Below are 64,995 nucleotides of genomic sequence, written 5' to 3'. Positions count from 1 at the left end.
CAAAAAATGAAAACATTAATTTCAGGCTGATGCGAACCAAATCAGGAAGCATGTGAGGTGTCAATTGAAAAATCAGAAACTGGCCACCGCATGTGGTCGTTACTCTATTTTGTTTACAAATTTGGGAAAGTTAATAATTGAAGGATTTTTGGTACACTCCTATTTGAAAATTTGCTACGTGCTTAAGAATTAAAGATATACCTAATTATAATTATTATTTTTCTTAACTTATAAAAACACTCTTTTTAAATAAGATGCACTTTAAATAAAATAAAAAATATCCTAACACTGTTATCTGATTTATGCTAATTTATTTACATTTATTGTTGTTTAAGGGTGAAATGTTATTCGTCCCACAATCTTTTACTCCTTTTCATCTTTAAGTAATACAATAATACTATATGTATAAAAATGTTACGGTTTTTAAACAATTACAAATTGTAAAATAATCAAACAAAATCTGACTAAATTACACTTTTTCACATATAATAAATGGAGAATGTGTGTATTTTTTTCTTAATTAGAAATCACCCTTAGGTGTTCTAGATATTCAATGAGATAGATATCTAGATATTTTTTCCTTTGTCAGAGATTTTTTTTCCTGCTGTATCCAATTAAAGCGAATGATGATATAAAATTTTATTTCTTTTAATTCATATTCTACAATCTCTTATACTTGATGGATCTAGGATAAAGAAATATACGTACTTTTCAAGGAGTGGATCTTGTTTCTGTCTTGTTGGTTTATAAACTTATTACTTTGCTAACTCCATCAAATAGTAGTGAGATTACTTATTAATTAATTAATTTATTGATTTCTTAACTCAATTATTATTTTATCCATCATTATTAACAAATCACATAGACATAAAACCTTAGAATCCAAACCAATACTTTCCTTAAACATTCATTCCATCACTCATGTGACACTAGTAAATGAATAGAAACGATTAATATGCTGGTTAAAATCTTATGTCTATTTTTTTATTAAAGAAAATGAAGTGAAATTTGAAAAAAAAACCTCGAAGATAGCAAAATTACATGCAACAGTCTCCTTGGAATAGGGTACATAAGCTACTTTTGGCAACATTACACTTTGTTGATGGCTTGATGATGTTGTCAATTTTGTCCTCCACGATAAGGTTAGCTTGTTTTCTTAATTCACATGCCACAAATATGTTTATGCAACGAACTTAGACCAATAATTCAAGAGAACAGTGTAAAGTGCTCTGCTTCAACCATTTCGCAGTTGCCAAAATCATTTTCTACTATTCAACACTTCATTTCTATTCAAAGTATTACTTTCTTCATCCAACATAGTACTGGTTTTTTATCTTCCTAGACCATCCAAGGGACACCAAAAGTTGAACTAGGGAACATTTCTCATATTAACACTGTGCTTTCTGCAAAATTTATATACACACTTTGAACATCAACTTCAAAAACAAAAACCATTTTCGTTGGTTTTAAATTTGCCTCCTTTGTGCATTGAAGCGTTGAAGAGTCATTAGGGTCTCCGTATTATTCTACCATCATGCTTGACCAATGAAATTCATTCGTCTTACAAATTCACAATGAATGCAGCAGTAGCAACACAAATGAAAAAAACCTAAGACCTTAATTTAAATTATGTGGTCTTGCATTCTTAAAACTCTCCTTCCTACTACAAAACACGTGTAAAAAATGGTTCGAAACTCCAATATTTTCACTGCTATCTAGAAAATTGTAGGCTAAAACATTTGATGCCAACCATTTAAAAACATTGACTTTTTTTATCATTTAATTACACAAGGTTTCTTTCCCACATTAAATAGCAGTGAATTCATTAACTCATTACATTTAAAAGTAAGGTTTTCCCTTTTATTAATGCTCTGACCCTCAGTTCCTCCTTAAAAGGCAAAATGCTTAAGTTGAGAAAATGTGTTAATTTAATCTTCAATATCCCACTAGAAAAAAATTAAATTCAAACACTTATTTGGAATAAAAATACTTCCCATGACCAATTCAAATTTAAAAGGTAAATATTGTTTTTATCTTTTCACATTCAACCTTCTTTTCTGCAATACAAATTTTCCGTGACGCTACCAAACACATCTTTTGCTATCTAGGAAACCTGCATGTGATTATGAATTAAGGATGAGAGTTACATAACATGTAAAAACATTGTTTGTGAAATGGGGAACAGTGACTATTTCACTAAATTTTATGGGGTTTGTTTTTCCATTAAGTGTGTGACCAGTCAAACATAAACAAATGCACGCAATTGTGCTACTCCATCATCAAAATGTTACATATTAGGTACATGAATCCACATGAAAAACTGAAACTGGAATTAGAAACTTGAATATTCAACAGGCATCTCAAATCATGTGGTGGGTATTTGTTTTTGTCTTGTACTGCATAGGTTCGTAATCCATAATTTGTCCTATTGTTTTATTGAACGTGAACAAATACTGCATACCCTTTTGATACATCCTTCTATAACCACTTTGATATGCTCTTTTATATATTTCATTATGAACAAAATCTGACTAGATAGATAGCAATCAGAAAAGCAGTGGTTGGGGACGCAGATGTCTCTGAAAAAATGTTAATAAAATGTGCCCTTTAATGTGAATTGAAAAGGGATAAAAGGACAATCAGAGTAAAACAAATTTTGAGTATGTGATCCTTGATTTTGGTCTATGTTAACGTTGTGATGATGATTAGATGTTGTAAGGTTGATCAGACAAATTTTTTTAATATATATCTCAAGTTAATATTCAAGGGAAAAGTGATAAGTATGCTATATATCTTGTTTTTGGGTCAAAGTAACCTAGTTTGTTGTCTCAAGAACATGTTAAATTCTGTATTGTCCATTGATAATAACAAACCTTCAATTCAGTGAATTTAGAGAAATACTCATAAATTTTATGTCTGGTTGTCTACATTGAGGAAGCCATTTTCACTAGTTCCAATATGCTAACATGTTCGGATACTTTCATTCCCAAACTGTTGATGAATGTAACAACATATGATTATTGAGAAAGTAAACCAAAAGCTCAATGTTAAGAATAACTGAAGCATTTTCTTTGTTGATGTTTTCTTCCTGTTCGTAAACAGATTTCAGGGAAACCCCATTTGAAAGAATATTAGGTTGTCTTTTTTTTCTTTTTTCTTTATTTTTTTATTTCAAACTCTTCACCTTTGTTTTGCTTCATTGTTCAAAATTGTGCAGAAGCAGATTATTTTAGAATTCTATTCTCATTAATTTTACATGTCAGTCAGTCAAATATCACATGCCTCCATGAAAATAGCAGAACATAATTATCGAAATTGCAGCATTGACTGATCAACCTGATCTAATGTGAAAATTGAAAATTTCAGATGTTGTTTTTGGGTATATAGACCATATGGATTTGAATTATTTGAGTCTTGAAATTAACACCTTTTACTTGTTCACATTGCATATATGTTTTTCTCACATTTTCTTTTGTTCAATAATCAGCAAGTAATAACCTTCCAAAATATTAGCGAAGATGGGTCTAAATGAACCCAAACAAAGCTAAGCCCAAACAAAGATCAGCCCAATATACTTTTAATACTATTAGCGAAGTATAAAGAAAGATGTTAGAAAATTTGACTCTGAAAATATATTAAAAGACTGTTTTATCCTTCTATTGAAGACTAAAATTATGAGTTAAAAAGAGAAAATAATACAGTAAAAGAGATATTTAAATTAATAAAACAACTAAGTAAATATGTTTACATGAAATAATGGTGAAAATGGATTTTAGGTTTTCTTTTTGTCAAAGTCTAAATTATCTTTGTGCACTTTTTTTATAAATTAAACATGCTATGCAAAAAAATGGTAAAACTCGGTATGCTTTATTATTAAATATGGTTTTATAGGCTTTTGTTCCAATAATTTTATTTCCCGAACGAACTAATCTATTGATTGTAAAATATAATAAATTAATCCTTCTTTATAATTTGTACCCATTTTTTTTTCTAGATGACGAGTATATGATATGGTAGACAAACATTTTATTAAATTTAGAGGACCTTAACCAAATAATCTTCACACTGAAGACTGAAATCTAATGACCTAAGAAGATATAGTTAATTACAATGTGAGTGACGAAATTAATTATGTTGTTTTTATCACTGGAAACTTTAGATTTTGTTCCCATTATCACTCTATCTATGATGATTAAAGATTTCACACACATGTGACAGAATTATCTTTGATCTCTATGTTCTTTTCCATTATCTGTTCCCTTTTCCCATTTTTATGTGTGGTAATTGTTTATTGTGATAGATTATATGTGTAATTAATAATTTTTTAGTAATTCATTTTCATAAATGATTTTAAAAGTTTCATATACATATAACATAAACACACATTTATTATTTATTATTATTATTATGTTTTATATATTTTATAAATAAAATATATGTACTATTATAAGTTTTCTTCTGCTTTCTTATTATACTTTAATGTGTTTTATTCTCTTTTCTCAGCTTGATATTTTTCATTATGTATTCTGGATGGGGAAATCTGTTATATATATATTGTTGTAAATTATAATTCATTTTCGTAAAAAAATCAATTTTTTCATCAGGTTTCAAATATCAAATACCTCAATTGAATTTTGTGGGTACTAAACCAATTCCGAATTGAATTGTATGTGAGCTTGTTGAAGTGATTTAGTTTTATTACTTATAACTTTATTTGGTTATAAACTAATCAAGTTGAAAAAAAAATTCTAATGATTTTCTTGTTAAATTGCATTCTCTTGTTCTAAATGAAATAACATATTCTACATTTTTTTTTCTTTCCTATTTTCGACTACGATTAATTTTAATTATGTCTGTTGCGCCAATGAGGACATTTAAGAACAGAATTATTGTAATAACCTTAATTCTCTTAAAGCTATTTTTTTATGCGCAACTGCAAACATAAAATATGTTTTCGGAAAAAATTAAACCAACACAACTTAAATCAATTACTCATTAACTATTAGTAGCATAACATATAAGTGAGTTCAGGTTCACACAGTGTATTTGAGATGTAAGAATATTTTCAAATAATATAAGTGAACAATTTAGCAAAAAATTGATAAAAGTGTTGCATTGAGAATTTACCTTTTATTTTAAAAGTTATAATTGATAGTATAGGTATGAGTATGAATTTTTATTTATTTAAGAATATATTAATTTTAACTTCATAATTTGATCATAATTTAATTCATGGATTAGGCTACTAGCAATTAACTTACTTATAACAACTTTTCTAATGAAAACAATTAATGTTACTTTTAATTTATTTAATAATTGTTTTACTAACTATTAATTAAATAAATGTTATGAGAGTATGTCTCATTTTGGTCAACTCAATTGTAGTTAAAGTCATCACTAAGTCACCTGCAGGTAAAACATGTTGGTGTTTGAGAAAAGTGCACCAACATAAAATGAGAAAATATCTTATTAAATAAAAATAAGAAAAATAAATATAAAAAATTCAGATCAATTTATATTTAAATTAAAATGTTTTAGAATAAAGAATAGAAGTTGGTTTTAAGTGACATTTTAAAAGCAGAAATTTGTTTATAAATGTTTTCTGTCATAAGAAGAGTTTAACCATTAGCATGAGATAAAGTTCTTTTAAACTATTATAGAATTACAAACCTCCATTTGCATTACTATCAAAGTAAAGATACCAAAAGTTACTTACATAATATTTTGTTTTAATTATTTAACTTTTAAAAGTAACTATTAAACTTTCCCGCTGCATTTTACAAATAAATTAGTAAGCTGTTTTCTATTACTTTTATCTGACACTTTTTCTTCCTTTAAGAACCTTTTGTGAATATGGTACATGCTTCTTTTTTTCCTTTCTTAAAATCTTTCCTTTGATTATCCGTAGTGAAATTAAATTATCCTCGTTGCTCCAAACAACCTTTTACTGGCCTGTCATGTCATGGAACTTTTTTGCTTTAGAAAATTATTGCTGTGAGAAAGAAAGAAAAAAAGCACCCTCTGATGGTCCTCTTCTCTATCATCATCACATGCATGCCACAACTCAAAGTGACACTGTAAATAACCCAAGTGCTCTTCCAGAATGTTCATCTTTGAGTCTCCAATTTCAGACTAGTCACATTCCACCCTTCATCACTCTTTATTTCTTACAGAACATTTTTTCAGCTTCCAGCTTGAGCTTCTTGTTCTCCTTACATCTAACAGCTACATTCACCTTTTAATTTCCAATCTCTATATATATTTTGGTTCTGTGTTCATATTTATTTGTTAAGTCATCAATCACTTTTACAAGTGAGTCAATGATTCATTTAACTCTACTCAGTGGGTTCCATTGATGTGTAAATGTCAAATTCACTTTTAGACACATTTACGGTTATAAAGATACACAATTTGTTTTGAATCACCTCACACCACCTTTCATGACTAAAACTCATCAGGCTCCACCAAATTACATATTTAAACATAAAAGAAAAAGAAAATAACACACACAAAAAAGCTATGTTTAAAGTCCCCCAAATAAAACTTGTACATTTTAAACACAGAACTGATGAATATGGTACTTAACTGTGTAATTCAATTGCTGTGAAAAAAGAAGAAGAAAAATTGTTTGGAATAGAAAGATACTTACAACATTAGTTAGTATACATGATTTGAATTTGAGATACATATCCATGTCACCATGTAGAGAGAGCAAACCATATATTCAGTAGTACAAGGTGACTACTATGAGAAATATATATGAATCTGTGTAGGGAAAAAGAAAAGTGTCATATGATTGGACTATAAGTAAAGACTTTACCTTATGATGTATAAGATTACCATGACATCTCAGAATAGAAATAAGCTGTGAGAAATCCCCAGTCCACTTCATTGGGCGTGACACTTATTCCAGAGAATTATATATGTGAAAAGACACATCGAACATAACCCAGAAATTTCGCTGAGCAAAACAACCTACTATACATAGATATGTCTGCATTAATTATGCACACAATACATCATGTCCTAATTTGCATTGCATCTTAGCTTACTCCATCTGGAAAACTCCAATGTCCGGCCCCTACTCATCATATTCCCTTATTTTAGCTACATTTACTTGTATATGTGTACATGTACACGCCATCTCTAACTTCATTTAAGAAATGTGCATGTGTGAGTAGAAAATGGGGTTCAAAATATATAAAAAATAATAATTCTTCATGTTGCTCTTGCATATATGAATCATGAAACTAGTTGGTAAGCACTGCTTAATCATATCTGTGAACAAGTTTCCTGCTAAGAGAATGTAGCGAGTAAACAAATGCAGACAGCAAAAAATGCTATGTAAATTAAGAGATTTAATGTCTTTTATGAAATTTATATAATTGGCAAGGTTAGTAATAGTAATAACTCGGTGGCTTGAATTTCATTATATTTTGACTTATAGTGCTGCAACTTTGCTAACATGGTTTTTACTTTTAATCATGATACAACAAAATGTCTATTACTTGATCTCTTTGATACATAATTTTCATCGAATAACTTTCTAAGCAAGTCCTTTTTCTTTATTATTTCCAAATTTGAATCCAAAACCATATTTAAAAGGATTGAAATAATACAGGATTACCCAAACACAAGTTGTAACAAAATCTATATATAATGGGTGTAAAGTTGGCAAGTGTAGTTGTACGGTATGACTTAGCTGGCTAGCCATAAGAAAACAAAGTTCCAAAATAATAGAGTAGAGTAACATTTTGTGGTTGGAAATAGTATCTTGAATGTGTTTGTTGGTGATATAGGGTCGAAGGAAGGGTGAAGCACCCGTTTATCCACATGTAAGTTTGTGGCTATGGGAAGTGATTTTGGTGTTTGTAAGATTGAGCCATTGTATAGAAGCAGGGTAGTCTGTTTGAGTCAGCTCAGTGTGAATTTAGTGAAGAATTTATAGGTTGTCGTGTTCATGCCAAAAGAAATCAAATCGATCCCATCAGAAGGAGGGTGAAAGGTTGGATTTTAATAAACTTTTGGGAATCTGAGTAATGTGGTACTACTAGTGTTGAGTTACATAATAGACACTAACTCTGCGTCCTCCTAGTGTGGGGCGTTTGTCCTTGAGGTAAAGGACCCTCCACCTCATACATGCAAAAAAATATTACGTAATACATAAAGAAGTATAGTACACATGTTAGAAAATATGGTTTTTACCCTGTGACATTACAAGGATAATATATAACATTGAAAATCTTGCGTAAGACATAAAAATTGATCAAAGTTTTTATCAGGATGATATGAGACTATATAATATATATTGTCCACAAGTCCTGGGAGTAATTAATGGAGTGGAAAGGAAATCTCTGATAAAGGTTGGAATTTATGAGTGTGAACCAGAAAAACCGAGGGAGGGTGTGAAAGTGAGTGGATATTTATGGTTTGAAAGTGACTGCGGATGATCACATGCATGAAGTGCATATATATCAGATGATGGTGATGATGATGATGACATGCAAAAGAATGCAACGCGATATATTTGTTTAGATTCATAATTTAAGTGGTGACCAAATGGGAGAGTGGTGATGGGTGATGGATGATGATGAGAGTTGATTTGACCATTTCCCAGTGGCAGTGAAATTGCACTGCGATTTGAATCTAAGAAAATGTCTTATTATTTTGTCTGCTGCGGTTCCCTAGTGTTCTATTCTGATAGAGTATGAGTGTATGCATATATATATGCATATGATCTTGAGCGTAAAGTCACAAGTGGGACCAGGTTAAGGAGGGAACAATCAACAACGTAAGAAAAATGTAGCAGGAAAAGTGAATTGGCCAAAAAACTAAGACGTTTCCTCTGCCTTTCACAAGTTTTTTTTACAGCAAAAGAACACGGAATGAAAGACTAGCATTCCTCTTTCATCTCTCGGAGGTGGCAAAAATATAAGCCATTGTACCAAAAGAATAATTTACATTTTTTAAGAACACGATCCCACCACAGAGGTTGTAACTTTTCACTACTAACGTAGCCTCTGGTCCCAGGAATCTTCTCAACACACTCCAATTACAACAAACAACCATTAATAACTTACCTAATATCAACGTGTTGACTCAACCATGGAGGCAGACATCTTAATGAAATAGTGCACAGTTACATGGATGCAAAATGTTATTAGCAACCTAACCTAATACACAAAGCATCATATTACCACACTTGTTCCCGGATGTCAGAGAGTCTTATATTCTTTAAGAATTTAAATTAAAGACAGTTTATAACTCCTTTTTCTCCAATCTATTTTTAAAATATTATTATAAAAAGTCATTAAATATAGAAATAAACATAACTTCAAACACATTAATAGACCTGTCAAGTTAAAGATTCTTTCACTTCACAACTCCTTATATAATTTTGATTTCAACCCATTTTTTTCTGCCCAGTTGACAACAAGAATAAGATTTCAGCCAGATTATGATCACTTGAGGGACGAGGTTGGATGAAAAATTGAAAAATAAGTATACTATTCAACAAAAAAATAATTAGAGAGGAGGGCCAGTTGAGGTTTCTTTAACTGTTGAAGAAGACCAAAGAACAGCCTGTGTGAGAGAAGTCAAGAAAAAAAAAATGAAGAATACAATGTACTAATAATTCCATTGTAGGCACTTATCATAAAATGATATCTCACTAACATTCCTTTTGAAAAATATAACAATTTTACTTTTCCATGTGCATAGGATTCCGGTTTTCAAAATAATTAAAATTTAAGAAGATTATCAAATTTTATGGAAATCAAAAATTACTTTTAATTGTTTATTATAAAATTAGGTGTTTCCTTTCTTTTCTTTTTCTAAAACTGATTTTTACGCGATATATATATATATATATATATATATATATATATATATATATATATATATATATATATATATATATATATATATATATATATATATATATATATATATATATATATATATATGAGTTGCCTATTTGTCAGTTGGTACATTTTAGCAATGTGTACCGGATTTTAGTAAACAAAAATACCCTTATACCATGGATTCTAAGTTTTAAGATTAAGGGTATTTTAATAATTTTCATTCTCAAAACTAAAAAAAAAATCTTGAACCCTTACTCACCTCTCCGATTCCTCTCAACCCTTTCTCTTTCATCTCTCTCACTCCAACCTTTTCTTTGTCATCCTACTGTAGCCCCAACTGAAAAAATCAGAAACAAACAATTTGTCTTTGTAAAGAGTTGAGTCATTAACATATTCACCTTCAAGCAAAGGTTCATTCAAGATCTCTTCAATTTCACCATCTTCACTAACTTCTCTAATTTCATCATCTTCATAGGTTGAATCATCATCTCTAAAAAAACTTTCTAGGCCAATTACCAATTCCTTCCGATGTCATTATGCTTGTGAAAATTAGATAAAATTATATACGACAAAAATTATAAAATGAAAACTCATTATAAAATCATTTTTTGTAAGAAATTGTTTAACAACGAGTGTTTTCTGATTTTTTTCCAGGCCAATTACCAATTTCTTTGATGTTATTATGCTTGTGAAAATTAGATAAAATTAGATAAGACAAAAATTATAAAATGAAAACTCATTATAAAATCACTTTTTGTAAAAAATTGTTTAACTGCGAGTATTTCTGATTTTTTCGAGGTCAATTACCAATTCCTTTATGCTTGCAAAAATTGGATAAAATTAGATAAGACAAAAATTATAAAATGAAAACTCATTATAAAATTATTTTTTGTAAGATTGTTTAAGGGCAAGTGTTTCTGATTTTTTCAATTGGGGCTACAGTAGAGGTGAGTAAGGGTTTTTAGTTTTGAAAATGAAAATTATTAAAATACCCTTAACCTTAAAACTTAGAATCCATGATATATAAATATATTTTTGTCTACTAAAACTCGGTACACATTGCTAAAATGTACCAACTGAAAAACAGGCGTACGCACGTTAGCAAACCCATATATATATATATATATATATATATATATATATATATATATATATATATATATATATATATATATATATAATGTAAAACTATTTTTACAATGTTATTTGATCATAAAATATCATAAAAGTAAGTTTGTTGATTTTGTAATTATTTCAAATTGTGTATCATTAATTAAAATTCTCATACTAACAATATGATTCAAAATTAATTTGTTGGCAACTATTATATCAATACAATTTAAATTGATTTAACATGATATTTGCATATTTTTATATTTGATTTGAATAATAAAATGTCTCTTTAATACTGTGTAACAGGCCAAAAAACATGTTAAAAAACTGGGGAAGAGATTGCAACCTACTCACGCACCTTGTCACAAAAATTGGCAACAATAAAGGATCCATTTGTCACTGAGTATATTTCCTTAATTATAGTTAATCAGTCTATAATTGTCCTTTGTCTTGGTGATTAGTGCATTGCCACTGGTATATTCTTTCAAGATATGCCTTTCACATAACTATTATTATCTCTAAGATGTTCCTAATCATTATTCATTTGCCTGGTGTTAAACCTACAATTAAAACCTATACAAAATTCCTCGTCTTGTTTACCTCACTAACTAAGCCAACTTAATTAATCATGACTCCTAACTAAATTAATGGCTTCTTTATGGAATATATCTCTTCCTATTCTTATAGGTTACCTAAATATTTAGTGGTGTTGTCAAAATGGGTTGTAATCCGTGAGTCAACCCGACCCACCACGGGTTTTAGTCGGGTTGAGTTTGAAAAAAATGTAATTTTTTTTATGCGGATTAGTTTTCAATCCGCTCACTTAGAACCCGACTCACCCGAGTTGAAGAGCTGAGTTGACTTACCAACCTACTAAATTTAATTTAATTATTTATTATTTTGTATTTCAATATTATTAGTTAGCATTTTTTTATTATATTGTACATGAGGATAAAAAAAATGATGTTTTAAGAGAAAAAAATATTATAGATTTATTTATTCAAGACTCTAATATTATAAATGGACAAGTGATACAAAAATTATCAATATTAAAAACTTATTTGTTCGCCTTTTATGTTTGTCTTTGGATTACACTTTGATTGTATGATATTTTATTTATTTTGAGTTGTCTTTGGAGCCAAATTGATATCGAAATTTACCATGATCGACGTCAATACATTAATAGACATCCATCCTAGTTTGTTTTAAGAAAAAATCAATCATTTTCACAATTTTGACTTGGTATGATCATTATTAGTTGTCAATGAGCACTATCATGAATCACAAATAATGTGTTTAAGTAAACCTTCATAAAATTTTGCAATCAATAACACATACCCATCAATGTATGTACATCTCCCTTTTAGACTTAGTCATCCAAGTTTACAAATATGATTGATTGAATTCAACTATGTTTCCATAATGTTGAATAGTATGAGGTTCAAAAAAATTCATACATATGTCCATGTACCTATAACAATAAATTTAAGTGTATATATTAAAAAATAGCAATTTGAATATTTAAATAGGAAAGACAATGAAAAATCTTACATGCACTATAATTGTAGGATTGAAATATTTAACATCCTTTTTCCGCCAATAACATCTAGTGCATCAATTAGCAGGTGGACCATCATTGTCCTCATCACCATTATTTCCATCATTTTTTTCTTAAACTGTGATAAATAACATGTTGGACACACCTTCAATGAAGTATACTCATCTCTATACAATATATAATCGTTATAGCATGCATGTATCTTTTGGTACTCCAAATTCATTAGACATGGAATTTTCTTCACCACGTAATTATAGATAGGTAACGTGTTATTTTTTGGAAGCATCTCCTTTAACAATATCGACAATTCTTTGAAACTTTTAGCGATTCATCCATTCCTTACTTTTAAACAATTTCAAAGTTGTCGACAGACATGTAAAGTTGGAGCATACTAGATACTCTTCCTTTAAATCGTTATTAAGATAATCATATAAATGAGTTCTTCCAAAGTTTTCTTTGCCAACATCACGTACCATGTCCTCTAAATGATCATTCATCCATTCATTCACATGATTTGTTACTTTTAATGTTGTAGGTTTGCATAGTACTTCTTCATGCCAAGTCCAAACCGTATAACTCCTCATTATATTATAGATGAATAGATGATCACGCATGTTACCCAAGTCTTGACATATTTGATTACGACAATGAACACAAGGACAAAAATATGTCTCGTTCACAAAGGTTGCGTGTTCTTGAACATATTGTAAGAACTCAAAAACTCCCTTTTCATACTATTCACTTATATGATATTCATTCATCCAACTTCGATCCATACTATTTTCAAAAAATGAATGAAAAATATATTACCAAAAATCACATTAAAAAAATTTATCTAACTTATAATAAACATAAAAAATCAATGACACATACAAGAAACAAGACACAAAGTACAATAAAGAAAACTAAACATCACGTATCAAATAATCAATAAATACAATGCAATGTATATCATATTAACTCAACCCTACAAGACTGGCTTGTAAGGTGAGGTTTGCACCTCACTAATATATTATAATTTGGCATTATCTATAGTCGATGTGAGACTTCCAGCACACCCCCTTCACGTCGAGGTATAAACATCTCGTGCGTGAGAGTAGAATTAATGGGTGGTCCGATAGTGGCCCGACAACGGGTGGAATAGAATGCCCACATAGATCTCGCTAGGATAGGCTCTAACCATGGCTCTGATACCATATTAAGAAGGGATTTTAAGCCTAACTCAACCCTAGAAAACCAAGAAACTAACATTGATATAGGGGAGTCGTTACCAACAATGGAGAGTGGAGAACTTGTCAATGCTATTATTCGAAGTGGTGAAGCTTCAATGGTGCATGAAAACATGGAATGAATCCATCAACACAAACAAAATCGCAACCAAAGTCGTAGAAACACATACATTTAAGGTAAATGACCCAAAATTGACATTTGTTCTTCCTTGCACTTGTGAACGAAGCAATTAGTTCATTTGGAAGTGATGAACTTTGAAATCGTGTTCAGGATATCAATAATAAAAAAAAAACAATATTAATCGATCAAAACTAAAGAAATGTTCCAACCAAGGCAATACAAACATTTTCGCTAGAAGTAATAAGTTATACAAAATAAACTTTTATTCTTCCTTGCACTCGTCAACGAAGTTGCGAAGTGCAAAGAAATAGTATGGGTGGCGCTGCTTTTGGAAAATATTTACAGGCCATATGATGTCGAAAAACGTAGAATCCAGTGTCTTGTAGCATTTTTATGTTTGAATCTAGATTATCTGACGTCTTACATGGCTAAATTTTCACCTCCATGCCAAATGTTTTAATGAACTCACCATCGTTCTATTAAATTTTGCAAGCCATATGATGTTGGAAATTTGTGTCACCAACGTCTAATTTGTAATCGTGATCTCAGTGCAGCTTGAAACGTAATTTTAGTTTAACTTGAAATGAATGCATGCATCTGTATGATATTGAAAAAAGAAAATTGAGATATTCAACGTCTTGATTGAACATTTATTTCTAAAAAGTGTTTGGGTTTTGTTTTTTCTTTCAAGAATTAGTTTATATGTTTTTGTTGTAAACAAACTATCTCTTTAATATTTAAAAACAATATGACATAAATATAAGAAAATATATATATAAAAATAGAAATTAAGATAATACATAAAGAGTAGGATATGTGAAATTTAATCTCAACATTAGTAAATTTAATATTTTCCTAAATATATACTTGGTTTTAATAGTTAAAACCCAATCATTAAATTATACATATTTGTACATTTCATTTTGATGCAAACCGGCGATTCGAAAGCGTGGCAGGGCATTTCTCCTATACCCCTAATATTATGTTAATGTCATTTGTCCTTCTTCAATTAAAAAACTTCTTAAAGGCCTCAATTAAATTGATATAATAATTAAAAAAAAGTGACAAATAAGCAATGAGGTCACTGGGAAGAACGAAAAGGTTATTCGAAGTTGAAAGTCAAAGAAATTGGTGTGACCCTCAAGGAATTGGAATAGTTTAATTTAGCAGCTAGCCTAGAGCAGAACATTACATAGGATTTGCTGAAGAATTAAAATGTTTATTAAGATTTGTGAGAAGTTAAGGTAGGTCCGAGGAAGATGATTGTGTGTGGGAGAATGGGATCCATCCACTTCCCCGTGTTCAACGCTTGTCTATGGATTTCATTTAGCTCTCTTTCGTTTCCGTACAAATTTTGTCACATCAAAGTCACATCCTCGGATGAAATCGGTGGGGGTTGCTTTACTGTTGCAGATTGTCATTGCCTCACGAAAAATAAAAAATAAAATAAAATACTCACTACCTCAAACAAATTCAAACTATTGCACAATGTGTTTGCTCAGTATATAGTTTTTGTTTATAGTTCAGACACCGTAATATGGGTAAAATTTGCCGATTCATGCACTTTTCAAGAGAAGGAAGATTTTACTGCAGAGGTTAAGATTGAAATTTGGAAAAAGCAAAAGAAAAATCTTGACACTCACATGAAAAAAGTGGAGACTTTTTGGAAAAGCAGAAAGCAGGGCTCACAATCACTTATTTAGTTGAGCATATCATTCCCTAACGGGCAAAAAAATATTCATGTGATGAAATTTTGCGATGCTCTGTTTGAGTAAGAAATTGCAATTAGTGATAAATCATAGATAGACACACTGCTTTGACCAGTGATGTGAATAAGGACAAGCAGCGAATCCTTCAATCCTACACCATCTGGCTCCTCACTTTTACTAGTAGCTTTTCAGCCAAATTAAAGTCATTTCAAGCTCAAATTCCTCGTTATATGATGTAGAAATGTTTTATAATAATGTTATAAAAGGAATCTCTTTTTAAATGATGCCAAGTAGGAATAAAATCTCAGACATCAGAATGGCGTCATATAATCTACAAATGTTTGATGTTTGGATTAATTGAAAATCCGACTGACATACATTGTGGAAGAGATGGATCTGTTATAGGTACGATGAAATGATAAAGGTTTTGAGGGTTGTGGAAGGCAGATGAGTTAAAAATGCATTATTAGTCCTGAAGAGTGCTTTGGGTGGGGTATGTTTTCTTTCTTCATAAGAATGAGTAAACATATAACCAAAAGGACTTTTTCCTAACTCAACACACCCACAACTACTGTTAATTAAAACCAACATGTACTAATTAATCCCCAATTATCTTTTCTTTTCAAAACAGGATTAATTGACCTTTCAAATAATCATAAAATTCATCTGTAGAATTTTTATTTTTTATTATTATACATACAAATCTTAAATCATATTATTTTTGAAAAATAAATTTTAAATATTTAAATATAAAATTAAATAAATTTAAAGCGATCATAAAAAATATTTTAATTTATTAAAGGATTAAATTAAAATATTAAAGTTTAAAAAAAAATAGTTAACAGCTATACATAATGGATCATAATCTCTCAGTGTAACCATTTACATTATTCTTGTTTCTTTTTTTTCTCATCAGAAAAAAAAAACAATTAATTTATGTTGTTTCCAATTATTAATCCAAATACGTTTTGGTTCATTGCTCTAAAGAAAATTGAAAATTGCTCATCAATTATACATTTGTTGTTTCTTATTTTTCATAATTTAAGAAAGTTGTATCTAAAAGAAAGGATTTAGTCCACAAAAAATTTGCAAAATGAAATTTTTAAATAACGTTTAGAGCATGTTTATCTTTAAAAAAGAAAATATCTGTAAGAAAATAAACATGTTTTTTTTTTTTTTTTTACAAAAGCTACCACTTTAACTAACAGTGTGAAAAGAAGTGGAAAACGTCCCCAACTTCCGAATCTTATGCTAAATCGCCATAAAATAGCTTTTATAAATAAAATACGTGTTGAAGAATGAGTCGACGAAACAGATAAATCTAAAAGGAAACACACAATCGGAATCTTAACTAGCTAGTGTCACGTTTGGTTGCGCATTAAAGTACCTGCGATATTTATTCAACATCCTTCTCCATTATAAACTCCATATCATAATATCTAATATGTTCTAGAACTATCTAGCATTTTTCTTATGATTCATCCATCAACTTCTTTTTTACTTATAAGAAGAAGGTTAAAGGTCTTATATTCCTCATGATTTGCGACTTTTGTAGGTCAACGAGTAGCATTTCAAGTTCTACGAGTCTATACTAATCTATATGTGGTTCTAATACTTACAACAAAAAGTTAGGTCTTTCACATCTACAATTCCACTAAATATAATTGACCTAACTTCTATTTCTTTTTTCACCTATACTCGATTTCTATTTTATATTTAAGTATGTCGGGTTTGGCTTTCAATTATGTTATAAATCGTAAAATTATATTTATAAAATTTGATAATATGATTATAATCTCAATAAATTTTATTATATCGATACCAAGTGAATTCATATTTAACTTACCTTTATAAAATTATATTTATAAGATAATTTTATTATATTATAATTTTACAAATCTTTTAACCAATAGAAGATTTTTAAATGTCCTCCTCATCTTACACCAACTTGATAAAGTTTCTCATCATCTCATTCTTAATTTTTTTTATCAATAAGAGAATGTTATAAAACTATAAAGAGATAATTTAGGTACTCCAACCCATTTATGCTTTTAATATATATATATATATATATATATATATATATATATATATATATATATATATATAAAGTGTTTTTAAAACACATAATATTGTCTATCTAGCAAAAAATATAAAATAATCCCAACAACATAAACCAAAATATAAAAGAATCTCATTTGGATAGTTGTCCATAGGACGGCAACTAAATATCATGAATTTATATGTAAGACTCCTTACACTTAAAGAAGCAATATTGTGTATTTTCTTTCTTCACATTACACCTCTCACACAATATTTCCTTTAGTATATTATTTTCTACTTAAATTAATATGATTTTTTTTTATAAAAAATAGTTTTGGAGGAAACTCCTTTTACCCGTATCTCTATTAGGAGAGCACTTTCCTTTGATGTTCCTTCTTAACCCTAACAACTAGATAAATTCGTATTTTAAACTTATTGATCAAGAAGTTTTAAATAGATTTTATTAAATATTTTTATCGATCTATAAATTTCAAATATTTTTAATGTTTTTTTATAATAGTAGATAGCATTAATTTAGGAATATTTTTTATTTTAATTATGAATATTTATGGTGTGATTATATTAGAAGTGTTCTCTTTTTCAGCTAGATAGTTATCTCATATATATGATTGTTTAATAAATGAAAGCAATATTTTTTTATATTTTTATGAATAATTCTAATTTTTTATTTTCTTATTAAGTATTTATGTGAAAATAATTTAAGTTGATAATGTATATAAATTAAAATTTTATGAGATGGAGGCTTAATATAAGATTTGCAGATAAATGCCATATAGGAAGATAACAAAAGAATGGGAGTGTTCTACATTGAAAATCCAACCAAAAAATATTCTAAAAACATTATTGAGTTGTGTTTGGATCTCTTCTTCAAACCCACGGTTGTGTTGAAGTTTAAAAGTTAAAAAGTGACTCACATCAAACCGAACCGTATGGTATATTATCTTTGTTGTCATATTTATTATTTATTTAGTTGTTTTATACTTACTAAAATGGACAAGGTTAGCAACTTTAACCCGTAGGTTTTTCTTTTCTTTTCTTTTATTTTCATGATCCACACTTGAATTATTAACTCTTTGATTTTCTAATCCTTTTAATGATAATGCAGTATTATTTGACTTTTTCAACTTAACTATTTTATTTTATCGTGAATTTGTCCGTAATAGTTTAAGATAATAATTAATATGTAATATTTACTTTAAATGCGTTTAATGCTGATGCTTTTAAATTTTGTGGTTGTTGAAAAAAAAATAAAGCATGGTAAAATTGTTTTAAAATATAACAACAAATTCTTTTATTTCATTTTACATAATTTCTTCTGAATTAAATCACATCCACGCCTTCTTTCTCATATTGGTTTGAGAGAGTTAAAATTGAAGAAAACTGCATCATGAAACCTTCTAAACAGGAGTCAATCAGTCACTATAATTTGTATTGGTTTCTCAAGCTTTTATCAAACCTTATTCCTTTTTTTTATGATAATTATTTTAAGGCTCAGATATGTTTGTAGTATTTAAACTTGGATATTAAATAATGTTTTTCAGTATTTTAAACTTTAATATATTTTAATCTTTAAAAATGAATAAAATATAGTATAGAATGTTTGATACTTAGATATCATACTTGAATGTTATAAATTGTACATATTTATTATAACATAACCGTTAATTGATTTATATAATTTTAATAGCATAGCTCTTTAAAATAATTATTACATTCTTTAAAAAGTAGAATCCTTAAAATTCTTTTAAAACCACAAATTTTACAATTTCGTATTATATAAATTATTTAAAACTTAAATCATAATATTACTTTAAATATTTAAAAAATAATAATTATTCTCAGAAAATTTTGTATCTAAATATGTCAAAAAGCATTATTCTTCGTATTTTGATTTCTTGGTTATTTTTATCACTCAGTTTTCAAATAATTTATGTTGACAATAGTTAAGACTGTGCGGGGTTTGTTTAATTTGTAAACATAAGTCCGGCGAACAGTATTGTATATGGCTGTTACCTTGACAAGGGATTCTGTAGTATTTTTTTGTCGCGGGAACATGGTCGGTGATCACTGACTATGACAGAATAAGACGTTATGCATATTCAATAATATTTCTTTTCACGATATATTTATTTAATTTTATTCTCTGTATAAACTATTATATGAAAACTTGTCCCAAAAACTATACCTATATATACTATGGGCACATATTATTATGAGACTCTAGTGTGTCTATCTCTTTTAAACGTGCCACCTGAAAACCAAAGGACAATTAACATTATTGTGAAAATGTGCAATTTAAGATCCCTTTCCTATGATTGGAAAGGCATAAACTAAAACAAAGTTTTGGCTCCTCTTCTTATCCAAGAGATAATAAGACTCATAGTTATATATTTATACACTGTAATTTTTTTCTTTTTTTTAAAGAAAAAAAAAACTTATTAGTAAGATTCAATTTAATCACTTTTAAGATTTTTTTGGATTTTCTTACAATTTAAAAAAAAAATCCAATCTTATAATTTGATTAGATTTTTTAAATCTCATGCCTGTGTTCAGCATACATATACACACAACATTTTGTTTTTATGCTTATGGTATCTTGAATGAGAGATTGATACTTCCAGACAAATATTTTCTGTACACATAGTCCTAAAGATTCAATCTCTAAACACGCGTATACCTATCACCTCAGTGTGTGTGTATATAAATATAAATATGAAAAAATGAGTTACTTTATTAAGTCGTAAGATATTTAAATTTAAAGAGTTGCCGTATTTTATATGTGTGCAAGTTTAACAGTTTTTAAGGAGTAATTTATATTGGAATATTTAAATGAAAATAAAGATTGATAAAAGATGAACCGATAGAATTAGGTTTGTTTTTATTATGAATTATTTTTGTTTAATATATAATGCATGGTAGTTTTTCCTTGTGGAAACGAAATAGATGTAGATCAGAGCAGAGTGGATATAAGTAAGGAAGAATGGATAAAAAAAAAGTGATGAAAGGGTGAAATAAATGATGTGAAAGAGATAGAGAGAAAAAAAAGAGAGAAGTGAAAATGAAAGTAGAGAATAGTGGAAAAGAAGGAAACCCTAGGGAAGGAGAAAAGGGAAGAGTTTGGGGCTGTCAATTCCGGCCCCCACTTTGAAAACGCTTGTAGAGGACGCAAACACTTGCTCCAATCCCAAACGCCACCTCCTTCCTCAACTGGTTATGTTTTCATTTTCCATATCTCACACTTCCCACCTATTATTCCGCTTCCATCTCTGCTCCATCGACTCCCTCAGACTCCTTTTAAGTTTTTGGTAAATTTGGTGCCTAAGATTACGATGTATAACTGTTGTACGTCTTACATCCTTTCTCTCTCCTTCTCTCTCTCTCTCTCTGACACATCTTAAACACCAACCAATCTCCTCCTCATTTATTACTTATTATCACACTCTCTCTATCTCTCTACCATCCCTACTTCACCACTCTCTCTATATATACACCACTAAACCCTTTCTTCCTTCTCAGTTTTCTTCTTTCTCTTCAACCCTGTTCTCATTTCAGTGTTTCTTCCTTCTCCTGTTCCTCTTGCTTCTTCTTCTTTTTTCTCTTTGCTTTCTTCTTAACTTTTCAACACTAATTCTATCCTTTTTACACGTTAGTCACTATAGATGGTAGGTACTTCGGTAACTTTTCTTTTCTATAGAGACTTATCGATGAATTATACTACTAAGTGGGTCTTGTGTTTGTTATGTTGGCCTACACATACACATGGGACTGAGGACCCTTTTCGGCCTTATATTACTTCTCCCTCTTTATCTTGCCTTTACTTTTCATATATTCAATTAGATTATATTTAGGGTTAGGGTTAGGGCAGTTCTATTCTCTCCTCCTTTTCTACTTCCTCGTATTCCTCATTTTCCGACTCTTTTTTTTCTTTTTTGTTTTTCAAGTTTTCTATTTCATTGCCTGCCGATCTTGATGTTGGTAGCAAGCACCGAGAGGGTTTAATTATGAAGTCCTGAATAAACAAAAGAAACCAGTCACTGTTTGCCGGTGGAGCATCATCAAGATTCACAAGCTTTTTAGGGCCATTAATTTGTTTGAGGTGGTCCCTTATTACTCCAAACCAATTAGGCCTTTGCTATGGGAATCTTGATGATGCTGCAGCAGCAATAAATGACTAATACCACCGGCTATTGTTTGAGGATCTCACCACTACGCAACTGTTCGACAATGCTCGGAGCAAAAGAGGTTATTAATTAACTCAACAGTTGTCATGCTAATTTGTTTTCTAATATTTGAGAAGTTAATTAGATCATCACCCAGTTACTTGCCACTTTTGGATTTACCTTTATTAACTGCAGTAGCTGTTAAGTCGTGTTCAACATGGATGGTAAAGTACTTGAGGTTTTTTGTGGAAATCTTGAATCAAGTGCAGTTCAGACCATTCGTTGATTGAGACAGCATAGATAATGATGCCATTGGCCTGCCTGGTAATGCACTCTGTAATCCTTTCTTGTGCCATTTTGAGGTTTAATATTCAGTAACCATGGAGATGAGTGCTCTTACTTACCTTTATGGAATTTGCAGTACTGCAAAACCCCTTAGCACCTGCAAAGCTCAGTAGGATGTCTGTACGTTGATGAAACATTGTGTACTACCATGGATCATTGAATGCTTTTACTTCATGGACATTTGGGGTAACACTATTTATCTTTTCTCTTCTTCACTTATATACACACCTGTATATATATAAATATATGTGTGTGTGTATGTATATACATCTCACATATGTGCATATACCTATATGCTTAATTTGAGATTGGGCATGGCCAGCATCTTTTTCTTTATACACGATGTGTTTGGAATATTAATATGTTAATGATATTAAACATATGTAGGTAGCACTTTCAGTGCTCTTGATATTGTTGCCGGAAAAAGCAGATTAAAATTAATTGTTTCTCGGAATGAACATAATTATCCTTTTAATTAACAGGATCTGTGGTGCAGTGTTTGCTTTCTTCATAAAGTAGCATCTAATCAGCTCGCTCTATTTGTGGTTCTTAATGTTGGTAAAACGCTTTTAGATTTCTTATTGTTTGAGAACAATATGCTATAGTAAAAAGCACAGCATTCGGCTTGAGCTCTGAGGTTTAGGTCATTAAATGATCTAAATCTTTTTCTGGAAACTAATCTTAAGACTTTAGATTAACAATACAAAAATTTATTTGTTCAGGCTGAGTTGGAAGGTTAATTTAAACTTTTATAAGTAACATATATATGTTTTTTCCCTATGTATATTATATTATGAAAGATTACAGCATTGAATAAAACTCCTTCTATTAAACAATGTATAAACAATGGTAAGATAACACATTACATTTAATTGTTTTTAAGATAGATAGTTGGCAATGTGTCATTACAAATGTACATTGCTTGGATCTAATCACATATCAACTGGAATGCTAGTTATCTTCTTGAATTTGTTTTGTACTTTTACATCTTCCACACCAGTATAATTAATTTCTTTATGTTTGTGCAGAACTAATAACTTAGAAGTTGTATTAACCCAGTATTTTGATACTGATATTTTTAACTGGTGACAACAGTCACCAGCAATAGTTCAACTGATGTTCTTGCATTAATTTAAAGTAAAAGGCATTGTAAATTAAACCTTTTGTACCTTTTTTCTGGTATTATGCACTTATATTTTTTCACTAAAGACGAGTGCACACTTCCATTATGCTGCGTACTGTCCCCTTAATCGAATCAATGATGTTGGAGTCGTACCATGCATATGATGCTAAAGGTATGTTTCATATTTATATTTTGCTCTTCACCCATTAATTTTTTAACACCATTCTGTACTTTTGTCCATTGGAACATTAAAATGTATTGAAAAACAATTATTAGCAACGTTGTTTCAAATTAAGTGGATTGCAAGAGTTTTGTACGTAGTTGTTCCCATTTGTGTCATCAATCATATCTAACATGGAACATATTCAAAACCGGATCCTATGTCAGTGGTAGAACATATTCGAAAAAAAAAATGGAACTTGAAAAACTGAAAAAAAAAAAAAAACAACAAACTTATGCAACATGTTCAAAAATGATGCTGTGAAGTTCTAGAGGATACGTTTTCAAAATATCTTACACATGATGACAGTGTCGAATCAACAAGCTATGCATCGTTACTTTCCTCTGAAGATAGATTTTTTTATTTTTTTGAAAATAAATAAAAACACCATTTTTTACATCAATCATTTTTGCTTTATACTTTAGCGTTGTAAATTTTGCAAATCTAAATACTTTATGGATGACAACAGAACTTCAAAGTTTGAAACGCAGAAAGATATTTAATCATGCAAAATAAATGAACAAAAATGTCATTATAGTACGATATGATTCGCATTATGCGTTCTTTGATAGTATTCGATTGACAATAAACTAATATCTTCTGAAAACTGTTGATTTCATTGATAAGCCAGTCATTTATCATTTAAAAAAATAGAATCTTTACTTTTATTTTGCTACAGCGATTTAGTTATTAATAACGTCAACTTAACTATTCTTTTTTAAATTTTTTATTCATATTTATACAAAGGCCAGTTTGTTTCAAAATTAGGTAAACTATTATTGTATTGTACACTGTAAAGGATAAATGTTCGTTTTTATAATTAAATTTTATTATAAAGATATATAATTTAAAGAATTGGGTATATTTAATATTTTAATTATAATAACTTAAGTTATGACATAAGGTTAGTTTATCTATTTTAAATTATGAAATTGAAAATAAAGAGTAATACATCAAAAGAGATAAATTTCTGAAGAGATCAAGTCATTTTATGATGACTGAGATAATTATCAATAAGTTATTACTCTAAATAATCCTGGATTCAGTTTCTTAGGTAGGACATTAGAATTGAATTTTGTGAATGAAAAATAAATATAGATGAAAGAAAGATCCCACTCATTGTATAGGGATAGTATCTAGAGTGAACTATTGAAAGAAGAAAAATAATATTAAAAATGTTTAATAGGAAAATTGAAAAAATTAAAATTATGATAAAAAGAGTGTGAGTTGAATTTGGTAGTGTTAAAAGAAACGAAAGGTGGTATGAATTATAGAGCAACAGATGAGAAGGTAGAATATTTGATGGATTCCATTAGTTTGTGTGACCCACACCAAAGCATGATGCGTCATATCCTACATTTATTTTTCACGTTACCAATTTCCATTATCATCTTCTCAAAACTGCAAATGCTAAAGACTGCAACTTTAGTTAGGTTTTAGATATTAAAAAACAAAATCTAGATTTTAGGTTTGAAAGTTTCTACAAAAATATGAGTAGTAAAATTTGAAATTAAGTATACTATTTAAGTGTATTTATTGATAATGTTGTTTGAATTGAAAGAATATATATATATGGCATTATTAGAAAGGTAGGAGGCAGTGTCCGCAGAGAAGGTGAGAGGAGAAGGGAAGAGGGAGCTCGTCTGGTACAATAATTCAACACCCCTTTCTGCTTTCTGTCCCCATTTCATTTTTTATTCACTAAAACAATCATTTTATTTACATACTCTCATTTTTAATTCAAATGTTTTAACTATTTCTTAAAATTCGTTATATCTAACTTTTTACTTATATTTTCAAAATATATTTTTCTAATAGTTTATTAACTGTATTATTTAAGTGTATATCTAAGAAATGACGTTCTTTTGGTGCCCCTTTTAAAGAGTAAAGATCAATTCTTGAATAGACCAAGGTATTTTATGATGATTGAGATAATTATTAATAAGTTATCACGGTTAGTTAATGTCATTAATAAAATTTTATAATTTACATGTGAATCAATCTAAATTAATTTTTAATATTAATTATCAAACTTTAGCTACGTGTCATTATTAGTTTTTGTTATTAATTTAGAAACTTAAAATGTAATAATACGTGTTATTATATTAGTCTTTATTATTAACTTAGAAACTTAAAATATAATAATAGTAAGTAGTTAAAAATTGGGTTAAATATGTTTTTAGTCCCCTATTGATCGTTTCTGGTTTTCGTCCTTCTTTCAAAGTAAGGTACAATTTGATCCTCATTCTTTTCGAAACGTTCGTTTTAGTCCTTGAAATTTTGGTTTTAGTCCTTATTTTGTTGCTAAATGAGAACTAAATTTTTAAACGGTGTTAATTTTCGAGGACTAAAACGAACATTTTCGAAAAGAATGAGGACCAAATTGTACCTTACTTTGAAAGAGGGACGAAAATCAGAAACAACGAATAGTTTAGGGACTAAAAACATATTTAACCCTTAAAAATTTGATAATTAATTAATGTTAAAGATTATTTTAAACTTTAATTCACAAATTAGTTATAAATTTGTATTAATAATAGAGACTATTTTAAATATTATTAATGTTTAACTTTATTGATATAATAACTAATTATTTTTATTTTTAAATTAGTTGTTATTTAATAATTTGATAATTAATGTTAAAGATTATTTTAAACTTTAATTCACAAATTAGTTATAAATTTGTATTTATAATAGAGACTATTTTAAATATTATTAATGTTTAACTTTATTGATATAATAACTAATTATTTTTATTTTTAAATTAGTTTTTATTTAATAATTTGATAATTAAAATTAAAGATTATTTTAAAATTTAATTCACAAATTAGTTATAAATTTTTATTAACAATAGAGACTGTTTTAAATATTATTAATGTTTAACTTTATTGATATAATAGCTAATTATTTTTATTTTTAAATTAGTTGTTATTTAATAAATTTTGTTAATAGTATGTCTACTATAGCTAGCAATTCATCTTCTTCAATATTAAAAAAAAAACTATGAGTTGATACTTACATAACACTTCAACAACTTAATATTACTTCCTCATGAACTACCAACTAATACTAATTAGTTCATCACTATAATACCAGCGTATGATTATTACTTATATTCATCACAACATATTTAATCTAAACACATCATTCATATAATAATGTTCTCTCCTTTGTTGAAATAGCTTAAGTTTGAGTGGTATTTCGATTGAGGAAAGAAAATTAAAAGAATATCTTCCTAAAAAGTAAGCATCAAATATTTCATTGGAAATAAAATCAATAGTAACTTTTGATGGTATTTCTATTTCCTAATCCTTATTTAACTCCCAATATAATTTGGAAAAAGAGCATAAATAACTTTAAAAATCGAAAAAAAGGACAAAGAGTTTATATTCTTAAAAATCGAAAAAAAAGGACAAATAACTAATTAGTGAAAACTCTAGTTTATATTCTTAAAATATATTAGAAATTTTATTTTTCCTTATCTTTTACATACAATTTCTTCTCAACCATGAAAAATTGTTCTTACCCGCATTTACAACAGTCGTGAATGAATCCATTTAATAAATGACACTGACAAAATACCATTATGAGTTGAATTTTCTGAAATCCAAGTATATCTAACAAGAACTTGGAATTTTCCTCGTATTTATTTAAAAATAAATAAAGTTGTTCTTCCAACATTTCATCCTTCAATTTAAAAAAAAAATTCTATGATGTTAGTTAATGTACCTTGTGGAGGTCACACAGACGCCTTAATACCAAGACGGTCCTAACGGCCTTAGGAGACAATGCATTAGAGCATTGAACGCAGCAAAATCAACAAGTAAGATTAGATGACCATAGACAGAACGTCTGATTCCAGTCATGAATCATGTTTCCATACAAAGATTAAGGTAATTAGTTATTAGAGATATTAGATTAAGATTAGACCGTGATTAAGATTTTACTAATCTCAAACTCATGCCGAAAATTATAAATACAGGTCAGAGGTAAGAGGTAGGTGTTCACATTTATTATCATCGCATTAAGTTATCATACGGACAATCTGCTTACTTTAACATTGGAGAACCTTTGACAGGTACACCTCTGAAGGATGGAGTAAAGACAAATACTTGAAACAACTACCAGATGACTTTAGAGGAGAAATTGTGCAAGTATTTGAAGTATCTCAACCTCATACCATAAAATAGTTAAAATTTGAAAAATTATAATTATATATTTGTGATAATTTTAGATAGTTTATACCATATATGGGATATAGTTTAAAAAATTAACGACATTCATAAATTTTTTTTATATTATATAAAATAATTTATATGTTCAAAATGTAGAATTATTATAAGAGATAAATTTTTGACACTTTTCAAAAAAATTACTCTCAATTTACAATCCTTTTTAATTATATAATAATATATTAGAATTTTAAAATTAAATATAATTGAAATATTATTATTTTGAATTGGGAAAAGGGTTGTTTTTTTATTTGTGAAAATATTGCCACTTTTACGCAAATTAATAAAACAGTAATAATCAAATTTATTTATGGAATTTATATCCTAAGCTTTATAACTTTTTTTCATGATATAAAAATGAATTTTTCTAGTAATAGAATACTTTTTAAGTGTGTAAGTGACAATTAAAACTTGTGAATGTCTGATTTTATGGCAACTCTGAAACTCATTTAATTAAAGCATGAACCCATAGACCTTTGAAGCAAAGAAAATTGTGTTAAATATACTTTCATGTCATGTTATACAATTTTAAGCTATTTGCGTATTCAAGTCTTCATAAAAAAAATTACAATTTGAAAAATATTCAAATACATTCAATTAGAATTTAAATTTGAAAGATATCATTTTAAATGTTTTATTTGAATTAAACAATTTAAATTTATTAATTCTTTTTTTTAAATAAAATATTTTCGTTACTACTAAATATAAAAAATATTTAAATACAAAATAATTATTAATAATTTAAAAGTATAAGTATTGATGGTATTTTTTAATCGTGATTAAAATGCATGTTTTTTATTAAAGTTCATCAAGACTGCATTTCAAACATTCCACTTTATTTATCAAGACTGCATTTTTTTTAATTGTCAAGATTCAAAAGTACATTATTATTTGTAAAGTTTAAAAAATTATGTTTTATTATAATTAGTTATAATTAAAAGGTAAATTATTTTATTCATATATTTTGAAAAGTAAGAAAAAAAAAACTATTATAACTAACCTCTTTAGATAAGTATTTAAAATTAAAAGAGAATAGTTGAAAATAACTTAAAATTTACACGATAAATCTCTTGCATGCAAATTGAACATAAGTTATGTTTGAAGAAAGTAACCGAAGAACAGGGCAAATGAAAAGGTTAAGTATCAATTAAAAATATTTTACTTAGCAAGTATTTTTTATTATCATATTTTCTGACATATATAATGTATTTTACTATTAATGTTATATTAAATTTTGCTATTAGACGTACTGTGTATGTAAAATAAGTAATCAATGAGTCGAGACAAGAATTTTAACCCTCACAAGTTAATCAATGACTTTAGTTTCTTACGCTCTGCTTATTTATTATAGACAAAAGTGAATTTCATGTTTCAATACTTGCACGAAGAAGTGTGATGTAAAGAAAGAAAGAGAAAAAGAATGGCTACACAAGAAATTGGTTTAGTCCTTTGGGCTTCAACTTTACATTGGAGGAGTACTCACTATTGCATTTGGGCCAGTTTCTTCCTATACCATCATATCTTTCTTCGTGCACCCTTAAAACTCCTTGAGAAAACTCTCATAAGCCCTTCTTGTGACTCAATCAAGATAATTATTTCTTGTGTTGAAAGTCCTACATCGATTAGAGATAAGACAAATTTATAATATATAAGTGAGATACAAACCTCATCTTACAAGTCGATTTTGTGGAATTGAGTTAGACTTTAAATTCACTTTCTAATATAGTATCAGATTTTGTTTTTAGAGTGACAACAACAATTAATAAAAAAAAAATGTTGGAAAGAATGACAAATATATGTTTCTCACTTGCAGTAAGAAGATGACACATTGGTCGGTTAGGATTAGGGTTTAGATCATTATGTAATGAAAGGTTAGAATTGAATGATAATGAAAGTTAGGTTTGATGGTTGAGGTTCAATGCCTGTGAAGTTCAAGGACAACTACCAAGTATAAGGCTTCACAATTAATTAAACAATGTCGTGGTTGCTTCAATGAGTGAAGGTTAAAGCCAATAAACAGCAAAGTTTGAGAATGATGGTCACTTTCTTTAGATAAAGGAAACAAAAACCACAAAACAATACTAACAGTAAGAAATTTGACTGTAGAATTAAGAGAAAAAAAATATTATCATCATACCATTTAAACTAGCATAATAAAAACAGTATCATATAAATCGTCTTAGTTTATATTTATATCAATATTTTGTTTTTATTTAATTATATTAGCCACTCAAATTTTCATTTAATTTTAAAGAAAAAAATTATTTAACAACAATAAATAATATTTAATTTAATTACTTTTAATATTAAATTAAATAAAATTATATTCACTAAAAATATTATATATATATATATATATATATATATGTATGTATGTATGTATGTATATATAATATATACATATATTATTTATGTTATGAATATTTTAAATGCATATATTTATAACAACATATACATTATGATTTAGTGAAGCATCAGTCACTAAATTTAGTCATTGTTCATAATATTTTTAGTAACGAATTATTTCATAAAAGTGGAATAATAAATTATGTAATTATATTGAATAGTAATTATTTATTTAAATTTCGGTTCAAATACGAACTCCATTAATAACTGATTGTGTATTAGATAAGTAAATTTTATACTAACTTTTCATATTCAATGAGCAAGTTATCAATCATTAAAAATAGTCTATTCTATCAATCAAAAATTATTTTATATAAAATTTTCTTTTGATAATTTTAAAGTGAACAAGTTTTAATTATTTAATTTTTTTTAATTTTCAAGATTTCTTCAAGAATAGTAAAATAATTTTTCTTAAAAAATATTCAAAAAGGAGTTTTCACTTTAAGACAATTAGTGAAATGATTTCATATTCTTTTATTTTTATCCTTTTGAAATACAACTATTATTTATCATGATATCTTTATACTTTATGATCAGAATTTATTTTGCAATGGTTTTATCATCTTTTTATTGTTTATAAAAAGGTTTGTGTGATGAGTGATTGTATTATGCATGTAAAGTGTGCTTTTAATCACACTTTTAAGATGGTTTTTATTGAAGTCCATTGAAATAAAAAAGGGTTAAATATTTTTTTATCTCTTAACTTTTAGTGAAAATTGTAATTAGTTCCTCTTCAAAACTTTCGACTAATTTAGTCCCAAACTTTATAAATGTGTGAATTTAATTCTTTTAACCAAATTTTATTAACTTTATTTGATATTTCAAACGCATTTCTCAGTTAACATTAAAGCAAAAATGTGTCAAACGGTATAAACAACTTAAATGTCATTATGAAACGCACTTGAAACATCAAATAAACCTAACAAAATTTAGTTAAAATGACTAAATTCACATAGTTCTAAAGTTTGGGGAAATAAGGCCAAAGTTTTGAAGAGGAACTAATTCCAATTTTCACTAAAAATTAAGGGAGCAAAAACATATTTAACCCAATAAAAGATGAACATAGTTTCTTTTATTTGTTTTTTCTTCTTTATTCTTTCTAGTTTTACATTTTTTTTTCTGATTGTTTTTATATTTTAAACTCCTTAATCAATTGTTAGAAAACAAATTTTCTGAAAATTTATTCATGATTTATTTTTTTTAAATACCAGTTCACCTCCTTAACAACATACATCTAGTTTTATTTACAAATAATTAACAGAACACAGACTAAAGAACCATACTATATAGATTTTATCAAAAGTTATGTTGGATGTATGCAATAAAATAATGAAGTTGGATATAATAGGCTTTCATGAAAAAAAAATCCTTTTGATTCTTTGAAGGGTACTTTTAGGATGTTAACATTATTTTAGTAAATATACATTTTTTCTAAAATAAAGTCAATGTGTTCACATTAGTGTCTAATAATTTTTGTACTGATAACTTCATTATTTTAAGAAAAAATGTATCACATTAAAGGATAAACAGTAATATAATTTGATTATGAAATTTATTTTCATGGTTGACTTGAAATGGAGTTAATGCAGAGGAGAATACCTTTTGAAGGATAGATGTTAAAATTCCAAACACATGAAACCATGTGAATCCAATTAAGAACATTAGAAATGAAATGAAAAAGAATAGTATATAGTATAAAGTTATATGAAATGAAATGAAAAAGATTAGTATATAGTATAAAGTTATATGAAATGAAATGAAAAGGATAGTACATAGTATATTGTGATTGAAAATTGAATTGACGGTATTCAATTCCATTTAGCTTACTATCACGATCATGGTTCAACTAATTTTTCATTTAATAGTTACTACCATATTCTAGATAAATGTCACGTTTTTCAATAATTTTGTTACTATTCAACACCTGCCACCATTTCAACTATATTAAATTGCTATTTTCTTCAATTATATTATTTTTATTAAGTCAATAACATTTTCGTAAATCACTTTGAATATTTCCAAATGTCAATCGTTTGAATGTCAGTCCACTAGGGATCAATGCTTTTAGGAAACGGTTATATGTATCAATTGAAGAGGGTGGGAAATGGTCAATTATTTGTATCTTTATTGTATTGTTATCTGTTTATTATATGAAAATGATAAAAAATATATTTCCAACTTAAAATATAGAAAAATTAAGTATGTTTGTTCAATTATAATTAATTGTGTTACTATTCTTTTTTACTGTAATATTTTTTTGTATTAAATATTTATTTTCTTTGACGAAATTCAAGTAGAAAGTATTATTTTACAAAACATGTGTAAAATAATAACGCTACGTTAAAATAACTCTGATACATATTTATGACTTTAACGAACTTCAATAAGAGACTATTAATCTACAAAAAATGTGCGAAATTGTTTAGTGTGCTATTTAACAAGTTTGAAACATCTTAACCCATTTATTATAAAGTACGTAATAATATAATTTAGGATGTTAAATGTAAAATAAAATACAGTGTAAAAGACTTAGTTTTATCTTGAAATTGATGTGAACTTCCAATAAATATCACATTTATATTAAAATGACAATATTATTGAAGAGGTTTTTGGCTCAAGTGACTAACAAATTATGCATTGAAGTTTGAACCTGAGAATTTGTAAATAAGTTATCTGGCAGATATGATTGACATTGTGATCTCATTATTGGAGTAATATGTATGTTGCTCTGTCTCCTTTAGACTTTTGATGGTATAAAGTGGTGGTTGTATAGGTGAAGGTAATTCACAATTTTCATTTGAAATAAAAGAAATGACCTCAAGCATAGTGGGTCTATCCTTTGCTCTGTCTTGAGTGCACAACAAACCTATATGAATGCATCGCATAACTTGTATGTGGTGGCACGAACCATTCACCATTCTGTCAATCAGCTTTAGAGCTTCCCCTTCGTTCCATAATTGCCATGCCTGAAACAAATTATTACCCTCTTAAAATTTTAACTGCATCGATTCAACTTTATTTTATTTTTACATTTAGGTAAACTTACGTATCCTATCAGATTCAGTGAAAAATCGTCACTGATGTTTTTCTTTCCAGTCACAATCTCTAAGAGTAATACGCCAAAACTGTATACGTCGGTCTTGGTTGAGATAACTCCACTCAGAGCATATTCTGGAGGCATATAACCACTATAAAAATGTTAAAAACTTACAGAATATGTAAAAAGAAATTTTAATCACATAAATACTCACTATGTTCCAACAACTCTATTTGTTTTTTCTTCTAGTATTGTCCATTTAAGTATCCGAGCCATTCCAAAATCAGATATTTTTGGATTTAACTCATTGTCCAACAAAATATTACTAGCCTTCAAATCTCTGTGTATCACTTTTAATCTTGAATATTGATGTAAATACACAAGTCCTTGAGCAATTCCTTCAATAATTTTGTACCTTATCTTCCAATCTAACGCAGTTCTTTTGTTGGCCTCTGTTTAGAAGAAAACCACAATGAACAATTAATAAAAAATATCAAAGTGTTGAATGTTATTGAACAAAATGACCAAGCATATTAGATGAGAATATTTTTCATACCGAAAAGGTATAAATTCAAACTTTTGTTGGCCATGTATTCATAGACTAATATCCTTTCTTCTCTGTCAATGCAAAATCCTAAAAGCCTCACTAGGTTAGTGTGCTGCAGTTTCACAATCAGCATAGCTTCGTTTCTGAACTCTACCAATCCTTGTCCCGAGCTTTTTGAAAGTCTCTTTATAGCTATTTCTTGACCATTTGCCAATTTCCCCTACGAAAATACAAATTTCCTTATTTATGTGTATATAAAATATTTAAGAAATATGTGTAAAATAGTTTTGGGCAGTGATACTTACAGATAATAATATTTTGATTATAATATATTATTTTTTAATTTAAAATCATAATATATATATTATTATATTATTAAAAGAATTGATTACCTTGTAAACAGGTCCAAAACCACCCTCTCCAATCTTATTCGCTAAAGAGAAATTGTCCGTTGCCTGAAGAATGGTTATAAAGTCGAATTTATGTGTATCACTGCCTGTCCTTTTCTCATTCCATTCTTCTCTTCCTTCATCGCATGCATCAGAAATTTCAGTATTTTCTCCAATGTCAGAGAATACATTTGTTCGCTTCTTACGATTTTCAACTGTATATATTTGATCATACATAAAAAAAAAATAATAAGAACTTCAAAGATATATATATATATATATATATATATATATATATATATATATATATAACATAATAACTCCATTTTGAATTCTCATGTATACTATCTTATTTATTATTATTACTAATTAGTCAAAGTAATGTCTTGAAATAATTATGATTCAGAATATCCAAACGATGAAGATTAACCTCTTTGTTTTTGTTTTCTCCCCAACATGATAAAGGATGCAATGAATGAGAGTATGAGGAGAAGAACTCCAACCGCAGCACTAGCAATCCATATTCTCCTCTTCTTGCCTTCTGCATCAGAAGAAGAGTGTTAATTCTACATATATATGTGATATGTAATAAACAACTACTGCTACTCTATATTCATACACACGTACTATAACAATCCTTAACATCCATGCAAGAATGTTACCTACACATATTTCATGTTCTGGTGTGTGTATGAACTTACTGGCTTTGGTTTCGCTGAGAAAGAAGAAAATTGGACGGCCAACACCGGAATTACCCTCAACAAAGTGTGATGTGTATCTGCTCCATATTTCACAGCCAGTTGCATCCTTGAATGCATAAGTGTAAGCCTCACAGGAGCAATTTTTCAAACACCTCATCCAGCAATCAGAAATGGTCATGTTCTCTCTTTCATCAAATATGTATCCCTTTCTTGACATTGCTCCAAAACTATTCCAACTTGGCAAGTACAAATCACCATTTTCCCTACATTTGGGAGGCTGTGGCATTGTACAACCAGGCACAATCTCAGTGCCAACACAGGAGTAAGAGACACCGGTAGCATTGATTATACCCAATGGTCCCATGATGAGATAACCAGAATCTGGAGAATATTCAAAGTAGGTCAAACTTTCGTTTGAAAAGAAAGTGAAGTTGAAGTTCTCTCTGTCAAGTGATGAGGATTTCAGGTTGCTAAAACTTCCATTTCTCCACTCTCCACTGGCCCAAATAATGTCCCCTCTCCATCTGGAAATCAATTGGTTAATTTTGGGGTCAAGGCTGAGAGAGAAAGACCCTGACCAAAGAGTTTTGTAACTTCTCCTTGCTGTTAGAGACCACTTGTGGCCAGTGTGCTTGTCATAGCCAAGCTTCATCCCTGGTAAAATAGTGTCTGTGGGGTAATCAAAGCTTTGCCATAACACCCTTTTCACAGATCCATCTAAGTTCAATTCATGAAGCACAAAGTTTCCTGTGTCAAGCAAAGAGGCTCTAACACTTTTGTTACTTTCTGCTTCGACTGAATATAGCATCACAGTGGTAGTACTTGACACAATTTTGAGGTTGCCATATTCATCAATGGTGAGAACTCCGGGGTCATCGTGGATTGGATTGTCCCTGTTGGCAAGCCAAACATAGTAATAGTACTTATTGGCTGATATGCCAAGGTAGAATTTGGTGCTAGCTTCAGACCCATCATCAAGCTGAAAGAAACGCAGTGTGTATAAAGAAGAAGGCGAAATCAAACGGTCGGTTGCTGCAAGGGGATGGCCTTGGAGCAACGTGTCTTCCCTCAAGTTTGAAGGCTTTGCAAGTTTCAAGAAACAGGTAAAAGTGATGATGATGATGAAGCATAGCACTCTTTTGCTCAAAGTGAAAACCATTTTTCCTTGCACTCAGCACAATCTGAAGTTAGCACATATATATAGATAGACGGAGTCAAAAATCTACAAAGCATATAAACATTTTCTTTTTATATTTCTTTTAGAAAAATATTTATGAGAGAGGTTGGTTGAATCATAGTCCTTGTTTACTTAGACATATGTAGACATAATTTTTATCTAATGCTTATCTCTTTTTTCTTTCTTTCTTTCTTTATCTGACCAACGTTTCTTAAATTATAACTGATTGTTGTCGGTTGTTGGTATATCTACCAAGAATTTTATCAAGGAAAAGCCACAAGACACAATGAAGACGAGGTCAATGAGATTTAGAATCATAAATAAACCTAAAAATTAAATAAAAATAGTAATGCTTTAAAAGGGCGCATGTGAAGGCAGGTACAATAAATGCTAAAAGTTATTCATTATTGTTATTTTTCATACATAAATCATTACTTTTTTTAAAATTAAAATCATAAAATACATTTAAAAATATTTTAAGTGTAATCCGAACGTAGAATAGAGACGCTGCTATTTAGAGTAGGAGTGCAAACAAATCATTGTAAATTTATAAATTCGATTTATCCAAATATATTTTAGCATGTCAAATTGGATGATCCATTCATCTCACTGTCCATTAACTTTAGAGCTTCATCTTCATTCCATAGCTTCCATGCCTAAACACGCTTTGTTAAATGTCAAACCAATGCCATGCAATTTTATCATTCATAGATTCCAGCCTTTCACAACACTTACATTAATAACAAGATTAAATGGATAATCACTACTATAAACGTCTGTTTTTGTTGGAGAGGTACTCATAAACTAATATCCTTTCTTCTCTGTCAATACAAAAACCAATTAGTCTCACTAAGTTGGTGTGTTGGAGTTTCATAATTAGAATCGCTTCATTTTTAAACTCTATCAAACCTTGGAAAGTCTCTTAATGGCTACCTCTTCTTCACTTGGCAACTTTCCCTTTTAGAAAACATTAAAACTTCATAATAATAATAAATTTCAATTTTTCTATTAGCTAAAGAAATCACCATTAACACGAGTATAAAAATTACCTTGTAGACAGCTCCAAAACCACCCTCTCCTATCTTATTGGTGGAAGAAAAATTAGCAGAAGAATAGTTTGAAAATCGAAAATATACATATCACCACTGGTCTTTCCATCTTTCTTCCATTCTTTTATTTCATTGTAGGCAATGGAAATTGCAGTATTTCCTCCTATTTCAGACAATAATTTCGTTCACTTCTTGCTATCTTCTGCATATTTCAATATCATGCATGAGGGCAGTGATCTATTTTATAGTTTTAGCAGTATAAAGTCACCATCTAAAGATATTAAACCATATGGTTTATATTTATTTAAGACTATTTTAGGATCAAACAAATAAGTGGCCAACCCTGATGTTGTTAATATTGACCTTCTAGTTTTAGTTTTTTACGCAACTTATTGCATGTGAAGCACGAGATGATTAGTATGACAGTTCCAACTATTGTGCTTATGAATTATTAAATATTGCCTGCATTGAAATTGGAACCGTCAGTATGAACCCGTTAACGTTGGAGTTTCTGTGAGATAAAATCTAATGATACTAAATTGCAACACTAAAACTTTACTGCTTTACCAATTCTTTTTTATTTATATGATGGCTATTATATCAGATACGAGGTTTCACATATTCACAATATTGAATTCCAACATTGTTAAATACGTACCGATGGTGTCAAACGAAGTATTATTACTCTTTCAACAATGATTTGAAACTTTAATCTCTTATATGTGATAATCTTATACACTTTTCACAAACATATACATTTGTAGGACAATAGTAATCATAGAAGTAGGAGAGTATTATATGCACTCACCATTTTTTCTGGCAACAAGAAAGTATATCTGACGCAGCCCAGGTGTCAAATTATAGCAGTGACCACAAATTTTGCTGAGTCTCTGCTCATATCTCACAGCCACTTTCATCATGTTAGCATAAGAGTAAGCCTCACAACTGCAATTATTCAAACACTTCATCCAGCAATCAAAATTTGTGAGGTTCTCACTTTCATCAAATTTGAAACCCTTCCCTGAAATTACTCCGTAGCTATTCCAGCTATCCCTGTACAAACTATCGATCATAATCTCTACATTTGGGAACACTTGTCATTGAACAACCAGATAATGTAAACACTCACGCATGAAAAAGAAGAACCAAAAAGCCGCCCTATATTGAACCTGAAGGTTCTATGTAGATATAACTTGCAAGATATGACACATAGGTTTCATTTTCGTCTGAATAGTAATCAAATTCTAAGTCCTTCTGGTAAGCTGGGGACTTTAGATTGGCAAAGTTTTCATTGCTCCATTGCCCACTACTTCAAAAAATGTTCCCTCTCTACCATATCACCAATTGCTTCTTTGTGGGCTCAAGCGCAAGGGTGAAAGACCCTGACAAATAATAGTCTCTTCACTTCTCCCTGATGTTATATACCGTTATATACCAATTTTGACCAGTTTTTCTGTCAAGCCCTAGTTTCATTCTCATCATAAACGTGTGAGAGGTGATCAAAATTTTGCCATAATATCCTCTTCAAAGATCCATTTTGGTTCACTTCACCAAGCATAAGGTTCCCAGTATCTTGCAATATGGCGTTGAAGGTAGTAGTAGTATTGTTGTTATTGTTAACTTGTCTTCCAGCATCATCAGAAGAATAGAGCATGATAGTGGAATTTCTTTCCGGGTTGGAAATAATTTTCAAGTTACCAAATTAATCAATTGTGAGAAATGGTGCAGGGTGTGGATTGGCGTGGCGTGTCTCTATTGGCTATCCAGAAATTCTGATTAGTTGAATTTTCAGCTGATTTTCCAATTGCAAGGTAGAAATCTCCAGAGCCTTTGTGTTGAAAGAAACTCATTGTATACCAACCTGTGGGTGAAATAAAACAGTCACTTGTTGAGAACTCATGACCCTGTAGTAATGTATCTGTGTTCAAGTTTGAAGGTTTCCTTATGTGTCTCAAACAAGTGAAAGTGATGAAACATTATATTGATTTGACACATATTAAAAAATAAAATAATTATAAAATATATTGTTTTAATTTTAAGAAAAACAATTATTACACTACCAGCGGTAGGTGGAAGCGGACTCTTATTCTAGTTCTACTAGTGCATTTATAATATTTCTACTCTGGTATTTTTCATTTATATACTTTTAAATTAACTGATAAGTATTTTTATGTTTGGTATTCTCTTCCAATAACATTCATTATAAATTTGTATATTTTCTTACCAATAATAATTAGGATAACATTATTATTATATATAGGTGATTGTTCTACCACTTCATCATATCAAGTTGTTTTTATATATCCTTTATGCATGATTAAAAAAAATCCAAAAGTACTTTATTAAAATAAAATTTATTTTTCAGCAACTACTATAATATGCAAAAGTTTCATTCCACATACAAAATATCAAAATTTTTATAGTGTATAAATAACGAAAAATTGGTTAAGTCTTGGAAATTTTAAAAGTAATAAAATGTTAATTAATTATTTTAGTTTTAATCTCATTTAAGTTGTTATTACTTTAATAACCTTTTAATAAAATCGTTGATAGTAATTAAACGTATTTATTGTGAAGTAATAAGAACAAAAGTCCACTAAAAAAATTATAGAATTGATATTAGACAACAGCTTAATATTTATCTACATCTCTGTGTTTGTTTATCTTACAACAAACTATTATTAGGTTCATACTTCATTATAATATCCTTAAGTAATTAATATCTCATTAATTTAGATCGTAACTTTTATACTAAATACAGGTAAGCAAGTGGCCATTACATGTTATGTTTTACATGTCATGTCTTCTTGGTTAATTATTTTAAAGGTGTTGGTTGCATAAGAAACTTAGTATATATGGCAGTTGTTTGTGTGTGTACAGGTAGTGTTATTTGACAATAACGTGCAACTTTATACATCATATTTTTTTAATAATAAAATCAAATATTTTCTGTTTCGGTATAATTGTTGGAACCGAGATCCGAACCTGATGAATGACGTCTTAACCTTTTCGCAATGCAGTTATCCTTATATCTTTCTCTTGCACAGGGCTCTTCGGGGAGAATGGAGTGGGTACCTGCGAAGACACTTTGACGCTCAAGTCAGAAAAAGGAATGACGGAACCTTTTTGGTTCAATAATAAAATCAATATTTTCTCTCTTCTTCCTGAATTATAAAAACCGTACATGTTTCTTTTCTGATTTTTCGTATTTAATGTAAAACTAAGATAAACCGTTTACCTAAAAATCCGGTTAGTTGGAAAACTCAACTGCTTGGTTATGTTTTTCATCTATGATATTGGGTTAGTTAATTCCCTGATTTGTGCTATCATGATCAGATATTTCTAACCACTTATTCCTTAGTTTATCCAGGTTAATTGATCCAGTCTGAATAAAGCTGACCGGACGTATGTTGACTCTTAGCTTGACTGGGTTGATTTGACCCATGCTGATTGTTTGGTTTAAGTAACGGACGATCGCTATTAAGACGATCGATGTTAGGGGCGACATTGACGAGCGTACGATATGACGATCGTCTCGCTAGCATTATCTTCTATGATATCGCGATTGTTCTGTCTAGGAGGTTGACGATCGTTCGGAAGTGATCGTTTGAGTACTCGTTAATATCTGGCCTGTTTACTATTGGTAGTCGTCCGGGTAAAAGCGATCGTTCAGTCGCTTGTTCGGTTTATTATTGACAACCGTTCGACTCAGATATTCTACCATTACTTTTTCTATCATCAACTTTATAATTACTAAAATGCAAACTAAACGCACATCTTGGAGAGTTTTATTTTAAAGTTTGGTTGTGTTTTTATATTTGATTAATCACATCTTGTTGTTCTTTTATTTTATTTTCTCATAAAATTTTGACCTTTTATTATTGTTTTTTTTATGAATTATGTTGTAAACAAAAGAGGGAAAACCTCATCTTTAACAAATTAGATTTTCTTCCTAGGATTATTAAAGTATTTATTATTTGCATTGCAATGTTTTATGTCAAATATTTAATTCAAACTATAATTTTGTGACTCTCTTTTTTCTAGTTTTTATTTTTTTTAAGCTAACTACCTTTCTACCTTTTGAGTTTTTCTTAATTTATTTTTTCTTACCCTATTTCCTCTCGTATATAAAAATAAATTATTATTATTATATTTTCTTATGTGCCAGTCTCGTATTTTCTTTTAGCTATATTCATGATATTAAGCCAGTTTTAATATTTAATATGCAACACTATTTACAAATTGAAAATATATATTTAATAATAAGAAAGTTATTATAGAGGATATTGTCCACGTTACAAGATTCAAAACTTATAATAAATATGGTTCTTCTTCCATTTCCGAATCGTGATCTTAGGTTTGTGTAAAAATATATTTTCCCTGTCATAAATAAAGATAATTTTTCTACCTTCTGATGGACTGATAAGGGTTTCTTTGAAAGTCTTTAGTGTGCATGATAATTTTAATATATCAGTACTTATATTAGGAGAAATATATTTTTGTTTATTAATTGAAGGAAGAACAAAATATTTTTATTTATTTTAATGTAATATTCTTATAAATTAAATTTCTAAACCAAAAAAATATTTTCTATAAAAAATTAATGATATACTTAGTAATAATAAGTATTGTCTTAAATTTTTTTTCGCTAACTGTTAATGTTAATTTTTTGTAACGTGTACATACTATTGAACAACCTTACACTTCAATTCTATATATTTTCCATCGATTTTATTCTTTTGCTTTATTTTATTATTTAAAAATGATTTTATTATTGCTTCAGTAAAATATAAATATTTTATTAAAAAATGTTTGAAACAAAAAATATTATTCATGAAACAAATTCCAAAAATATTATTGTTAAACTTTATTTAAACAATTTAATATTATTTCATTTATTATGAGTACTTTTTTTGCATTCATAACCATTAATTATAATAATAAATTATACATATTGGCATTGGCAAGATGGCTGCTAAAGGAAGACTGCGTTATTGCATGGCTTAACAAAAATAGAAGAAAAAGAACACTTTTTAAACTTCAATGGACCGTTTCTACTGAGCCCGACCCGTATTGTGGTTCGGGTTAGCCGGATCGGTCGGAGCTCACCATGTCTGTTACTTATGTTGTTCACCATTTGCAAAGTTTGTCAAGTTGCAGGAACACTCAGAATTAAGGTCACCTCTTCTTCTTCTATTCCACTTACACAATGCCATTCATCTCCAAAATTCAGCGCCAATCTGATTACACTCTCTTCAGCTCCGCCACTCCCATTGTCATCGACAATGGTGCCTCCTATTTCCGTATTGGGTATTTTCCTGAACCCTAATTTCGTCTAAAAATTGAAACTTTATTTTTGGGCTTACTTGTTTTTCGCATCAGCTCGTGCCGGGTTGTTGATTTTAACGTTAAAAGTTGGCTACTTTTGGTGAATTATCAGATGGGCTGGAGAGACTCAACCTCGTGTTGTTTTCCGCAGCATTGTCCAACGGCCACGCCACAAAGCCACTGGTATCATACTCTACGTTTTCACCATGTTTTCTTGTTCTTCTCCATCTTAGTTACTGTGTTGTGTATTTGTTTTTGTTGTTTGTGTTTGTCCATAATGTTGGTGAAACTGTGTAGGTAATGTTATTATAGTTGTTAACTTGTTACACCAATTTTTATTTTTGTCATGTGCATTTTTCGTCAGTTTATTTCATTTAGTAAAAAACATAAAATCGGACTGAGATATATTTATTTTTGCGAGTTCATGGTCTCTTATATTTAAGAGGAACCTTTCTTATGAGCTATTGGCAATGAACCAACAAAAGGCATTTTTTGGAATGTTGAATAATTATTTGGAACACTATTGTTACACAGGAGAAATTGTCACTATTGTTGGTGACCATGATCCAGCATTAATGAAATACTTTGACTGTAGTCGCTCTGGACCTCGCTCAGCATTTGACAGCAATGTAGTCTACCAATTTGAAATGATGGAATATGTAAGTTTTTCCTCATGACAATCCTGTGAGTATATAAAGGACTTGTTTTTTGGAGTCATTTCAATGTGAATTTCATTAAACGTTTAGAATTCAGTTTCGATGATCTTATTCTAGACTGTGATTTGTGTTGGTTCTTGCATGGGTGTTATATGCACGTGAAGTTGCATTTCTATTTCAGGAAATGATCTATTTGGGAAGCTGTATGTTAGAATCATAGGTTATACTTTTGTTATTGCTATATGAGAACTGATGAGATATCTTTATCTAGTTGTTGGTTTGTCCAAATTGGACACTAGAATAAGCAGTAACTCCTAAGGATTAGTGTATTCAAGCCTTGGGATACTCTATCCTAAAATGTTTAGTGAAAGTATCCAAATTCCAAAATATACTTTGTTTTCCTCTGCATGGATTCTAGGTTTTGAATTTTGATAATATTGCTAAAAGTATATATTGTTTGAACATGACCAAAATTCATTTTTTTGTTGCCTAAAATATGAACCTCAGCTTTTCAAGGTCTTCTTATAATTACGTATAGATAATAACCTGGAACAATCTCAAGCATAGTGGTGCCTTGCACTAGGCAATACCAAGGTTCCTTTTCCTAGTATATATTATATGCCGGAACTATTTTCCTTCTTTGAGACAATGGATAAATTGATGTGTTAACTAAAATTTTCTTTCATTTATAGATTTTGGACTTTGGATTTGACAGGTTGGGAGCAACAGGATCAGAGGTATGCCCATTACTGAAATAGCATTTTTCATTTTTCTTCCCTTATCATTTTGTTTGTTATTTCTTTTGTGATGACATTTTAAACTTCATAGACCACTACTACTACTTTTGGTATGTTAGTAAACTTATTGGTCTCTGTAGTTTACCTAGGAGTTACTTTATTTGATGAGTACAATTTTTTCTCTTTTCAAACTTTGACCTTTTAAATTATTTAACTCACTCTTTTCTATCTTTATGTTTAATGCCGGAGCAGATTGATCATCCTGTCCTGATCACTGAATGTGTATGCAACCCAATTCAGTCTCGTAGTAAAATGGCAGAACTTCTTTTTGAGACATATGGAGTTCCATCTATAGGTATCAATACTTTATTAATCCTAACAAAAAGAAAAAGAATAGTTTTTTTCAAGTAGCCTTTGTAGGAACTGGAATGTTGGCTTGCCTGTTGTCTAATGCCCAATCTTTCCCCAAGGCAAGTTTTCAGTGAAAAACGAATTTCGAATTATGTCGATTAAGACCGCGTTTGACATCTTGTCACATAGTTGTTACTAGTTTGGACCTAATCACGGACACATATTTTTTTCTATTCTATACTAGATATTTATGCTTCTCTGTTATGGCAGCCTTTGGTGTTGATGCGGCATTCAGCTACAAATATAATCAACAACATGGTGTTTGTGATAAAGATGGCCTTGCTTTGTGTCCTGGATTCAATACAACTCATGTGATTCCGGTATGCTTTATGTGATATTTATTGATATTTAGGTAAAGGAAATAACTTGTCATTCGTTGAAGTTGTAGATCACATTCATATCGTAATTCTTTAGTCTGATGGTTTACTTTTGAGCATTCGTTGACCCTCTATGTAGGAGGGGTGTATAAGATGAAAAAGTTATCGTTTTGGGAACATGAGTGCCTTTTGCCTAGTAAAAGTTACATTTTTTTAAATTGGTATACCTCACTTGCTGTGCTACTATCAGACATTCTGTTCTCTGTCGTTAATAATATTGTTGATCTGTATAAACTTTTTCAGGAAGATTTAGGAATCAGTAATCTCCTTCCATTCCACTTCTAAAATAATATTTAAAATTAGAAAGATGAATGGCTTAACACAATTTTTCATCTGTTTATAAAAGATGGTGTGAACAGTTTTTAAGCTAAAATATGTTCCCACCTTATTTTATGAAGGCTGTTTCCCTCTATGGGGAAAAAAATCATGTATAAGAATACCGTTGAATAAATTGGAAAAGTATTCATCAAAATATTTAAATAAATTCAATGACCATTCTGCTTTATTGCATAGTTGCTGATTTAGATAACCTTATCAGGTGTATGAAGTGTTATAACTCTTAATAATAATTTTCACATCTCTATTTCCAGTTTGTGGATGGGGAGCCTATATATAAAGGATGTTGCCGAACCAATGTTGGTGGGTTCCATGTCACTGATTATTTAAAGCAACTTCTTTCACTGAAATATCCTTATCATATGTGAGTATAAATCATCCTTCCTCTGTATCATATTAACCCTTCTGTTAAAAACGTACTATTTCTTAGTCTTTTAAAATTCTCAATGCAGGGCTAGATTTACATGGGAAAAGGTTGACGACCTGAAGATGGAACATTGTTATATTGCACCAGATTATGCTTCTGAAGCTCGACTGTTTCAGGTAAGGAAAGACTCTTCTTTTCAGTCTAAGTTTATATACTATTTATCCGTTTCTAAGATTTTACTTCATTAATGGTTTGACAGAAAAAATCTAAGGAGGCTAAAGAAAAAACCAGATGTTGGCAGCTCCCTTGGATTCCACCCCCTACGGAGGAGCCTCCTTCTGAAGAAGAGATTGCTAGAAAGGCAGCAATAAGAGAGAGACAGGGTCAAAGATTACGTGAAATGGCTGAGGCAAAGAGGTCCTCTAGAATAAACGAATTGGAAAATGAATTGCATGGTTTGGAATTTCTTCTAAAACAGCTTGAACAAGTTGAAGACAGTGATATTCCATCTTTCCTATCAGAGACTGGTTATGTCTCTAGGCAGGAGATAGAATCTGCCCGCATTAAAGTTACTCAATCTTTACGTAAAGCAAAAGGTGAACCAAAGAGTGAACAAGCTGAAACCGAAAAAGCTGACTCCGGCATTAATGAAAAGTATTCTCTTATAAACATCCCTGACGACATGCTCTCCCCTGAACAGGTCAGTTTTGTATCTATTAGCTTATCAAGTTGTTCTCTGTGCGATGTGATGTTGACCATGTACTTGTGGGTGTGCTTTGTTGATAGCTAGTTGAAAAAAAGAAACAGCTGTCACTCAAATCCATGTCAGATGGACGACAGAGAATGAAGCAGAAGCGTTATGAAGAGGAATTGGAGCGAGAAAGGAAACAACAGTTAGAGGAGGAAAAACGCCTGTATGTTTTATGCGAGTCAAAAAGCTTATCATCATCTCTACTTGGTAAAATGGAAAAAAAAAAAAAAAAACTTTCTTTACTTGGTATCTTATCAAGGGAGAGAAGGATTAGGCTATGGCTGTTGTACAAAACATGAATAAAATCTTTAGTCTTACCAAGGTTTAAGTGCTTACAAGTTGTTGTTCTCTGTTGTGCTTTTAAAACCTTTCTGATTGTTTTTTGGCTGGCTCTTCTTACTATAGAGAGAACCCAGAGCTTTACTTGGAACAATTGCGTGCCAAGTACAAAGACCTTTCAGAGAAAGTTGACCAGAGAAAACGGCTCAAGACAAACGGAGATCATTCCAATGGAAATAACTTGTCTGGTGGCATTGGTCGTGGTGAGAGACTCAGTGCTGCTCAGAGGGAGAGAATGCGGCTCTTAACAACTGCTGCCTTTGATCGCGGTAAGGGTGAAGATACATTCGGTGCCAAAGATGAAGATTGGCAACTTTACAAATTAATGAGTAAAGATAATGATGATGGTGACGAGGGACCAGATGAGGATGACACTGAGCTAGCTCGCATCTCTTCCAAGCTGCAGGTTAGCTATATTAACGTGTTGTGTGGATTCCGCAAAAGCTTATGATGACTCACAAAAATCTTGTTGAATTGTTGCATTGGTGTAGGACTTGGATCCAACATTCGTGCCCAAGCCAGAAATTGGTAGCTCTCAACCTGCTGAGGCGTCACGTGGTCGTTCTTTAACCAAAGAAGATTTTCAAATTGTTATCGGTGTGGAAAGGTTCCGATGCCCTGAAATTTTGTTCAATCCAAACTGGATGGCAGTTGATCAAGCAGGGCTAGATGAGATGGCTGGGGTGTCAATAAGAAGGTTATCGTGTAAGGATGAAGAGCTGGAAAAGAGACTGACAAACTCCATACTTGTGACTGGTGGAAGTTCTATTTTCCCCGGCATGATTGAACGGCTTGAAGCCGGAATTAGGATGATTCGACCATGTGGATCACCCATTAAGGTTGTCAGAGCATTGGATCCTATTATGGATGCATGGCGTGGTGCTGCTGCATATGCAACAATCCCACAATTCCATTCTCAAACCTTCAGTAGGATGGACTATTTTGAAAAGGGTGAAGACTGGCTCCGCAGTTATCAACTAAAATATTCATTGTAAATCATACCTCAATTTACAGAATATCGTCTTGTTGCATAAATTCATATAGCATTGATGTTACCTGTGCTTACTGAATTTGTTTTATTTGTCTTATAACGTGTTAAACATTTTTATTTTGTTGAAAGATTAATTTAAATCACATTACCACGTTTCATACCTGTGGCAAAGACAACAGTATACTGCATTCTAGACCTTCGTTAATCTATTTAATAGTTGTCGTTCTAATATTATCCACAACATATAATATTAATTTTTTTAATTATAGATATAATCATGCATTATAATGAAACTCATATTTAAACATAATTTTTGTACAATTCATAACATTCTGAAGCTGAGATTTGTCTATTAAACAAATAACCATATATAAATATGATATCAGTGCTAATAAAAAATTATGACTATCTAAATTATGTCAAATTTCATTTGCACTTGATTAGAAAGGCTTTTAAGAGACTTCCCTCTAACAAATTAGACCGTCATGTGTTAATTAAGATATCGAGTCTCGTTTGCATAAATAAAATATTTCTTCATTTCTAGCTAAAAAATCGTGTCATTACTATAAAAATTAAATTATTTGATTTATTGTATTGATTTTTTTATATTAGAAATGTGACCAAATAATAATGAAAAATATGAGATCTGTTGCAAATTCAAGCCTGACCTTATCGTATTTCAATAACATCATTAAAGCAAAACAGAAACATGTTACATTTAAACAAAAATAAAAATACTATATCAAGACTATCATGTTAATACTTAGATGGTGTTACAAATAATAAACTAAAATTAAGGATGAAACTAGTTTTCGTTATTATAAAGTATCTTTATTTAAATCATTAAAAATAACGAATGATTGGTGTTTAAAAAAAAATACATAGAACATACCGTTTAATATATTTAACTTATGATTTAGATTTAAAGGTGGTTCAGAAGAATAAATAATAATTTACTCTGAAGTAATCAAATTATTTACCTTCTTATAAAGTAATTTATTTCATAGGGTTTAACGAAATTCAAAATATCCAAAACTTCCTAAATGTGTCAGAAGTCCTTCAGGCCTCCAACTTCATGTGCTATTATACTAAATACAACCAAAAAAATCATACTAAGAATAGAACACGAATAAACTGACAAGAATAATATCAATTTCCCAAACAGTTATAATAAAAACACATTTCCAAATCCAATAAATTCGATCTAATCTTTCCTTTCAATACTTAGAATTAACATATGAATCCAAGTTTAAATGGAATACAAGATGGAAAAATAAAAAAATCAAACATCCACTACTATAATAAAAAAATTGATCATGAACTTGATATATTTTGAATTGATAAACTTATTCTTGAAAGATACGAGGAATGAGATAAAAGATTTCGAAAAAACAATAGGTTATTGGAACAAAACTTGTAAAAGAATGTAAGAAAGAAATAAAATGAAGAAAATCGTTTTACTTGTATATAGATGCATATGAAACATAAAATAATTGGGAAGGAACTAAAACATTGACTATATATATTAAATTTCAATGATGGTAAAATAGTTTAAAAAAAATCTATAATACAACTATCACATTTTAATTTTTATTTAAAATATATTTTTCTTGGTGATTGTATTATTTAAGTCAAATAAAAAGTTATTACATCCCAAAATAAAAAGTCTAATAAATGGAAAAGACACCAACTCATAATTATTGCAAGAAATCCTTCTAATCTTGTATTTCAAATCACTCCAACGTAATTTGATTATTGTTTTTCAAATATCTAAAATTTTGCAAACATAATCACTTGATATTTTTTTAAACATATTTTTTCAAACATGTCTATGATTTCTTAAACATTTACAAATTCATAATCAATAATTACCATGATTGTATGAGATCCTCCCAACAAATCTAGCACTTGAAAACTATTAAAAATCCCTAAAAATAATTATGAAAAAAAGGCAAAACACATTTGTGCTATAAACCGATACTTGAAAAAAAAAATCCTGAATTCCCACAATCTTATATTAAAGAAAATGACTGTAACCTCTTAAGTATGATTGACTCCCCTAAATAATTCAGTACATTTTACTGAAACTAAGGATTAATAATTTAAAAAAAATGATGAGGAGTATGTCGCATTTTGTTATAGTATAGTATGATGTTTAATTACAACCTATATAATTTCATTATTTATGTTTAAAATAATTTCATTATTTCAAAAACATTTTGAAAGAAAATATAACATTACATACACTAAATTAATAGTTGATTGAAAATAAAATAAACATCATAGAAAAAAAAAAAACTTCACCTATATGCAGTATAAGTAAATGAATAAATGACCGTTGGAAAATCTCTTATAAGGAAATAAATTTACGAGCACACCAAAAACCTAGCTGTTTTATCTTTTCCTTTTCTCTTCCCACGCTCCTCAGAAATTCGACCGTTGAACTTATAATAAGTCACTATTCTTCATTTCCATCATCACTAAAACCAAAACTCTGTCTCTCTCTCCCTCTCTGTTTTTTCTATCTTGATCTCTTGTTTTCTTTCACATAAACAGAGAGAAAGGGTTTTTTCTTCGTTCTCTAGCATTGTTTATCGTCTCTTACTTCTGTTCTTCATTCATCCAACAGTAGAAGCTGCTGAAAATGGAGTCTCCTCAAACCAAGAAATCGGGTCTGAACCTCCCAGCTGGGATGTCCGGAACCTCACTCCGCCTTGACACTTTTGCTTCATCGCCATCTTCTTCTCGTTCCATCGCCAGCCTCACTTCTCCTTCTTCTCTCCGTTCCATCTCTAACCTTACTTCACCTTCGAAATCAAGCACATGCAGCGACAGGTTCATCCCCTGCCGCTCCTCCTCACGCCTCCACACGTTCGGCCTCGTAGATAGGCCATCGCCGGTGAAGGAAGGGAGTAACGAGGCGTATTCCAGGTTGTTGAAACGCGAACTCTTTGGATCTGACTTTGCTTCTCCTTCTTCTCTTTCTTCTCCTTCTGCAGGTGCTCCTCCCTCGCCGATCAGCCCCAGCAAAAACATGCTCCGTTTCAAGACCGATCACTCCACTGCGCCTTCCTCCCCTTACTCTCCTTCCATCTTGGGGCAGCAGAGTACCTTCGGTTCTGATTCCTCTACTCCGCCCCCCAAACCACCCCGGAAAGTCCCCAAGACACCCCACAAGGCAAGCTCTTTTTTTCCCTTTTATTCATTTCAATGTATCTATTCTTCTTGGCATGCAAATTTGTGATTTTGAATAAAAACACTTTTGGTCTCTTTTTCTTCCTATTTTTGGGACAACTGTGGCAATGGGTGAGCTTGTTATGCATTGACTGTGAGTGTGGAAGATAACCTTTCTCTTGGGAAAGTCAATTCGTTGTAAGGGTTAAACCCTAGGGATCTCAGTGCTCTCGGATTAATATTTACTATTGATGGTAGAAATGGCGACAGAAATACATGGGTTTGCAAATAAAACTAGTACATTATATCTGTCATGAATGGAGTTGGCGGAATGCTTTGTGCATGCATGTATAATGGCGATCTCAGATAATACAATAATTTTCCCACTGCAAGTTTGTCAAATCATAACCATAGATCTTATTAATCTCCTGAATTTTATCCAATCCTTGTACAATGACAATTTTTGTAATATGGAGATTTGTTAGGACCGTACATGTGGTGATTTTGGACAATGTAAGAATTTCTTGTAGTGGAGGAAGATCTAGAAAAACTGTAGTGGAAACAATTAAAGAAGGATATTAGGGTAACACTATTGTTATTAGGACGTTGCCGTTAGCTCCATCCTCCCTAAGAGAGTATAGGGAGAGTATAGGATGTCCCGTTTGTTACATGTGTACCACTCTCTACCATTATGTTACATACAAAGTTGATCATGAGCCTTTAACAAACAATTCAAGCTTTGGGCTTCTTCAGTGAAGTTGAATTTCAGCTCTGAAAGTAATCTCATGCTTCTGTTCTTGTGTTACACATGCCAAACTTGAGCTTTTGAGATATATATTGGTCCTTAATGTAGCTTGAACAAACTTAAACCCACTGTATATATATTGGATTACTGAACTTGATTGTTGATTGCTAAAATCGAACAAGGTTGTGCATTACGCAGGTTCTGGATGCTCCATCACTTCAGGATGACTTTTACTTGAATCTAGTGGACTGGTCCTCACAGAATGTTCTTGCTGTGGGACTAGGCACTTGTGTTTATCTTTGGAGCGCTTCAAACAGTAAAGTGAGCTACCAACAATTTCATATTGACCAAAAACTCCTCTCACGAAGAATCTAAAGCAAAATATATTTATGTGGTTTTCAGGTGACTAAGCTATGTGACTTGGGTCCTTATGATGGTGTATGTTCTGTCCAGTGGACCCGGGAGGGCTCTTTTATATCAATTGGTACAAATCTTGGCCAAGTTCAGGTACTTTGTCTCACTCTAGATTTTTGTTTATTCATCCATGAATTGTTTCATTTCATGATTAAGAAATAAAGAAGATACACTTTGCTTTATGCTATACAGGTTTGGGATGGAACTCAGTGTAAGAAGGTCAGAACTATGGGAGGACATCAGACAAGGACTGGTGTGTTGGCATGGAACTCTCGCATTCTGGCCTCAGGGAGCAGGGATAGGAACATACTTCAGCATGACATGAGGGTTTCAGGGGACTTTATTAACAAGCTCGTTGGCCACAAGTCAGAGGTAAAAATATTTTGAGGAATATAGATTGAACTTGAATATGAGAAGTTGTTAACAACTGTTATCCCTCAATTTGTGGCAGGTATGTGGATTGAAATGGTCCTGTGATGACAGGGAACTTGCCTCTGGTGGTAATGATAATCAGGTATACTTTTCTTCCTTTTCTTTACCAAGTCAAGAAAAAAGTTCTTTATTCTGTATTTCTTGTTAAGATTTTTGTGTTTGCTCTTCATGTTATGTTTTATTATATGATCAGCTCCTGGTATGGAATCAACACTCTCAGCAACCAACTCTGAGACTCACAGAACATACTGCTGCAGTTAAGGCCATTGCTTGGTCACCTCACCAAAGCGGTCTCCTTGTGTCTGGCGGTGGAACTGCTGATAGGTGCATTCGTTTTTGGAACACTACAAATGGCCATCAATTAAACAGTGTTGACACTGGGAGCCAGGTTTATTTCTTTTCTATTTTTGTCCACTGAGACATTTAATCCATACTCAAACAAAAAAACATCTCAACTCAACCACTTTAATGCATGATATGCAGGTCTGCAACCTTGTTTGGAGTAAAAATGTGAATGAGCTAGTGAGTACACACGGATACTCCCAAAATCAGATTATGGTGTGGAAGTATCCATCATTGGCAAAGGTACTTGCTTTGACAATTCTACATATTATAGATAAACTACAATCAGAAAACTATTTGTCTGTGTAAACTTATGGACAAATTTTGAACAGGTTGCAACTCTAACTGGCCATAGCATGAGAGTGCTGTACCTTGCAATGTCACCTGATGGTCAGGTACTGAATGTTCCCACATAACATAGTTGAAAAGAAATTATTCATTTTTTGTATACATTTTAATTTTATTGGAACAATTGCAGACAATAGTAACTGGAGCAGGGGATGAGACTCTCCGGTTCTGGAATATTTTCCCTTCAATGAAAGCACCTGTAAGCAATGTGACCAATTTCAATTCCTAACTCAAATTCTTTGTCCTATGATTCATGATGTTGTTTTCTTTTTCAGGCTCCTGTTAAGGATACAGGCCTTTGGTCACTGGGGCGTACTCAAATTCGATGATCCATAATGGGACAAGAACAAGAAGAGAAACAAAGCTATCTCAGTATCTTGTAATTAATTATCTGTATATGAAAAAAAAAAACATAATACTGTCATATATCATCAAACACGAGGAACTTACCGAGTAGGAAGTCGGCATCTAAATTCTTCAATGTAATAATGGTACAACAGTGTAAAGTTTAATAAATTACAAGCTTGTCACATAAATTGTAAATTCTGCATCCCAATTTTATGAGAAATTGTGTCCTCAGTTTTACAAGTTCCTTCACATTTTCTAAGTTTCCATCCCCAATTTTAGAGGGAGCCAAAAAAATAAGTGCAGTCATCATCCAATAATAGTTCAGAAAAAAAAATTAAAAACAAGAAATTATGGTAATCCAATTAAACCTGCACAACTTAAAAAATATTAACCCTCATAATAATTGTTATATTTTTTTGTATTCATTTAATAACAAAATTTGTTGACTTTGATTTTTAAATATATATTACATTACCAAAGTTTTATGTAAAAAAAAGTTGGTTTTATCTAGCAAACTATTGAATTACAATTATTTTATCTATATCAAAATTTTGTTAAAATTAAATAATCATAACAAGATAATAAAAATATTTATGCTTTAAAATAATTAATAGTTATGTGACTGCCATTAAAACAAGTAAAGTGTGAGAATTGGTAGAAAATTTTAAATAAATAAAAACTCATCATAAAAGGTTTTGGACCCGCTCTTTTTCAACAAAAAGAGGTGCAGGCTGGAACAGACACCATGGCCCGTTGATTTTATTTTATCTTTTACAAAGCATTAAAAAAAATCAACCCGCAATAGCAAGCTTTTTTAATTTGTCAATTATAACTTGAAAAATAGTCAGTTTTCATATCAATAGTATTATTATATTTCTTTTTCACATAATTTTCAGATCAATCCATATTATTATATTTTTTTTCACATAGCTCTATCAATTGATTTTTGTTTTTATAGTGTTAGACAATGATCAAATGATTAATTGTTTTTATTAAGATTTCTTTTAAGAGTCAACCCTCAACACTATTTGCTTCTTAAATTTGTTTTATATATCAAAATTCCTTTAACACCTCATATACTAATTATGTATACCATATATTAAGTTTGATATATATTTTCTTGGTTTAATGATTTTTTTAATTTTATATTATTTTTAAAATTTTGTTTCCATCTATAAATTCAATATATAGGTAAGGATATAAAAAATGGAGTATTAGAGATGACATGTGTTTTAAAATAATAAGATCGAGTATTTAATATTAAAATAATTCAATAATATAAATAAAATTTCATAAACATGTCTTATTATTTAAAATATTTGTTATTTTTCTAAAGTTTATTCTCTAAGTTCTATATCCTTTATATGTAAGAATTATAACTCTTAAGACATCTGTTTGATGATCAAGAAGTGTTTAGGAGATCATGACAATGAGTTATCTACTTTCAACTGATCAGTCTTCCCTATACAGTAAGTCAATTTCTGCTCATTTTCTTTAGTTTTTTAGTTTAAGACAAGTGCAAAGAAGATTCCTCGCATGTGTCATTCATTCTATCTTGTTAGTTCTTTGTCGATCAATGGTCTTAAGGACCTACTCAGATCATGATTTTATGATCTGTAGGTACATTTAGAGTTATATGAGCTGACTCAGGAGTAATGTGCTTTGTAGAGCTATTGTGGCCTTCCAACTAGGTAAGGGAAGTTAATTTGTTTGTTTATAAAATTGTAGAAACTAATAGTTTGTTTTGATGTGCTTTTATGGTATTGAAATTGAATTGATTTGATGAAATATGAATATATGACAACATGTGTGAAATGGAGACTAGGTAAAATGCATGTTATTGGTGATTGAAGGCTTTGTTGATAATGTTTGTAGTATGTGACTGGTTTGTGATCAATTGATGTTGAGTTTTAAAGTTGTATTGTGTAGAAAACTGGTGTGGTGTGGATTGTAGAGAAATGAGGAGGTTTTGGGATTTGTTTTTGATAAATTTTGGGGTTTTGATAGTGAGTTTATAGAGGAGTGGCTTTTAAGTGAGAACTGATGATTGGGAGCTGTCTTTTGATCAATTGAAACTTGTATAAGGTTTTAGTTAACTAAAAAGATGATGTTGAATTGGAGAAGTAGTATTTTGAATAGAGTTGTAGGTCTTTTGTGTGTTAAAAAGGGGTTTTGGTAGACAATATTTTGAAGGAGTTGTTGGATAACGAAAACATAAGTTTGAAGCCAGTTTTTAAGTTATTTAGAACTTACTTAGATAGTTGGTTTGGTCAAAATGTGCTTAAGAAGGATATAATTGAATTGTGAGAGTTGAAGTGGTTTAGTGTATAAAAGATGAATTTCATGACAAAATGAGTATAGTTATGTTTAAGTTGAGTTATAAATAGATTGGTGAATTTCATTTAAGTTTAAAATGTCGAAATTGGATCCATGAATTTTGGGAGTTAGGTTCAAGTTAGAAAATTTAAGGTTGGTAGGTTCAAATTATGCATTGTTATTCAGCAGAATTTCTAGAGTCTAAAGCTTTTGTATTCGAGAGCGGGCTATGGGGCTAAGCGAGTTAATTTGAGGGAGAAACTTGTTGTAGAAGTAGATGGGTGAGAGTCCCCGTTGAGCGAGAAAGTTTTCTTTTCGTTGAGCGATGTGTTCAGAGTTTGATTGGAAGCGTTCTTGTAACTATAACTATAATATAGATTGAAGTTTGTTTAAAAGTATTTATTGAATTGAATGATGATTTATACATGATGTTAAGTATGTATTTGAACTATGAATTGAAAAGAATTTCTAAGGTGAAATTCTAAATGGTTGTTTCAATTTTGGTATGTATGAATGTAGAAAGTTCAGTCTTAGAGTTATCCTAACATTCTAATGGTTACCCATTCTCAATTATAGAGGGGTGATGCATGTGGTGAGATTAGCAAGAGATCCTAGTCTAGGTGTTTCATCTTGATCTAAGACGTGAAACGAACTAACCTTGTGTATGTGGTAGGGTGAAACTCATTCTACAGAACAGTAGAAACTATCACAAGTACATGACCCACCATAACTCGACATTCATACTTGTATCCGGATGGTTAGATCTAAGTTCATGGTATGCTTAGGATGTTTGTTTAACTTTGTATGAAATGTAATATATGATGAATCTTGATATCTTATGTTTGTTTCTTTTAACATTAGCTTACCCTTTGTATGTTTTTTGTTTGGTTGTTTGATATGTTTGGCTTTTTTTTTCAATGATTACCTGATTGGTGTGAGCATGTGTATAGTTGAGTAGAGTAGTTAGCTATTCTAATTTTACTTTGAAAGACTTTGTATAAATAATTTTTTTAATTCTTTTGGTGTTGTATATAAAGTTAGACTTATAGTTATTTTTAGATAAATGTATGGATGTCTATTATATGTTTCTTGAGTAAAACTAATTTATTGTAGTGATATTGTGATAGTTGCTTAATAATATTTATACTATTTTAATGGGATGTAACAATATATCATTTTATATAAAATAATTTCTCAACAAACAAGTTATTATGTTATAACGTTCTCATGTGAAACGTTTTCATGTATCATTAGTTGATAATTTTTATAAAATATTAGAATAATTTTTGAAAAAGTCATTTTTATATAATAATATAAACATAGGAAATTATTTTAAGGATGAAAAAAGTTACATGTTATCACAATCATGTAATGGATACTTCTTATCAAAGGATTAAATGATTTTTTTCTTTAAACTATTTTTAAAATTATGTTTCTTCTTTAAACTAATTATATATATATATATATATATATATATATATATATATATATATATATAATATTTTTATTAAAATATTTAAAAGTTATTATTATTATATGAAAGTGAAATTCGTGTATACTTATAAAATTGTATAGCCTATTTTATAATTAGTGTACACCCAATCTCTATAATAAAAGAAAAGATAATATACTTTAACAATATTTTAACATCATTTACGTGTCATTATGAGATTGATCCATATTAGTGTTTATGATTATTATTATTGATTGTGGAATAATTTTGAACCAATCACAGATACATAAATGATAAAATATTGTCAAAAAAATGTTGTCAAAATATCATTCTCCTAACAGAAATTGACAGCAATCACCAACAGCAATATTTGTTGTAATAATAAAATTGAAAAAAAAAACTATAGAAAACACGTGCACATAGAGTTTCGTGCAAGCTGTGGATAAGGATCCTTCAAGGAGGTGGAATATTCGTCCTTACAACTGCTATATCCACAAGACCACTTTGTCTTCATCTACTTTTATGAGGTGAAATCATAGCCACAACACAACAAACAATAATGGTGGACCCTGCCCCTCAGATTATATATATTTAACTATTTTGTACTCTAAGATATGCTTTCAATTTTTCTTTCACCAAAAACAAATAAGTCACAAATAATTATGCTATTCATTTGGTAACACTAATCATTCATCAAGGAATCACATTCAATCATTGAATACTTTCAAAATATATTTTTTCATCAATCTTTGATTATAGTATATCTTCACCATGAAAAGCAAAACAGAACAAACACACTAGTAAAAAGGTACCAGTTCAGTAAATGGAGTGATAATCAAACAAGTGGGAAGAGTAATTTCAATGTGTGAAATGAAGGAAAATAACAAGAACATTTTTCACCTTTCCTTTGGCTGTCTGTCATGTTCTATGTTCTTTTTACACTTCTACATACATTCATAAATGTAAAAAGAATAAAATACAAATCAAAGAACAGTAAAGTTCCTGTTAGAACAATCTTATTGCATCAAATCATTTACAAATGCCAACCTGCATGCAATTAATGGCCGGCAAAGAATTTGGTGTAAGAATATTACATGAATTTGAATGAAAATGTACAAGTTTGTCTTCCTCTTTTTCCTGTCAACACCACCACACCTTTCTACACCATCATATCACAAGTCATTGAACTAGACATCTTCAACAAACACACGGTCTTTCAGCCGAGGCTTCTGTAATCTTCAAGGTTCCAGATCCAGCTTGATGTTTCCCATGCTGCTTGGCTTGGTGCTGAGACCAGAATGCATGAGCAGCCAAAACTCTGTCCAAGAGCTCCTGAGGCACCGGTTCTCCTCTCCTTTGTTGCGGGGAGATTGTTGCAGTGTGCACCAATGTTTTCCATTTATCCTGTGCACATCAAGTGGCAATTAAGCAAAACTGTAGTAGCATTGCAACCATAAAATGGATTCAATTAGTACAATCATGCTACTCTTCTACAATATTTATACTTAATAAGAGTGCATAGTTTATGTACTCATAGTGTAATTGTACTGCAGTGCCTAGAGAGGGAAACAAAAAAATAACATACCTTTAGGTCCACATATGTCCTATGGTCTGCATTCTCAAAAGCTCGCAGCTTAACATCACGCCACCTGCATGGCACAAACATTATCAGCAAGACAGTTTTGCAGTGTATCCACCCACAGGTAAGCTTATATTATTGATAACATCGTACCTCCCAGTTCCAAGTTCCTCAACTGCGTGAACAAGTGCTTCTACCTCAGTCACAGAGAACGGTCTCCTGGTTCGGCGCTGTACAAACTCAGAGCGCTTAGTTTTCTGACTTACAGGAACCACAGCTAATGCTTCCGCGCTAGCTGGGACGGGAACCAGCGCTCTGCAATCAGGTGTTATTTTGTCAACTGTTGTGTCGGCGAGTGAAGAAGTAGTCTCGTGGTTACTTTCAATTAGGTTGCTCGGATATGTCAGCAAGGGTGAGTCATGCAAGGTATCAGTAATCTCTGAATCTAAGGCAGGAGTTTCTATGGGCCTAGAAAAATCAGATAATGGTATTAGCTATAGTATAAAAAAATAAATCTACTATATAAAATTGAATCACCATTTCTACCCAATACATTATTCTCGGCCATTTCCCTTCCTAAATCAGCTATGATGATTAAAATAAACTATGCTGTGGAATTTGACTAACCTAGTGAGCTGGGATGTTTCACATTGAGAAGAGGGATCACCAGCACAAATGGTTGGAGCTTGAAGAGAAACGGGCTCCAACATGAAACTCAGGGTATCCAAATTTTCGTTGCAAGATATACCCGTCTGCACAAGCGTCCTACTGTCATCTCTGACTTTTTTCCCATGATGAAGAACACCAACATGTGCACCCCCTCCAAGTATAGCCATCACCGCCTCCATGATTGTCCTCTACAAAAATTAGTAGGAAAATGCAATGCAAAAGTTAGAGCCAGACAACACAGCAAATGCATGTTGAAGATATGACAACAATAAAATAGAAGTGAAGCTATCTATTTGGCTATCTCTATTTATACCTTTAGCGAACCAACAGTTGCAGTTTCGGGAACCTCAATATAAAGCTCTGGTATCCTTATCGACTTAATGCTAAACTTTACTGTTCACAAGGTATAACGAACAACTGTGTTACAATTGAGAGAGGTGAACAATCAGCATAAGCAGAAAGAATGAATATAAGAATTAGTTACCATGGGAATCCTTAGCCTTAGCTACATGCAGTTTTGCAGATGAGCTAGGCTTGTCTCCATCCGTCCCTTTCTGAGGTGAATTGGACACACTCTCACTGCTGAATCCTCCATCAGAAGTTACTCCTGAAACCCGATCAACGATTTTCCTCTTCTTAATAAAAGTGTTGTTCTGAAATCTTTCAAAACCATAGCAAGTCTTCCTCTTATGATAATGAGGTACTCCTAAATCTGCAAAATTCCATATTACTTTCAGTGACAGACAATCATACTCGTAGATATAGCGTGCATCAGACAATAAAGCATTTGGTTGCTCATTTATAAGCCACATTACCAGATCTAGAAAGTTCACAGTCTTTCAGCTTTGGAGCAGTCTTCCAGTATTTAGAAGACATCAAATTCCTGATTCTTCGATGCGCAATGCGTCTTGGAGACCTAAAAGCCTTTGACTTTGTGCAAACTCTTTTGCACCTTAAAAAGTTTTCGTCATCATCTCTAGAACCTAATTTAACAACATTCCCACGCCTGGAAAAGGAAGCACTGGGAGAAGATTTCCTATGAAAGGGAGATTTAATATTACTTTTTGAGTTAATTAGTGTAGGAGATACATACAATTCTAAGTGGTCTTTCAAACTACATTTATCAGCCAAATTTGATCCCCTAAAGCATGAACTGCCAGCTTTTTGTTCCTGTTTAAATCCATTCTTCATCTTACCATCACTAGACTCCCTAAACTTTTCAGATGCTTTTACTAATCTATTAGAATAATTCCCAAATTTATTTTCCCATTTGAAAATTTCAGACTTCACATCACCTTCAACTTTCTCCCAAATGTCAGAACCATTATTAACCGAAACGTGCCCTTTTGAAAAATCAGTCTTGGAATGTGGAGGAGGTTTCTGGCTACTGTTTTGTGACCCTACCTCAGTCTTAATAGTGCTCTCAGCACAACTTCCCTGGTGAATTTCCTCCTTTTTTAATGGTTTAACTTCATTTTGTCTGTCTTGCTCAATGACACCTTGGCTAAAGGCAGGTTGATTATTTCCTTCAGATGCGTTGCTGGAAGCAGAACTTTCACTCTCCTGCAGCAATTGGCCAGCTAAAGATGCCAGTAGTTCGATAGCACAAACTCGACCATCCTCTGCTGCTTTGTTGAAAGGACCCCTCCTCTGAACAATCACATAAAAGGATCAAAACAGAGTTCAATGCACAAAAAATGGAATACATAAAATAATTGCCACAATTGCAAAAACTACTCGGTACTTACCCTTGCAGATCTAGGAGCTTTAGGTATAGTAGGAACTCGAAAGCCATTAAATCCATAATCTACCCTCTTCTTCGACACCATAGTTAAAACATATACAGCTCATCAAATAAACAGAAGCGTATATACACCAGATCTTTTTCACTGCCATAGTATTGAACAAAGAAACATGTCAGGTTAATTTTCACATTTTGCTACTATTTGAAAATTAGGAAAGCACTCACAATACCACCGTAATAAATAATTTGCAACGAATTCGATTCAATGGTTACTTAATAAAAAATACATAGAACCCAACAACAGTCACCGATTATTCACATGCTACCAGATCAAGGAAAGCAATTTGAACAATCTAAGGTTTAACGACAACGACGGTTTCTATTCTCACATATGGACTTATATGGAAGATAATTAAGATAATCTACAGCATGAAGGCAAAAGGAAAATTCACAATATTAATTTGGCCCAGAAAATTAAAAAAGCAAGATGTCAGAGAAACTAAATCTTTCACAAAATGCATCTAATTGTTACAATAAAGTACCATTTATGTCCCAAACGAATACTTGCGGAATAAACAAGATCAGATTTAAGGGAAATCCAGAAAAAAGCCCCATTTGACTTTCGGGTTCAATTTCATCGAACAGAACATACTATGAACAACACTTAAAAAGGGTACAAAGTTGAATCGGTGAATCCACATCACGGTACTCACAGAAACAGGAAATTGATCACATGAAATCCTAATGCTAACATGAATTCTGAAGAATTCCAAGGAACTGCAGGAAAAAAATTCCCAATTTCAAAATCATTCCCGAGATGTCAGCAAATTCAAGAATTGCATATAAATCCATGATCAAAAAGTCAACAAATTAAAGAAAAACAAACACATGGAAGGATCATAAAAAATCAACATCATCGTAAAAGAAAAAACACGCTGCAATCAGTTGCTACGCTCCAATTGCGCGAGATCAACGCAAACCAAGCATTTTTCAAGAATCTGCAGCACTTGTATCCAAATCAAAGAACCTGAACCACTAAAAAGAAAGTCCAACAACCCCCACCGAAAAAAAAATCAAATTTTTCATAGACAAAAAAGAAGAACCGGTTGAATACATCAAACAAAACCAAACTTCCACGATCGGATCTTCAATTCTCAAATCAACACCACCAATATTTTTCCCCAAAAAAGAAACTGAATCTCGAGAAGTAAGAACAAAATTGCGTACAAGCAACCACAATTCCGTTCTTGCATCTCCGAAATTCAACAACAGGAAAGACAGAGAGAGAGTTAACAAATAATCTTCACCACGCAACCATGATGAGATCGCACCGAGAAGCACGAAAAGAAAAAAAAAGAACCAGAAAAAAAAAACGAAATTCAAAACCTCCAACATATAACAAAACCTCTCACACCAACTCACCTCCTGGAAAAACAACATTCGAACAAGGATCCAGGAACCAAACCACGATCAAGTTACAATGTTTCCGATTAAACTCATTCTCCGACAGGGGAAAAAGTACAACTTGCGTGCAAAGCAAAACCCCCGAAAGAACTGTTTCGAAATGCAAGAGATCTAAGGGAATTCAGGAACTGAAAACATTTAAGTCCTCAACTTTCTCTGTTTCTCTCTCTCTCTCTCTCCTTCAGGAACGTGAAATTTTCATTTTGTTTTTTGTTTTTCCTTTTTTTGTGAGATGGAAGGAAACAATGGATAGAATAATAGATAGATTAGATAGAAGAGTCTTAGGGACAAAAACCCACCAATACCGTAAACAAAAACCACGCAACAGTGGCCTTAAACCCTTTATATCCCATGGTTTTGACCACACAACCGGACCACCCAGTTAAAGGGTATATGCTACCGCCTATACCGGTATCTCCCCCATCTAAAAACCCACATTCTTAACCCCTCATGCCTCCACCTTCTGCCACGTGTCATCCTCACTAATCCTTGGACACGATTAAAAAGAACCATGGAGTTTTGGCTCTTCCTGTGAAGAGGTGGTAGATAGTGTGTCTGTGTGTCCCATACGATGATGTACATTATTACTACCTTCTTTCTTTATCTCTTCTCGTGGTCCTTCTTTTTTCAAAATTTCTTCTTTTTTTTCTTTTTTATGTGTTGATAGATTTGTGATTGTAAGGGAATTCCTGTGGGTTCAGTTTGGTTATTATGCTTCTTTTATTACTTCGTTTCCTTTCCAATTACTGTTCCCTGAAGGGCTTCTGAATAATATTTAAATAAGTATTCTTTTGTTGAGTACATGGTAATAATTTGGTGTTCATGGGTCAATATCACCATTTTCTAGATAAACAACTCCACTCATGACTTTATTTTCAATCCACGCACCCTCCATTGCACTTTCTGGTACCTTCCTCATTCTATAAAAAATATACAATTATATACCAAAATTGACCAAAATTATTATTTGCTTCAGATGAATTTCAATGTCACGCCATCAAATATAACATTTAATCTTTTTATTTCTCAATTATATTACTTAATATATATCATTTTGCTCTTTTGTTTTTTATTAAGTCAATTACATTTCTCAACTATGTCAACTGAATATTCAGATATTACAATTATATTTTTTTTATTAAAACTTGTTGTTGTGAGCAACTGTTCTATGCAGTGAAAAATTATGTTTGACTATACCTGTAAAAATGTTATCAGATAAATAATAATATTATGAAAAGAAATATTTTCCACAGTATTTAATTTTGGAACCAAGAATCAGAATTATGTAAAGAAAATTGTACTTTTTTTCCTCTTTCCTTTTTAACCAAACACAAATTCTGATAATAGTGACATTCGAAGAAAAAAATCATCTTTGCAGAGTAGATTGATTAATTACTTAGTATTTTTCACGTGCCTGGTTTCAGTGGTGAAGGTTGAAAGCATTAATTAAATAAAGTACACTGATAAAGAGAGTTGGAGAAGCACAACATACGAATATAAGAGAATTTCACGAAAAAAATAAATTTAGTAAATTATTTCATTAGCATAGTTTAGTTTTTCGGAGCTGAAATAGCATTAGATCCGATGGTACTTCAATTATTAAATTAATAACATAAAAATGGTTGTTACAACTTTTACTACTTTGAGATCCACAGTAATTATTATATATTTTTGTTGCAGATCTAAGTGGTTACACTTACGCTGGTAAACTAGTTGGAATGTTGCTTATAATAGTAAAAAATAAGTTGAAGTTGAATAGTTTATACTGAAAATCAGTTTTTTAAATTGAAATGTTACTTTTTTAAGTAAACAAGGGACGTTTATTTTTAATTTTTAAGTGTGTTCACTGTTAAAGTAAAAAACAATAGCACAATATATTACATAATGAAAGTTATTACAGGTAAACTAAGAACAAAAAAGAGATTACATGGTTGAGTATAATCAAAGATAAATAACACACTAATTGAAAATTTTACTAATTGTCAAACAAGCACATATTATACCATTTGATATGTCGAAGTTAATAAACCTTTTAAGGACATATGTATCTTATTTATAAAATAAATATGTTTGATTTTGATAAAATTATTATAAATATTGAAATCATTCTTCCAAATATTTAATATTATTAATTACATATCTAATAGTTGAACTTACTTACATTTAATCCAAACGTGCTATACAAAGATTATAAATTGATATTCAACTTCCGTAAATATTTATCTACGATAAACTGTGTTCAAAAGTAGAAATTATCATTATCATTGTGTTAAATTACTTAATATTATTAATTGAGTAATTAAGGTGATAATTAAAAAGTTCGTCCACATTCCTTAATTATGTCATAAAGACATCTCTTATCATGTCATGCTCTTAATTTTTTTTTATGAAATCCTTATCGTGCTTTTAAAATTAATTAACAATATGGAAACTCACGCTATTTTAATTATTAATTTTTATTTATTCGCTTTAATTGTGTCAGCATTGAATAGTAAACCTCACATTAAATTCAAGAAACAGCCACCGGAATGCATCTTCGAATTTACCAGCAAACAAAGCAAAACAATTTTCCGATTAGCTATTGACTATACAGTTTTATATGTTTGTATATAATAATATGTACATATGTAT

General features: G+C 30.4%; 4 protein-coding genes, 1 long non-coding RNA gene and 2 pseudogenes across 5 annotated transcripts; 3 read left to right on the top strand and 4 right to left on the bottom strand.

Annotated features, from left to right (window-relative positions):
- The first annotated feature begins 20,959 nt into the window (after window positions 1-20,959).
- Window positions 20,960-23,737, top strand: LOC148198166 (uncharacterized). The gene is made up of 2 exons (XR_015779891.1): window positions 20,960-22,141; window positions 22,239-23,737. It is a non-coding gene; the product is annotated as an uncharacterized LOC148198166 (long non-coding RNA).
- A 9,075-nt stretch (window positions 23,738-32,812) lies between these two features.
- Window positions 32,813-35,976, bottom strand: LOC124824926 (G-type lectin S-receptor-like serine/threonine-protein kinase CES101). Its single transcript, XM_088091891.1, has 7 exons — window positions 34,818-35,976; window positions 34,547-34,657; window positions 34,120-34,331; window positions 33,737-33,947; window positions 33,395-33,632; window positions 33,190-33,331; window positions 32,813-33,109 (listed from the first exon to the last, which is right to left on the bottom strand). Exons 1-7 carry the CDS (start codon window positions 35,974-35,976, stop codon window positions 32,813-32,815), a joined length of 2,370 nt encoding a protein of 789 aa, XP_087948017.1.
- A 784-nt stretch (window positions 35,977-36,760) lies between these two features.
- Window positions 36,761-37,801, bottom strand: LOC148198165 (putative cysteine-rich receptor-like protein kinase 31; annotated as a pseudogene).
- A 36-nt stretch (window positions 37,802-37,837) lies between these two features.
- Window positions 37,838-39,025, bottom strand: LOC148198164 (G-type lectin S-receptor-like serine/threonine-protein kinase CES101; annotated as a pseudogene).
- Window positions 39,026-42,032: 3,007 nt separating this feature from the next.
- On the top strand, window positions 42,033-47,545 carry LOC124824929 (actin-related protein 5-like). The gene is made up of 12 exons (XM_047297447.2): window positions 42,033-42,353; window positions 42,484-42,554; window positions 42,906-43,030; window positions 43,720-43,764; window positions 44,017-44,119; window positions 44,386-44,495; window positions 45,143-45,252; window positions 45,341-45,431; window positions 45,515-45,955; window positions 46,042-46,169; window positions 46,412-46,751; window positions 46,837-47,545. The coding sequence occupies exons 1-12, from the start codon at window positions 42,253-42,255 to the stop codon at window positions 47,338-47,340; spliced, it is 2,169 nt and encodes a 722-aa protein (XP_047153403.2). The 5' UTR covers window positions 42,033-42,252; the 3' UTR covers window positions 47,341-47,545.
- Window positions 47,546-49,756: 2,211 nt separating this feature from the next.
- On the top strand, window positions 49,757-53,334 carry FZR3 (FIZZY-related 3). The gene is made up of 10 exons (XM_047297448.2): window positions 49,757-50,514; window positions 51,454-51,576; window positions 51,658-51,762; window positions 51,862-52,041; window positions 52,121-52,183; window positions 52,295-52,489; window positions 52,585-52,686; window positions 52,776-52,838; window positions 52,922-52,990; window positions 53,067-53,334. The coding sequence occupies exons 1-10, from the start codon at window positions 49,981-49,983 to the stop codon at window positions 53,118-53,120; spliced, it is 1,488 nt and encodes a 495-aa protein (XP_047153404.1). The 5' UTR covers window positions 49,757-49,980; the 3' UTR covers window positions 53,121-53,334.
- A 4,445-nt stretch (window positions 53,335-57,779) lies between these two features.
- LOC124824931 (telomere repeat-binding protein 3-like) lies at window positions 57,780-62,665 on the bottom strand. The gene is made up of 9 exons (XM_047297449.2): window positions 62,323-62,665; window positions 60,905-61,045; window positions 59,972-60,806; window positions 59,641-59,868; window positions 59,470-59,549; window positions 59,115-59,344; window positions 58,641-58,955; window positions 58,494-58,557; window positions 57,780-58,312 (listed from the first exon to the last, which is right to left on the bottom strand). Exons 2-9 carry the CDS (start codon window positions 60,983-60,985, stop codon window positions 58,106-58,108), a joined length of 2,040 nt encoding a protein of 679 aa, XP_047153405.1. The 5' UTR covers window positions 60,986-61,045; window positions 62,323-62,665; the 3' UTR covers window positions 57,780-58,105.
- Between the last annotated feature and the right edge of the window lie 2,330 nt (window positions 62,666-64,995).

This window comes from Vigna umbellata, chromosome 5 (genome assembly GCF_029865625.1).
Source record: "Vigna umbellata cultivar VRB3 chromosome 5, Vumbellata_1.0, whole genome shotgun sequence".
Lineage (NCBI taxonomy): Eukaryota > Viridiplantae > Streptophyta > Magnoliopsida > Fabales > Fabaceae > Vigna > Vigna umbellata.
Note: the sequence above shows the minus strand (reverse complement) of the source record. Positions and strands in the feature narration are given on the sequence as shown.

Excerpts from the sequence above, each read along its gene's own strand:
- LOC124824926 (XM_088091891.1), bottom strand. The coding sequence starts at position 35,976 with ATGGTTTTCACTTTGAGCAAAAGAGTGCTATGCTTCATCATCATCATC. Across the intron at positions 34,658-34,817 it reads TCTCAGCGAAACCAAAGCCA|AAGGCAAGAAGAGGAGAATA; the intron begins GTAAGTTCATAC and ends CTTCTGATGCAG. Across the intron at positions 33,633-33,736 it reads TTTGAATTTATACCTTTTCG|AGGCCAACAAAAGAACTGCG; the intron begins GTATGAAAAATA and ends TCTTCTAAACAG.
- LOC124824931 (XM_047297449.2), bottom strand. The coding sequence starts at position 60,985 with ATGGTGTCGAAGAAGAGGGTAGATTATGGATTTAATGGCTTTCGAGTT. Across the intron at positions 59,550-59,640 it reads TAAGGCTAAGGATTCCCATG|TAAAGTTTAGCATTAAGTCG; the intron begins GTAACTAATTCT and ends CCTTGTGAACAG. Across the intron at positions 59,345-59,469 it reads CAACTGTTGGTTCGCTAAAG|AGGACAATCATGGAGGCGGT; the intron begins GTATAAATAGAG and ends TAATTTTTGTAG.
- FZR3 (XM_047297448.2), top strand. The coding sequence starts at position 49,981 with ATGGAGTCTCCTCAAACCAAGAAATCGGGTCTGAACCTCCCAGCTGGG. Across the intron at positions 52,184-52,294 it reads CTGGTGGTAATGATAATCAG|CTCCTGGTATGGAATCAACA; the intron begins GTATACTTTTCT and ends TTATATGATCAG. Across the intron at positions 52,687-52,775 it reads AGTATCCATCATTGGCAAAG|GTTGCAACTCTAACTGGCCA; the intron begins GTACTTGCTTTG and ends AATTTTGAACAG.
- LOC124824929 (XM_047297447.2), top strand. The coding sequence starts at position 42,253 with ATGCCATTCATCTCCAAAATTCAGCGCCAATCTGATTACACTCTCTTC. Across the intron at positions 43,765-44,016 it reads TGGGAGCAACAGGATCAGAG|ATTGATCATCCTGTCCTGAT; the intron begins GTATGCCCATTA and ends ATGCCGGAGCAG. Across the intron at positions 44,120-44,385 it reads ATATGGAGTTCCATCTATAG|CCTTTGGTGTTGATGCGGCA; the intron begins GTATCAATACTT and ends CTGTTATGGCAG.